At 26.6% G+C, this 72,089-nt stretch overlaps 2 protein-coding genes across 5 annotated transcripts; both read left to right on the forward strand.

The window, feature by feature from the left end:
- The first annotated feature begins 3,961 nt into the window (after window positions 1–3,961).
- Window positions 3,962–40,005, forward strand: LOC135930218 (sodium/potassium-transporting ATPase subunit alpha-B-like). Of its 4 annotated transcripts, none has more exons than XM_065467001.1 (22): window positions 3,962–4,014; window positions 24,118–24,582; window positions 26,372–26,431; window positions 28,125–28,328; window positions 28,531–28,644; window positions 28,869–29,003; window positions 29,183–29,300; window positions 29,498–29,766; window positions 29,942–30,140; window positions 30,696–30,807; window positions 31,364–31,496; window positions 31,561–31,670; window positions 32,514–32,766; window positions 33,002–33,138; window positions 33,279–33,496; window positions 33,630–33,731; window positions 34,098–34,252; window positions 36,549–36,643; window positions 36,988–37,162; window positions 37,487–37,617; window positions 37,755–37,856; window positions 38,869–40,005. In XM_065467001.1, exons 2-22 carry the CDS (start codon window positions 24,184–24,186, stop codon window positions 38,987–38,989), a joined length of 3,342 nt encoding a protein of 1,113 aa, XP_065323073.1. In that variant the 5' UTR covers window positions 3,962–4,014; window positions 24,118–24,183; the 3' UTR covers window positions 38,990–40,005. The 4 variants fall into 4 exon arrangements, with proteins under 4 accessions (XP_065323073.1, XP_065323074.1, XP_065323071.1 ...); XM_065467002.1 differs by lacking the exon at window positions 3,962–4,014 and adding an exon at window positions 8,173–8,262; XM_065466999.1 differs by lacking the exon at window positions 3,962–4,014 and adding an exon at window positions 12,739–12,913.
- An 18,222-nt stretch (window positions 40,006–58,227) lies between these two features.
- Window positions 58,228–59,127, forward strand: LOC135929402 (large ribosomal subunit protein uL14). Its single transcript, XM_065465962.1, has 5 exons — window positions 58,228–58,302; window positions 58,347–58,430; window positions 58,473–58,601; window positions 58,649–58,762; window positions 58,914–59,127. The coding sequence occupies exons 1-5, from the start codon at window positions 58,290–58,292 to the stop codon at window positions 58,994–58,996; spliced, it is 423 nt and encodes a 140-aa protein (XP_065322034.1). The 5' UTR covers window positions 58,228–58,289; the 3' UTR covers window positions 58,997–59,127.
- Window positions 59,128–72,089: the final 12,962 nt, after the last annotated feature.

Here is a 72,089-nt window from a genome sequence, read left to right on the forward strand (position 1 = left end):
GAATTGTGATGATTAAATTACTGTTTTCTTTTGCTGTTTATAATATTATACTGTTTAATTACCAATTAAAATAAATTCGAGTTTCATTAATTTCTCGTTACACGGACATATATCTACCCCAGCCCGACGGTGGAACTCGTCGGTCCAAACTCAACAGAGTTAAATATCTTATAATTTATATAAGTTCTACCATAAAGATTATTTGTTTAAAATGAATAAATAAGAATATATTTATATAAATCAGGATAAGGTTAGAATTGTAAAAAAATAATAGTATTCGATCATGATCTTGATATATTTAAGAGACTCTATATTATATAAATGATAATATATGATACAGTTTATAATTACTTGATACGTGATATTAAGTGCACTAGCCCTAAGATGTCATATATATATCAAAGATATATATAACAGAGCAACGCTTGGTTCTCTTATAAGAGCCCATCTAACTGGGATAAAAAGAGGAAATATTTAACTAAATAAGAGAAAACCATTCACGTTTTTTGGGCAGGCCGCAGTTACCTGTGCGCGCAAGAGGCAAAGTCCCTTACTTAAACGCCGATGGGAAAGTAAAAGGAGAGGTCAAAAGGCCCATGCCCGATTAAATATAAGTTTATTTATGGAGGGGCTATATTGGCTATGTTAATTTTACTTTCAATTTGCATTGTGAGAAACCTAGAAATAATAACCTAGAAATAAGAACCTAGAAATAAGAAATGATTATAATATTCATCTATCGTAAATAAAAAGCCCATGCCCGATTAAAATAAAACTAGATTATGGAAGGATAATATTAGCTATATTGATTTTATTTGAAATAATATTGAGAAATAAATAATAACTCAGCTTAAATAAATATAATAACATAATGTTAGAGTAGTATGCTAAAACTAAGGTTAAAGAAAACTTACGTTGAGCAATAATAAATCGAATAACCATCCAATGAGTGTACAGTATTAGGTTTAGGAATATAAAGGTTATATAGAAAAATTTTGGAATGGGCTTGAAAATGGTAAAGAGGAAAATGAAATTTCTAAAACCTCCCAAAGGGATTGAATGAATACATAGGAAAAACTATCGATCTATAAGGTAGTTGGTTTTCATTTTAAGAAGTTTATTGATTGAACTTTAATTGTTATTCAGATGTGTAAATTGAGTTAGGCTTATATTCAAATTCAGAATGTCAAATATAGTTTTATTTAACCAGTATGTTTTATAATTACAGTATCTTTTGTTTTTATAGATCGGTAGCCAGTCCAGAACTTCATAGGCCAAATTATTTCCCGCATTTCTCAGAATATGCGCAAATAATTGAATTCTTCTTTTCTTTAGCTGTACTGCGACTGGAATGTGTTTGGATAGTTCCCATAGACTAATATTTGTAATGACTCTAAGATATATATATCCATTTATAAGTCTTAGGCATCTATTGATAAAGACTTGAAGTTTTTTAGTTTGAGTTTTATTTACATCCCAGTTCCGTATAGAAGAATGGGGATGATCAACGAATTGAACAGCTGTAGTCTACTTTTGACTGATATTTCCCTTGTTATCCATAGTTTAAAATATTTGTAGAATATCGACTTTACATGTTTGAGTCTTAATTCTATTTCGTTCTTTATATGTCCTTTTTTGTCTAGATTTACTCCAAGATATTTGAATTCCTCAACTAAATTAATCCCTAATCTTTCAGCAGTGTAGTTTGGATTTATCTCTACCCATGGAGAGGGCATTATAATTGTTTTTTTAAAGTTAATCATAAGTCCGATTTCGCTGCTATATGATTTAAGGATACATATAACTTTCCCCATAGATTTCGTAATGATTACAATATCATCAGCATAGGATATGATACGGTGTTTTAAGTACAGGTTATCTTGGTGAGATAGATTTAGTAAGTTAAACGCTCCTAATGTATCTGCGATAATTTTATTCATAACAATATTAAATAGGATAGGAGACAGAACACATCCTTGTTTAGCTCCTTTACGTACCATAAAGGAAGGAGATTAAAGGTAGACATCAGTGAGCCATAATGATTTCTGAGGATTCTTATTATGTTTAAGTCCACACCACTATCTGTTAAGATATTCCATAGAACTTCATGCTTGATGCAATCAAATGCTTTTTTAAAATATTCAAAGATGAAGAAAAAAGGTAGTTTATATCTGAAACATTTTTGTAAGGTAATTTTTAGCGCTAAAATGGGTTGAAGGATGTTTCTACCTGGTCTGTAAGCGCAAATGTTATTTGATAATAAATGGCTAGTAGAGTTTACTATTCTATCTTTTAGAAGTACCATGAAGACCTTAGATGCTATAGACGTCAGCGCAATCGCCCTATAGTCATCAAAAGTGGATGGATTGGAAACTTTTGGGAAGTTGCAAATAAAAGATATGTTCCATTCTTTTGGAGTAACACCGAAAACCCAAATTTTATTAAACATCATCAGTAAAAACACTGAGATATAATCTGGAGCGACTTTTAAGTGTTCCGCTCTAATGCAATCAAGTCCGGCCGCCTTGTTATTTTTCAGTTTTAGTATAGCCTTCTTAATCTCCGACGTAGTAAAATTTGAGTTGGTGGGGAGTAGGTCATTCTCCGTAGGAAGTATTACATGATTGGAGTTGAACATTTCAGAATAATGTTCTAACCATAATATCATTTGTACTTCAGGGTCTCGAATGATATTATCACCAATTTTTAATCTGGGAAGACATTAAAAATTTGAAAGTTTTCCGAACATTTTCAATTTCTTATAAGCATCAAATAATCTGTTGCATCTCATATCTGCCTCAATTTCATTTGCTCTATTGACCACATATTTCCTTCTATCTGACCTTAGAAGTCTCTGTATAGTTTTCCATAGATCCACATCTCTATAGCTTTTAGTTTTTAGTTCCGTTTTTTGGATTCTGTGGTCGGGGATATCCATTCTTGGGAGGGCCTTTGATTTTGGTAAAATTCTTACAGTTGAGTAATAGGATGTTTTTGAAATCACTCCAGCAGCTTTCCAGGGTTGAATTTCGATTAGTTATGAAACGATTTATTTCTAGAGAGAGCTTAATCGAAATTTCATCTTTGACTAATGGACATTTTAAATTATTATAGTTTTCCCGAAAGCTTAGTTGGCAGGGAGCTACTCTCTTAGATGCACATAAAGTATTTTTGTTTCTCCACAATTCACTATTGATCATTAAATGTCCTTTCACCATTTTGTGGTCAGAGATGTTAACTGTAGTAATCGCTCTCACATCCAAAAACCAGTTGTGAATGTTTGACAAAATAAAATCAATTGGTGAGGAATATTTATTTCTATAGAAAGTAAAAGTGTGTTGAATCTTATGTTGAAAAAAAGTATTTTCTATTTTAAGGCCCTTACTTTTACATAGTTCTAATAAAGACAAGCTGTCAGAATTATTTTGGCAAGATAGCGTAGCATTACCAATAGTGTTGTTTGTTAAGTAAAACTCCATTTTACCGATTTTAGTATTGAAATCGCCAAGAATAATCAGGTTGTATCTCTTGGGTAGTGAATCAATAATGTTGTTTAACTCATCAAAAAAAAGCATTCTTTCCCTCGGGGTTGGGGGCGAGTAAATATTTATGATGATAGTAGGTTTGAAGGCTGTATTAATGTAAAGGGCTGCCATTCTTTCCGAAATAGGGATAAACTTCCTGATATATTGGCAGATATTATTTTTAATTAAAAATGCCACTCCGGACTATTTATTCATATTAGTTCCAGAACTTAACGATGTAAAATCTTTAAATACAGCTTTTATTTCCATATTCTCATTAGAGAGTAATTTAGTAAGGATAGAGATTTTATTATAAAGACCGTTTATATTATAAGTGGAATATATAATTGTCCCTTAATTTCGAACATGATAAAAATATTATAACTTCTTTAAAAATCTATAGTTTATAATTAATAATAATTAAAAATATGAATCTGCCCTCGTTGATATATAAGATACTTTTTATTTCTCGTAGTGCATTTCAAAATTTGTAAGTTATATCTTTAATAAATATTTGTTTTTGAGTTTAAATTTATACTTACCTTTTTTCAGAAATATATTCCATTTAAAAAATATTTATATTTGTTTATATCTATTAATCTAACACTACCTACAAATAAAAAATAGTCCATATTATATAAATATACTCATTTATTATAATATTAATATATAGAAATATAATTTTAAAAGTTAATTCAGTCAATGATTAATATTTGAATGTTATATGATGCATTTTAAAAAATTCTGGTTTAATATAATATTTTAAAATCATATAAAAAATAAATTTTCTAATATTTATCTTTTATTTCTTATTAGTTTCAAAGATTTTAAGTAAGAATAAATTCTGTTATTAATTTCCCTTTAATATGAACTTAATTATACTTAAGTTTACATATGAAAAATCATAAATATCATAGGCTAAACTCGATGGTTTAGCTTATACAATCTGAGTGTGTTTAAATAATATTTTTAAAATTACCTAGATTTTTTTGTAGCTATCTTTTCAAAACGTCTTTTTTGAGGCATTTTTAAAACTTTCAGGAGGCTTAAACTCCCCCCCCCCCCATAAAGATGCTACTGGCTAAATTTATTAAGAATTCAATCAAGTTTAACAAATTCTTTTTTTTTAAATAAATCATCCTAAATACTTGTGCAGATATTTTAAGGATTTTGCCAATGTTCTAGGATTCAACTCTATAGAGATGGAACAAATAAAAAATAAATGGTTTATTTGATTAAACAATATTTTTATTTAAATCTTTATAATTAAAAAAATCAAGTAAATCATGATTTTAATTCCAAAAAAAACCATTGATTTAAATATGCCAAGCCTAATATAATAATTTTATTCAAGGATTTAATTTTAGAGTAGTAACTTATTTTACTGAATCATTAATTATTGTTATCCATCATTAAAATTAAAATCAAAAAAGTTACTATTTTATATTACATTAATTATATTTATAAGCATTTTTATTGGCAGTGCATTTTGATCCCCAGGAATCTTTTTAAAAAATTATGTTAAACATTGCTATATACATTAGAGCCTTAAAGGTTTTTTTAAAAAAGGTAATCCAATTATTCCTTTACAAATTTTAAAATCCATGTACTTATTTAAAACTGATGTTGGGAGTATATTATTTTTCTATATTTTCATTCTTTTTACTTTAATGCTCAAAGTGTTTTTTTTTAATTGTAAATCATTAATATATTAAGATGCAACAGTCCAAAGTTATTTATTTTTTACAAAGGCAGTTGCAATGTACCCAGAACAAGATCAATTTTGTTCTGGTTAAATAAATAATTCCCTGACCAGGATTTATAAAAAAAAATACACAATTATTTATAATATAAACAAATTTTTCAATGATCTTTATAATATATAAATCAAATATACATTACATCTAAGTTTAATCATTAATACATCTTATTTGTATTGTGCTGGTAGTATCAATATAATGAGTAATAAAAATTATTTATATTTATTATATTTTTACCAGAACTGAATGGTTAAACCAGTACTAACTGTTATTATTTATGTAACATGAGGCGTTTATACTGGACCTTTAGGAAGGTATTTGAAACTGGTTTAAACCTCTCTATATCTTAACTCTTTCAAATATTATTTATTAATCAGTTTTGGTGATTGATAAGTATCGATAAATATTTTTATATTATTTGATGATGCCAGCTACCAAAATTACCCTATAGAATTTTATCATTCTCAATTATAGAATTTATCTTTACACTTATAAATATAATTTTACAGAGGGGAATCTTGAAAATATTTTAATTGTATACGGAAAACATTTTATGCTTTCATCTTTATATAATTCTAAGAGGTATGACCTGGATTTTAAAAGTTTAAACCTTATCTATAAATATTCAAATAAAGTAAACCAAAAAAAAATTTATTGTAATATTTTTTACGAACCTTGAACCGTTATTATATCTTAATCAAAACCAATATTCGTTATGGTTCGAATTTATGGTTTAGTCGTTTCCCTATCTATTAAAAATCGTTTCTTGATATCGCAATATCGATCGGTCTCTAAATACCGGTTATTATCCTCTAAATTACAATTTTAATGTTAACGATTATTTATAATTTATGTTCGTTTTTAAACCTATCTGATAACTTATAACACGACCGCTTAGAATTTTTTTTTTAAAAAAATGAACAAATTTTTTGTTTTGTTTGAACGACAGAGCGTTTACAAAACAATATAATATTTTTGGAGTCTCCTTGAAAATAATAATTTTTCCGCGAAAAGAAAAATATATAAAATACAACAAAATCGATAAGCATTGTTATATATTTTTTTTTAAAAAATGTTACCATTTTGATTTTAATTGATGGTATCCCCCCCCCTTCTTCCATAAGTTTTCTTTCTTCTGCCTCCCAATTGATAAAGGGGAAATTTTAGCCCACAATAAAACAAATTTTATTTTAAAATTATACACAAGCCCCTTCTCACTTTAAGGATTTGACGTTAGATAAGCCGAGCTTCTACTCGAAATTCCATTATTAAATAACCAATAGTGTAAAGAGACCTTCTATGATTTTAACCAAATGCCTATCTCCAGATTGGCCAAAAAGTGTCAACCCTTTTTGTCATCTATACCCAGAATCTCGAGTCTTGGGTAATATTTTTTAACTAAAATCGTGATTTGGTCCCTTTTTTCAAAAAAACCAGGCTGAATCAAGTTTTTCGATAAAGACTAAACTACCACCTTCTAATTCTAAGCAAACAAAAAAAACGATTCTCCTTCTCTCAAATTCCTTTATTAATCGATACATTTATCGATTTTTCTCTCGCGTGTATCATTATGATTTTTATTTCGTTTTAATTAAATTATTAAAAAAAATATTCATACTTTTTTCTATAATAATTGTTATATTTAGTAGCAATTAAAAACTAAAATTTATAAAGCCTTTTGAAGTGTTACCAGAAGAAAAATATTTTTATAATTTATTCTATAGGTGGTGAGTGTTGTTAAAAACCCCGATTAAGATTTTAGCCAAAACATGTAAGCCTGGAGATTTTGCTCATAAATGGTATAAAGGTTTTAACCTCCATTTGCCAAATCTCGAGGCTTGCATAATATATTTTAGCTAAAAATCTTAATCGGACTTTCTAAAAAATTGACCCAAATTGCGCTATTTAACAACACTAGTAGCTATGCTGCCGGGAATTATTTGAATGCTGCTCTAATCGATTTTTAAGTATTAATTATGGAAATATTCAAGGGGAAATTCCCCTTTGCTACGGAAATTTGCCAGTTCTCTTTAAATATTAAATTAAGCTAATAAATCACCCCCCCCCCAACCTTCTTCACACTTCCCCTCTGCCAAAAAATTTATACATTATATGTGCTATAAACGATCATTTATAAGAAAAATATGTAAGGGTTAATAATTTTTTTATATAATGGCTTATAATTCAAAATTTTTAGGTAAAAAGTCTTTATAATATTAAAAAAGAGAAAACCCACATAGTCTATAAAAAACATGGCATAGTCAAAGGCGGGTCTGTAATATCTGGACTTAAAGCCCTCTCCAAGTTTTTGGTATTGCTGTTAAATTTTTTTAATGATCAAGCGAAAGTTTGAGAGGGGGCGGGGTTAAAAATGTATTATTTCCAATTGATTGATATGTTTTCTAAATATAGTATATATTATTATGGTGTTGATAAAATTTTAACAAAAAAAAACAAATTGTAATTTATCCTTGACCCATACATAAATATTTAAAAAATAATTATAAATATTTTCTGTCTTTTAATGTACGGAGAAGATATCTTTATTCTACTACTGCATCAATTTTTTTTAAAATTTATCTAGTTTATTTATTATTAACATTATTATAACAGTAAATTGATATTATGTAACTAAAATTAAAAATATTTAATTTTTTTTAAAAAATATTATTTTATCTATATCTAATAAATTTTATAAAAAAATAATATAAATAAAAGTACGAAGATGATCATCAATCAATATTAAATTATTAATTACTTTATAATAAAATAATTATATGACTATTTTTTATGTGCCATTACATTTTCATCGGATCTTTAAAAAAATCGATATTTCGCATTGTGATCGAATAAATATATTTCTTTAATAAATAATAAAAAAAAAATTAGTTCTTCGGTTAATATTCTCCCTAATCCACATTAGATAGATACACCAAGGCAAGAACATTCTTGAATTCAGAAATTCGCAATTTATTTGGGTAACGCTAAATTTTTTTTTTTTATAAATTCGAAATAATTTATTTAAAAAGTTTATCAAAAATGTTCTATAGGTTGACTACCTTTTTATCTTACTCAATACTTAGGCCTTTTAATGGTAATCATATGGAAGTTTCACTGTATAATATTGTCTACAACTTTGAAGCATTTTCTTTTTGCGGTAGAAAATAAATAGTGCATCCCACATTTTATCATTCATGAATAAATTCAACAGTTTAGTCCTCATTATTTAGTGTTAGGAGCAATTTTTTTTTAAACTAATTTTCAAATATTTTAATATTATTATAACATGAGCTTTAGATAATCTTTTTAAGTTAGTGGTGAGAGATGTTTTTCGATACTCAAATTTATATCAATATCACCAATTTGTATGTCGTATTAGAATATTGAATCCTTTGAGTTCGGTATATCTTAAATTTATATCATTTACCAAGGGCAAATTTTTAAATTTAAAAAATTTCGATTTCTTCGGAAATGTATTCCAGTATGTCTAAACTACCTACTTAAAAAATTTCGAAATTTTTGCCATAAACTTTTATATTTTATATAAAATGTTAGATTTACATAGTGGACTCTTTGGAATGCATTTCCAATTAAATAAGATTTTTCAGGTTAAAAATCGAATTCCAATGAATTCCATACTCTATTCATATATAATCCTTAGAGAGCATCGTTTAATGAACGTTTAGATTTAATAGGGTCCCATGAATCTATTCAAAAAAACATGATTTTGGCGGTACATCTTGGGATTTGGGTGAAATTTTGTATACTTTTCTTTAATTTATAATAAATTTAAATAATTTACACAATATTCTATAAAATATTTATAACAGTTAAAATATAAAAAAAAATTGGATAAAAATATTAATAACAGTTAAATAATGAAATTTTGCTATAAATAATATTAATGTAAAAAATTTAATATTTTTGGTATTTATAAACTTTATAATTATTATGTAAATTTTATAGTAATATGAAAAAAATGTCTAGATTATAGTTTGCATAATAATAAATTCCAAAAAATGAATTAATTTACAATGCAAATTAAACTTTCACCAAAAAAATACATTCGATTTTTCTATTTAAATTAATACCTGTAACATATACAAACTAAAATACCATAACTAAAGCAGTGATAATTTTGGCATCCTCGCTCTTATATTTTTGGATATCGAAGTATGAGACATGACTTATTAAGCTTATGAATTGTCATTCAATTATTTTTTTTTATAAAACTACAAAATTTTAAATAATTATTTTAATATCAAAATAAAGTGTATTCATACAATTTTTTAAAACTGGCGATCGATTTAATCCCATTCTAAGTTTGAAATCCTGTAAAAAAAATAAGGAGTATCTTCGATTTTTATAAAATTTAAGCAAATATCACTAAGACTAATCTACATCTGTTTAAATTGGAATGCCAAGTTTTCGCTTTCAAGGTAAACTAAAAATCGATAAAAACACTAAAATATTAAGAATATTTTTTTGGCATAATATTAATTGTTCTAATTAGAAATCTGCAAAAGTAGGCCCGGCCCAATCGGGTTCTGGCTGGGCCAAATATTTTTTAAAAAATTTGGGCCAGGTTGGATCGGGCTTTGAAAATTTTTTTTAATATATCTAAATTTATCAATTTTATGTTGAATTCTTAATGTAAAATAAAAATATTTTATTTTATTTATAGAAACTAGACGCCATATAACATATATCATTTATTTTGAGTAATTATAAATATTAATTTCTATATTTAAATAAATTCGGGCCGGGCCGGGGCGGTAAATTTAAACAATTTCAGATTCGGGCTGGGCCGGTATTTCGGGCCGGACCGGGCTTAATAAATAGGCCCGATGCAGATCACTAGCTCTAATATTATTTAAATGTTTTATATGATATCCTTATTATATTATAGAATCTACAACACATTTATGCAATATTTGAAAATACATATATTGGTAAGAAAATATTTAAAAACAGGATAGGGCCTAGCAAAAATTAAATTGTATCTTGAAAATAGTGCATTTATTTAAGGAGTTCGATTGATTTTTAGAAGTTCATTTTATCGATCTCTTGTTATGATTCAGTTTTAGAAATTGTTTCATATTTAAATTTCATTACGTCTTTTATCCCTCTACAAAACGATAATGTCTTGTATTTGTTATACGTTTTTCCGTTAAACGAGTTTAACCAAGTGATGACATCATTGACTAAGTTTTTGTAGTTTTTTATAATGTGGGCAAATAATTTGTTTTTTTATTATGGTCATATGAACCTGAGTGTATTTAGACTTACAAAGCTTGACATTTGATATGATTTTTGGAACCATTTATTATTTTTAAACATTTATTAATGAAAGTCTGTCGTTTTTTATTTCAGTATTGTTTATTTCCCATATATCACATCCGTAAAGAAGAATACGAATAATGGTAGAATTGAAGATACGAAGTCTCGTAAACATAGATAGCTCATTTGCCTTTCAAAGTTTAAAATATTTATAAAAGGCCGCTTTGGCGTTCTTTGTACAAATTTTGAGTTCCTCTTTACAACCTCCCTTGTTTTTTTCATCTCACAGCGGTATTCCAATTTCAATTGATAATTTTCAATAAAATTTGACACAGTGAAAATGCCATTAGATTGGAACGTGTCAATTTACAATTTCCCCAAAAAATTACAGGTCCTCTTCTTGGTTTTGCTAAAACAAAATCGTATCCTCATCTACAATAAATCTCTTTCTAAAAACATGCATATCGCCCATGGGGAAAATATAAATGGAACCATTATTATCTTTGATAATAATTATGCAAAAATGATTAATCGCTATTAGAATGTGACATCGATAATAATATAATTAAAATTCTAAGAAATCAGTATAGTTGTCTTTTCGCCTATTTTAAAATTAATAACAAAGTATCTGCCTCGTTTAGGAATAAAAAGGATTGATAAGCCAGGTTGCATTATTTCTTCTTTTATCATTTAATTTGGTTATGAAGGAATAATAAAAAACACATTAGTAAGTCGCAAACTTGTTAGAACTAAGATCAAATGATCCATGTCACAACAGAAAATAGGTTGATATATATTACGCTGACGATATTGTAATAATAACGAAGAGCTTAGTAGAAACCAGAAATCTAATATAAATACTTAAATCCTACAGCCTTATAAAGTAGGTCTAGATATAAATTTCAGTAAAACAGTCATACTCCCCTTCGCCCCTTACGCCTTTAATAAAAATTTTTTTAATGGAACATGAGACGGTCAAAGTAGTGAAAATAGTTTAATACCTTTGTTGACCTTAGAAAATAAAGATAGTTGTAAGGAGGAACTCAAAATCCGAATACTGAACGCCAGAGCGGCTTTTTACAAACTTGAGAAAACAAGGGAGATATCCGTGTTTATATTTTCCTTCAATTCTACTATCATACTATACCGACATATGGACAAAACTGAAACCAAGAATTTACAGAAATTTATCAATAAATGTCTATTAATAATTTATTCATGGTATTATCCAAAAATAACATTAATGCAAATGGAAGATGTCGAAATAACTCAGGTCCACTTGATTAAAGAAAAAACGAATACAGTTTTTTTTGCCCTTATCATTAGAAATTCTAACAACTTAGTCCATGACGCTATTACTTGGTTATACTCTTCATTAGAAAAACGTATAGCAAATACAAGTCACTATGGTTTTATAGAACGCTGAAAGGCGTGAGGGATCCAAGCTGATATGAAAAACTTTAAATCTGTTCAAAATTTATATTTTATGTTCGTTTTGTTTAAATCCTATTTTAATGGATGATTTTTTGAATGATACAAATTATAAAATAAATTTCTAGTATCATTTTTAGATACGTAACCTCCTTTATCTTTCTATTCCAACAAAAATAATCAGCCTACTTTATCTAAGATGAGACCATTGGTTAATCTTTATTTACCATATCCTAAGCAAACCTCTACCATACACCTTAAGACGCGTTTTCGCTAAATCCCCCCTTTCTAACCGTGTTCAGAATGTTATTTTGAACTTGAAGCTGAGCCCAACCCCGGAAATTCTTATACGGGTTCGAGGTCACCTAATTCCGAAAAGTTTTTTTTTACGGAGACCATACGAAAATTCATAATATCCCTTCTCTCCAAAATTATAAGACTAATTTAATTTCCTTTTTTTTAAAAAAAAATAAACACGTTTTTTAGATTTTTTTTTTCTTTTGCAAATATTTAATCTCACAGGTAAATAATAAATAGAATGATAATAATGACTGCGCTCTTAGCTAATATAATTATTACCTTTTTGTTAAATACTAATAAAAATAATTGATAAACAATATCATAGTAATCTTTTAACATTAAACTTTAAAGGGATTTTTTTTTAAAAAAATTTATAATAAAATAATAATATATTTAATTTTTTTATGCGTCTTATTGCTTATAAAATAAATGATCTTTTCATTATTTTTAATTAGCCTGCAACCTATATATAATTTGGCTATATAAAAAAAATATTCTCAGGATTTTAATCATGATAAATAATATGAAGATCGTTCAAATATTATAAGTTGAATTCGCGGATTATATTATTTTTTATATTTATATATATTCCGATTTCCGACCATGACTCGGTTGTTGGTAAGTAAAACAACAAAATGCTTTTTGATAATTTTTTCCCCATATAGTTAGGCAGTGAATTTTTTTTCCGCTTTCTTCAAGCTGGGACTATTTTTCTCAAAAAAGCCTCTTAACCCTGCATTCACATAGTGAAAATCACGGTGAAGTATACAAAATATGATGCAAATATAATAATTTTACATTCATTTTTGTATATCGCGAATTCGCTCTAACTGTGAATGCAGGGTAAGGCTGAGGACATAATTTTAGGACTAAAATTTTGAAATCGGCGAAAACTGTTAGATATGTGAGCTATAACCCTCCCATGATCTTGTGTATATTCTTATCTAGATTTTATATCTTACTTATGTTCGAAATCCTGTTTATATATTAAAAAATAAAAATATCAAATGTTATGCCGACGTATTAAATAATAATATTTTATAAAGCTTATTAAACCCGATTGGTATTTTAATAATAAATTATCAAATTTATCTTTCGACTATAATATTGGGGTTAAACTTGAGATTTCCCATTTCAAGAAAAAATGGTTGCATCATTTTTTTTAATTAAGTGTCTTTTATTATCAGTAATTATTAATATTGCTTAATTTATTTTTTATTCATTCTAATTTTAAAATGTCGTTTATTTATATTTTTTACAGCAATATAATACGATTATAAAATTGAGTATATATCTAAGTTTTTATCTATATAAGAGAGCTTCGGACCTTTCCTGCATTTTTTTTTCAGCCCGGTCCATATTTTCTCAGCCCCGCCGAGTTATTTAAATTTGCTTATTTTAACGGCCTAGCACCCGTTTTTAAAATTTAATTATTCTAAATCATTTTAGCTGTATTTTGTAAATAGCTTCAAAAAAGAAATCGAATATTGGAAGATTTTTTTAAAACCTGTTAATTTTCAATTAAAATTTTTCCGGCAAGGGTTTATAATTTTTTTGATCTAAACGATCCCGGTTTCTCAAATTTTCCGGGTCGGGTTTTACTTACATAATTAGTATATTTTATTTATTTTTATAGACGATAAACGATTCTGGCTTTATACCTATTATAATAATACTAGTTGATAACCCGTCAAGAATGACGGGAATAATAAAATCTTGGACTATAATATGAAATTTTTTTAAAATACATTTTTTTATATAAAATAAATGACAAATTTTAGTGATTATTTATTCATATTATTAAATTTATCGTAAAATATATGAAATTTTAATCAAAAATATAGGGAGATATTGATAAATTGGTGTTATATGTCATTTCCAGAGTTCAAATATTGTGGTTGAGATAAAATTTTTATACTGGCATATTTTGGGGTGGTAATATGAGATAAATGTTTATTTTTCAATTGGCTAGATATAATTTAAATTTATTTTTAAATCTAAATTGTAATAAGTACGATCAATGAGGGAGGTTAATTTTTTGGCATGGGAAGATATTGATAAATAGGTATTTTATACTATTTGCAGAGCTCCCATAATGTGGTCGAGATAAAAAAAATTTACTGCCATATTTTGTGGTGGTAAATTTAAATTTATTTGTTTAATCTAAATTGTAATATAAAAATAATTTTATAAAAATTATTAAATTTTACTTTGATTGAATATAAACACTTATGCTAAAATTAATGTGAGATAAATGTTTATTTTTCAATTGGCTAAATATATTTAATTTGCTATTTTAAATTAATAATATTCATTCTTACCATAATTTGAGGTGAGGTTAGTATTCCTTTTAATATAACATAATAAGATTTAAATTATATAAATTAATTGAAAAATATGTTAATAGCAAAATAATAACATATATATAACAAAGATTATATTACAAAATTTAATATAGAAGGTGGCTGAGTGGAAGATCGTTTTCCTTTAAAACGTCAAGTCATAGGTTCGAATCCCGTGATGTATAAAAATTTTCTTAAAATTTAACATTAGAGATATAGTCTATCTATTTATTTAACATTAATCATTGTAATAAATATTCATTAAAAATTGGGTTTTTTTCTGCCAGTATACGATTGGTTATTTTTTATCTAAAAAATATTTTTTGATAAATTTATTTTAGCGGATATTTTTATTAACAAGAAAAACTCATATGATTCAATTAAACTAAAATCACATAAAACGACTTATCCTTCAGCTTAAATTTTTAAAAACGGCCCGATTAAGATTTTAGCCAAAATAATATTTTAAGTAGGCTTAGAGATTTAGCATATAAGCGTCCAAACCCTACTGCCATCTATATGCAAAATCTACACGCTTTAATGTTATTTTGGCTAAAATCTTTATCGGGCCAAGAACACTACTTTAGCTGATTTACATATTCCATATTTAAGCCTATGCTTATTTGGTAAGATTTGATTTTAGATGAAAACAAAATTGTCTGTGATATTATTTGTTGCTTGGCTTATTTCTTGTGTCCTTTCAATACTCTATAATTGTGTGGCGTTGGGGGGAATTTCCTATTTTATTTTATTAGAAACCGGCAAAGGTCCAAATTTTAGGCCCACACCGTCTCTAATATTTTCAAACCCGATTTGGCCCGGATTTTATTTAAAATAATATTTTAGCCAATCAATACCTTTTTTGCTCGGATTTTTAATTTAAAAAAAATTGTTTTATAAGGAATATGAAAAGATGAGTGAAGTAAATGAATTTTATTTTTAACAAATTTTCTGGGCCGGTTTATAAAAAAAATATTTTTGCTATCTATATTTAATTTTTATATTATGCTCTATCCTAAACCTGGTTTAAAAATTCGCAAAAAAATCTTCCATATAAATTTTCTAGAATTATGTTTTATTTTTATATTAAAAATAGCCTTTTTCTTTATTTTCGTTAAAGTTTCGAAAATTTACGAATTATATTTTTGGCATTTAGGACACAGCAATAGTATATTTTTATTTTCGAAAAATAAATTTAAAAAAACGAATATTCGTTATCGATTATTTTTGTTTAGTTAACATTTCAATATAGAGGTAATATTAACATTCTTAATGACACCCAAAAATATTCCCTTCTCAAAAAGTTTTTTTTAGTTTTATCGGAAGTCCTCAATTTTTAAAAAAAATAATATGTATAATTTTAAGGATTAAGAAAATTATATATATATATATTGCGATTTTTAACTTTAAAGGCTAGTTAAATTTCGATAACAAACTGTCAATCTCTTAGGATGGCCAATTATATCCCATGTCACAAATCTAAATTAATGTGATGACATGTCCTGCATACTAAAATAAATTCGAATCGCTCTATCCAGAAAAAATTGATTTTTAGTGACCTACTGCTATGGCCTTAATCTTATATAAAACATGGAATATATATAATGGAAAAAGATATTTCGATCAACCCCCCTTTAATGGCTAAAATAAAGATCATTTGGAATTTTATTTATCATGATGTTAAGATCTTTTTGGGTTAGTTCCATACACCAATAATTTAATTGACCTGATTTTGGTAATTCGGGGATGGTATTATCTTTCTTATTGATCACTATAGTAATAATATTTGTGTGGCCGTTCTTGCTCACATCTTTTTTTAACGTTGCTGAAAAAGTTTTATATCAGCTGATTAAAAATTTAATGAAAAGTTATTAAAATTTCGAAACTTCCTCGTATATCTAAGGAACCTAAAGAATTAGTCAAAAAACGGCCTCCAATTTTGTAGTAATATCTTTCTACGGTAGCGCATTTTGAAAACGATTTACGAATATACCGAAATATTTTATATAGCACGTATTAATTAATTAATCATTTTTTAGTAATATTTTTTGTTCTCTCTCTTTCACTCATTTTTACAATGTTTATAATTTATCGTTTTTTTTGTACCTATTTAATAATATATCATTTTTTTTTGTACCTGTTAAAAAATATTTATATAAAAAAGATCGAATTATTTTATATAAAAAATTTTAATTTGAAATATTCCATCCAACGATTACTCAATTATCATCTACATATATTTTTTATCTAGCTTTTTAGAAAGAGGCATTTTTGTATACCCTTTAAAACCTTGAGATAAGGTATTATCTTTTTAATTAACTCATCAATTTGCACAAAGGACAAAAATAAATAACCATATATTTATTTAGTAAAATCTCTTCTATCTAACTCCACCAACTTATTAATGAAATCTATATTTTTTTTTCCTATTTATTATTTATATTTTGAAATTAAATTGGTTTAGTTTCGATTTAGAACTTTATATTTTCTTATAGTTCATTCCAGATTTTTAAAAAAAAAATTAATCGTAATGCTTATAAATAAATTACAACTTCTTTATGATTAATATCTTACCTCACCTTGAAGTTTTATAAATTTGATATATTTATTTTTAGTACCGAGCCTACCCTGACCTGAATTTTTTTTATTAAATTTTAAACCCCAAATCAACCGAAATTTTTATTAAATTTTTTGCCCGGCCTGGCCGAATTGTATATCAGATCCGAACCAGGTCCGACCTAAAATTTTAATTGGAAAAAATATGTATATAAATTAAACATATTTTTTGTAAAGTTAATTTTAAAAAATCTCTTATTTTCTAAAATAACTTTTTTCCTTTTTTTTATAATTTGTAAGCCCGCTCTGCCCGAACCGGACTTTGGACCGTCTTGCAGGGCTATAGCCTCACCTAGAGGACTTTAAAATATATTTATTCTCTTTTTATGATACATAAAATGATGCTATACGAATTTCAATACAAAATACGATTGTAAATAACAAGTTAAATATTTAGGATACTTTTGATGGAAGAGATATTGGTTGAATAAAGATCCTTTAAAAAATATCTATAGAGATATAAAAAGCTCCATCAACTAGACTGAAAATTCTAATAATTTTTTCCCGGGTTTGAGAAGCTGGAGGGAGGGGGGGGGGGGTTAGACTCTAAATAAGCATCTCACTTTATATATATTCAATAAATAATATTTTAGAACCAATAATTTTTTTAAGTAAAATTATATTATTTGAAATCTATTAATCAAACATTGAAATCTTATATAAAATTTCGTTATAAAAAAAATATAATAAGACATTATACTTATACAAAAAAAAATTGTTTTTTTTAAAGTTGGAGACTAACATGTTTGAATGCTTAATTTAAAAAAAAATGTCAATAAACTTTTCCTCTTATTGTAAATTTAGTAGCGTAGGGTTTATAAATTTACGTACCCATAATAAAGTGAACATTCTAATCCATCAAAAAATGTTTCGGAGATCTGCAAGTGACGTATAAAATTCAAATTAATATGATTTTAAAAATTCCCCCAACTTCTAAAATAAAAAATTTGCAAGTCAGGGCTGGGCCGTAATATTTTAAGAAATAATTTTAAATTTATATCCAGTTGGAGAATTACTGATCTGCATAGGGCCTAATTTTTCACGCCCGGCTCCGCCCAAAATTGTTTTAATAAATTTTTGTTCTGCCCGGCCCGATCCCGAACAAAATTTTTTTATTTGTCCCGTAAAGCTCTACCCGAAATAAAAAATAGTTTATAGGCAAGGCCCGAATTTATCTAAATTTAGGAAAATTATTTTATTTTAAAAAAATATTTTACAAGTAAAAAATATTAGCGCCTTATATCAATTTATTTGACAAAATGTAATGTTATATTTAAAAGCCCGGCCCGAAATTTTTTAAAAATATTAGGCCCGAGCCGAAATAATTTTAAAAATGGACCCTCGGGCCGGGTACCGGCCGGCTTGATTTAGATTTCCATGAAGAATCAGATGACCGATCATTTAAACATTCATTAACTTTTACTTTAAAACTGAAAAAATTTATTTAGAAATGACCAAATTAAAAATGAATTTTAAAAAATATTAGTATATTTTGTTATTCTTTCAACAATTTAAAGGGTTTTTGTGTTTGTTTAACTCATGCAATTATATATATTTTTTATTCATAATTAAATTACTAATTCTGAATATTCTATTTCCGTTCGAGCTACAATTCCCTCAGTTATTTATTTATTATTTAATTTTTTTAAAATAAAATATGTTATATATATTTTGTCTGCCAATGAAAATAATAATAAATCGATAAAGTTTTTTATATTCATTTTATGTTTTGGGGTTAGGAGGTAATTTAGTATTAGTGGGATAATCCAGTTTTGCAGACCCCTGTTTTTTTAGTATCTAATTTCAGCATATAATGATGCGTTTGCTCCCCAATTCCAATATCTCAAAATGCAAATTTAAACTATTTAAAAAGGGTTATTATAAAACTATACCTCAAATTAGTAATTTAATTATACTATAATGTGATTATTTTAATACCTTTTCCTCTGTATTTATCTTGGTAATTGGAATTGGGAACAAAAATATTTTCGATAGGAAACTAATCTTTTTTTTGTTAATATTCGGAAAAAGTTTTAATAAAGAAATTGGACATTTTTTACGGGTAAATTCTCTTTCTTTCATTGGTCTTCTGCAAAGAAATAAATCTCCTTAACTCTGCATTCACAGTTAACGCGAATTCAAGGTTAAGTATACAGAAATACAGCATATTTTATATACTTCGCCACTAATTCATTTTTCTTGCTAACTATGAATGAGGTAAGACATTTACTGGACAGGGCTGCTAGGTCAAAATTTACAAATTGCGGGCGAAATTTTTCTACGAGCTTACATCCTACAAATTTCCGACTTCGGCCGGGTTAGGAAATGGGGCTTATTTGGCTCCCTTTTTTTATTCACATAGCTGTTAACTTTACAAATCCCCGTTCCTTATGCTTTCAAATTAAGGTGTTTTTTTGCGTTATATTTCAAGTAATGTATTTCAAATCATAGGCATGGTACTACCAAATTTTATGATATAATATATTTATTCCTAAATTTGAAATGGCATTTAAAAGTCAACAATATTGGGTAAATGTTATATTTTCTTTTTAAAATGTGATACCTTTTATAAATGGCGATTGAACTTTAAAAATCCCTATTTGGAATATATTAGTTGATAAAATTTACTTAAATATAATATTATATAAAGCTTTTTTTGCTTTATCCCCAGGTATGATGTTACTGATTTTTATTATAGTTTTTAAAAAAAAACTATTTCCCAATAGAAAAGAGGGAGGGATTGAAAGTTTATTCATTTGACTTTGAGGAGATATCGATTTCCTTTTTTTTTATTAACAAACGACATATTTAAAAAAAAATGATTATAAATTTAAAATATTAAACAAATACTGTTTCTAAAAATTATTAATATTTATCATTTGATAATGTAAAATGCTTTATAAAAAAAGAAATTGCGGGATATTTGCTGTATATAGTTTTATGTTTAGGATAATATTGCGGGAGTCTCCCGTTATTAGGGCGTGGGAGATATGATAACCCCGGTGATGGATGACGATTTGTTATTATTACCTTATCTAGGCTAAGCATGTCTATTCAACAACTCTTTTCACAGATTGAGTGAAGTTTTTGAAGAACACGCTTTTATAAAACTCTTTTAATCTTTATAAATGAACAGCATAGCGTAATCTTGTTGGTTTGAATATAAAATTGGAATTTTTTTTTGTCTCATCGAGAAATAAGAAAAAATAACAATAATACTTTTCGACTCATTTTAATATTCTATTTTTATATCTCATTTATGCTTTAGGTAAAAAATTTCATAAATTCCAATACCTAAAATTAAAATAATAATATTATGAATTCTTAGTATGAGTTACGTCCTTATACATATTATAAAACTTTCAAACTTCAATTTCATAATTACTAGATCCAAATACTGTGAAAAACTATAGATTCCTGCAGAGGAATTTTTTCCCCCATTCTTTTTAATTAAATATCGCAATTAAAAAAGAATTTTTTTAAAAAAACGGGTTGCAAACATTGAGTAAAATTTTTCAATTAGCTGATGGAATAGAAGGTCAAAACAAACCCTCATTTATTTGATAATTTATTATTTTTTACATAATAATATTTGTAAATTAAGTTTAAATTAGTTTTTTTTAAATTAATTAATGTAATATTTTAATTTTGTTATAGAAATAAAAAAATAGATAAACATCATAAAATTATCAGAGTTCTTTGCTGGATATTTAAATTTAATCAGCGATGCACCGATACAAAGGCCGATAACTTAACGTTTTACCTATATACCACTATACTAAGATAATTTATTAACAAATCTAAAATTTCATTAAATTCATTTTCTTTAATGTTATTTAAGTATTTATTTAAAAGAATTTATATAAGAATTATATACTCCGAGTTTATTATTTAAAACCAACAATAAAAATAAGAAATCTAACAAAATGAGTCAAAAATACATCTTAAAATTTAAATATATATTTAAAAAACAAATATGAATATATGAGCACATAATTATCATGTTGTAAACGAACGCGTTCAAAATGAACGCGTTTGTGAACGAAGTTCGTTTTTTGAAAAAAATGATAAACGGCGTTCCTTTTATTTTTGACGAACTTTGAACGTAAACGCGTTCCTTTTTTATGACGAACGCGTTCGAATTTAACGTTCGTTCAATTTTAAAAATATTTTTTATTTTTATTTATTTGAAAAATTTAATATTTCCGAATTTTTTTAAAAAAAAAGTATTATTAATATTTTTAATCGGCTGTGTATTTCCTTTTTACATTTCGATTTTTTTAACACATAGTTTATTAATTTGAATATTATTGTTTATATTTTAATTTAGATTAGCATAAGCATGGATATTATTATTTAATCCTCATCATCTGATTCTGAAAATCCAAAATCAGATGAATTATCATTACTATGGCCAAATATGATAAATGTTTTACATTAACATCCTATATTGAAGGAACTAATCCAATGCTTACCAAATGTAAAATGTGGCCAAGAAGTATTATATTGTCAAAATCTTCAGGTTTCAATTTAAAACGACATTTGATTTTAATATTAATTAGTTGATTTTATATGATATAACTAAGTTAAATCATTAAATTTGAAGAAATAATGCATTTGGGATATTTGACCCCAACAATAACGATAGTTATTTTAAAATTAAAAAAATTAGTGGCCTCAAATATGGTCAACCATTGATAGACGCCGTATTAAATGGATTAATAAAAGGTATTAAACCTCTCACTCTCAATTAATTACATGTATTTTATTTTTTTAAAGATTTGAACATATATATAAGGATCAATATGTTCTTTCTGCAATTATAGCAACTCCCTCATCTGCCCCAGTAGAGCGTTTTTGGTATAGCCAATGCCGTATTAACTGCCAAGTGTTCCTAAACAATTGTTATTAAAATTTAATAAGAAAAATTTTTTATAAATAAAAATATCTTTTTATTGCTATATTATTATATTTTATTTATAATTATATTATCAAAATAAAACTATATTATTTTTTAACATGGCTAAAATATATAGTATTAAAAAATATATGTTTATATTAAATTAAATTTAAAAAAAATTTATCATAAAATTTTGAACTGTTTTATGAACGTGAACGCGTTCCTTTTTTTGAACATTCAATAAACGTTGAACGCGAACGCGTTCGATTTTTTTAGAAATGTTTACAGCACTACATAATTATAATCGATATTAAAATGGAATATAAGAAATATGTGCAAAAATTTTTAAAAAAATAATAAAGAACGGAGATGATATAAAGCGAGAAAAAAATAAGAAGTAGAAAGAGTCTAGGATAGCTCCTTGGCTAGTAGGTTCGCTTTAAGGACAGCTATGGCCAACCTTTGCCGAAAAAAAAACCCCTCTCGAGGTTATTCTGAGAGTTTGCTAATTTGTAGCACTAAATTTTTAAAGAATGCTAGGGCAAAGTTGCCGGAGGTGACAGGTGTGGTTGAAATGATAAGAATGAAACAATGGTCATTTGAAATTTCTATGTATTTCGAGATTTTAAGTTGTTCCTTCTAGTCAATTGTATTAGGGGCTTGGTTGGAAGGGGCCAGAGGGTCAATACATGAAAAAAAAAATTAATTTATTTTTTTGGGTTTTTTATTTCATATAAAAATAATATTTTTTAAAAAAAAGTGAATTGTATTTCAGCTAGTGGTACTTGGCTGGATTTGAGCCAATTTTTAAAAACGGCTAATACAAAGATTTGGATATCTATTAGTAAAATTTCGCGCTTGTGCAATATTTTTCTGGTTAAAATATTGAGTTAGCCGTTTTTAAAAATCGAGTCGTTTAACAACACTAGTGGTACCATTTAATGACGTATATAATAAATCTTCTGAATTATATGCAACACATTATATAGTTTAGAGTTTTTGATTCCTAATTTCATTTATATTAAGGCTGGGGTCTAGTTTTTTTTGCCATTGGACGAGATTGAGTTTAAAGAAAAATGATTTTATAGGACTATTCAAATCACTATGGGTTGAAAAGGCCAGTACTTTGGTTGGCACATTTTGATTAGCATTTTTTTTAAAATAGGTTTATTGGTCGGGAGTCTAAATGGGATAAGTTAATCTCATTTTAATTATATTCAATTTAACAAGTGTGCAGATATGCTTATGTTTAATTTAAAAAGGTCTTATTTTGAATTCTTTAAAAGGACAGCGTTTTACTAATTTTGTTACCTTTTGGCGATATTTCAAATAAAGAGGCAAAGAAAAATAAATCGATTAAATCCAAATATTATCCTTCTGTGTAGTGTATAAAAATCTTAAAGATTATAATAATTAGTTCTTGAAAGTATTTTCCCTTATTTTGCTATTATCAGCAATTTTTTAGCATATCCATGGTAAAATTATAAAATTTTTACTATTTGGTTAGTTTTTGTTTTTGATTGAAAATATTATACCAAGGTCAAAATTAATCTCTTTTCCTTTGTATGTCTATGTAATCAATAATGTGGTTGAATAAATTTATTTTTTCAACAAAAATAAAATAGCTATTATTTTGATCTTTTTTTTAAAAAAAAGTAGTCATAATACTTTAATTCCCATTTCATAATTTTGTATTAAAAAAATAATGTTATTTTTTAAAGAATGATGAAATTTAAGAAAATTATTATGTGATATGGTTGTTGAAATTATGCAATATAAAATGTATTGTTTTTTTAAAAAATAGTAATAATATATATATCGATTTATATCATCATTAATATTTAATGAATTATTGATTGTATTGGATGGATTTTTAAAAATTGTTACGTTTTTTGGATTGAAATTTATTTATAAAGATAATTTTTTTTTCATTCGACTATAATATTTTTTTTATATAAAAATAGTATGGCAAAACGGACAGTTATCAAGTCAATAAGTTACCGCACACCCATACCCCATCCTACAATACTATGACGGATAATTTCCGCGACGCCTCCGACACTTTTCAGAATCCCGCCCTGAATAACGCAATCAATAGCACCCTCAACAATGTCGTCACAAACACTAATTATAACCCGAGTTCCAACAACGTCAACGCATCACCTCTGCCCATCACTACCTTCAACAAAAACGGACCTGGCATCAATAATAATTCTACATTCAACAATACGAACAAAGCCCTGATAAGTAAATCACCCAGCTATAACCCTCCACCCCAAAGTCTTAACATGCAAAATACGGGTCCTGGTATGCAGACCAGTTCGAGTAATGTTAAGCGCGTCAAACAGGTCCAAAAAAGTGGCGGGTGTTGGCCATGGTCTAAAAAGGAGAACCCCGAACTTGCTCATCTTAAACAGGAGTTAGATATGGTTTGGTAGATTTTATCACATGTTTTTTTTAAAAAAATTTTAATTGCCCTTATTAATAATTAATAATTCTACGAATGATATATTCTTTACACGAATAACACTTCGAATCGAATACGATTAATCAATTTTTTATAAAAAAAATGACATGATATAATTGAATATAATAATTGTGTTTCCAATAAGGAACCATAATTATATTTTATAAATTTCGATTTGTATTTTTTGTCTAATATACAAAAATTCTTTCGCTTCAATGGCGAAATTCCTTTTATCGCTTTTAAAAAACTTATGTGTTATAGGTTAAAATGATTTGTTAGCGATGTGACTGGAATGAAAATAAAATTGCTGACATATTTTTTTGATTTCAGCCTGGGTAATAGTGATATAAATGCAAAATCTCCATTTGAGCCGATTTTTAAAAACGGCTAATTTAATATTTTAGCCAGAAAAATAATATTACCTAAGCCTCGAGATTTCGTCAATAGATGTCGAAACCTTTGTGCCATCTATGAGCAAAATCTTAAGGCTGGCGTAATATTCTTTTGATAAAATACTGAGTTAGCGTAATCGGTTCAAATGGAACGATTTTGCATCACTACTGGGTAAGTGAATTGAATTCATCCAATTCATATTTTCTAGGCATAAAATAATATTGTTTTTTTTAGTTTAGTTTTTTTTTCTTCGTTTTATTACATCCCCAGTTATTTCATATTTTTTAATTGTTTAGAATTTTTCAGGATACGAATTTTTAAAAATTAAATAATAAATATTTCAAATCTCATTAGACTATGATGTTTAAAGGATTTCGATTATAATTTACATTTTTTTCGATCCGTGTCTATATATATATATATATCCTTATTCCCATTTTTGACTGAATTTAGATGGTTTTTTTTTGTTGAACCAAATCTCATTAATAAAATACCGGATTTTTTATTAATGAGGTAATTAGGAAATTATATTTAAAAAATATGTGCCTAGTTTCATCTAAATCTCATCTCGATTGCCAACTTTATCGATTTCTTTTGTTCCTCATTTTTTTTAAATAGAATTTTTTTTGATTATATTTATATAGTTTAGACTGATAGATTTTATACGCTTACAACGTTTATTTATTATTAACATATTTCCTAAGTGGTCAACTTTATTTCTTATGGTGCTCAAATGATTAAGCTAATATTTCAAAAAGTTATTATATAGGAGGGGCAGCAAGATCCCAACAATTTACTTAAAATTAGAGGAGTTTTTTGAATGCTTATGAAAGTTATTATTGCTTCAGTCATAGTTATAAGAAATATCCGGAAAATTGCTTTAATTTTTTTTTATCGTAAAATAGGATTTGTGGTAGAATGAATTCTAGGACAATGTCTAACAACGTTGACCCTTTTTTTAATGAATGAATGATAAGAGAGAATGCACCGATCTTTTATTTTTTACCCGATGCCAGTGGGTAATATCCAAAATATTAATTATCATTCATTTTAAAATGTATATCAATAAAAATCAGCTGGCGCGCCATTTTGGTTTCCTATATAAACAATAAAATTTTATTCAAATTTCTTCTTTTTTAAAAAAAATAAATTTAAAAAAATAATTATGTAAGAAACCAAAAATTAGGTAGGCACCTACGAAAATACAAATCGAATAATTGTTATTCGTAAATGGTTATCGAATACGAATAATAAATCAAATCTTAGTTCCAAAGTAACCAATTTAATAATTTTACTCATATATTTTTAAAAATATTATTTAATTTTTTTTTATAAAATTATTATATTCACGAATACAGGACGAACATATCATTCCACTGCCAGAATTATATCACAGATTCGGTGTTGATCCCATAAAAGTTTGTTTTACAAAATATTTGTGTACTTTAAAAAAAACAACTATTAAATTATATTACATCGCTGGAGTTACTTTTGAAAAATAATTATCACAAGTTACATTTTCTCATAAATAACTGTTTTCAGTAACTATCTTTAATCATACTTAGTTGCATTTACAGTTAATATATTAATTGTCATCATCATTTTTAATGTAATTTTTTATCATACAAAAAATTACAAAATGAAAATAATATGTTATATATTATAACTTAACTAACATAATATTTATTTCATAAAAATTTGGGCTTAATAAATTTTATTTTATTTTAACAAAATATTGTTTTCAAAATTAGTTCCAAAAAGCTTGCTCTTTTTTTTATAAGATTAGATTAGACAATCGTTGTACAGGAACACATGCTGGAAGTAGGATATGATTGTTTAATTTAGAATATGTTATATAAAGCTAACGATATATTGGATTTTATTATATCGTCTTCACCTTCATCAACAATAGAAAAAATTCAATAGGGTCAGAAAAGTTTAATAATGTCAACAAACGTTTACTCCACCCAATGGAATCAAGAAAAATTTATGGCTTGGCTAAGAGAATTTTACATCTGATTTTAGATGTTATTGATCTTATTAATATTCTTAGGATTAGAAGAAGATATCATTTTTATATTTTCTTCTTTATGAAACACATCAATGCCATCCTCATCATCTGGTGAGTCAGTGTACATTTATTTATATATAATTATGTAATTATATGAACCACTTGTATGAAATTATAAAACCTATATAAAAAAATCGATTCAAAAAATGTAACTAGTTTTAGCATGAAGTTACTTTTTTTTAAAAAAAATGAAGTTTTCATAAAAATAGAATTGCCTAAATATGGCTAATTATATCTAAAGTTGTATTTCCCTCATAAATGTAAGGAGTAATTCAAATCTCTTTAAATACCGTGAAAATATACTTTTTTATATAAGAGGCTTAATAAATTTTTAAAAAAATATTAAAATCGATATTCTAAATTCGGTTGAAAACATATGTAATTATATTAAGATTTATGAGGGGAAATATACTTTAGTCCGAGTGAAATTTGTTTAAATTTTTATAGTGCAAGTTTTTTTCATTTAAATTTATATTAATATATAATATCATTTTGCTTATGCTACATTAGCATGATTGAAACCTCTAAAAAAATATGTCTAATAAATATTTAACTTTCATTTTATATATTATTTTACTATTCTTTTCAACTTTTTTTTAACTAAAATATTTAAAAAATAGCTAGAAAGCCACTTAAATAAAATACCAGTTAAATATAATTTCGATCCAAACTGAAAAAAAATATATCATATATAAAGTTTTTTATTTAATATTTATTCGGGGAAAAAATCGATTCATTATCAAAATATTATACTAAAAATAGCTTTTTTATTATTCTAAAAGTAACTTTTGAAAAGTTCATATCGATAAGGTAGACTCAGTTTTAAAAAGTGTATCATATTTTATCAGTTTAAAACTGCACCTGCTGCTCTCTAGATTTGTAAAGAGTTTTTAAAAGTATTACAATATCACTTATCTTTTATAAGTTTTCTTCTACTTATTGTTTTTATTAGATTTTACTGTTCCTTTCAAACTCCCCCCCCCATCCTATTTTATCTTTGCCTCTGTCGGGTTTATAACTATATATATTTAATTCTTAAGGGTTACTCGATAGCCCAAGCGAAAGAGATATTCGCTCGAGACGGTCCTAATACTCTTACCCCTCCGCGCAAGACTCCGGAGTGGGTCAAATTTTGCAATCAATTATTCGGAGGGTTTTCCATGCTTCTTTGGGCCGGTGCTATCCTGTGTTTCGTGGCTTACGGTATTCAAGCTGCCACTTACAGGAATTTTTCCAAAGACAACGTAACTTTATTTTACTACACTTATATATTTTTATAATTTCATTTTTCATTCTTCTGTCTATTCTTTTTTCTCACACATTTACTTAGTTAAAAATTAGTTTTAAAAAAATGTAAATTTATTATAAAATATTATCTATATAACTTATTCAATGATAATTAACCTTCATAAATTGAAACATTGTTTAATAATTTATTATATCAAGCTCTATCTGGGTATCGTTTTAACGACCGTTGTTGTTATAACAGGTTGCTTTTCATATTATCAAGAAGCCAAAAGTTCGAAAATTATGGAATCTTTCGGGAAGATGATACCTCAAGTATAAATTTATAATTACTACTATGTGAAAAAAGAATAATAATACCTTTTACAATTTGCTTCTTTTTCAATTCATTTATTTTTTTTCAAAGAAAGAATTCCCATTTTAATCATTTTAAATTATAATAGGAATCAAATATACTTTTAATACATAAATTGAAAAATATTGTAGAGCGATCTGCAAAGGGATAGTACTAATTATTTTACTAATAAACGTATTTTAAGCAAGCAGTGGTGTTGAGAGAAGGCAAGAAGATGGATATCAAAGCGGAAGATGTAGTATTAGGAGACATTGTCGAAGTTAAATTTGGTGACAGAATACCTGCCGATATTCGTGTCATCAAATCGCAAGGATTTAAGGTTTTCTTTTTTTTTAATTTAATTTAAAATTTATTGCATTTTAAAATATTTTCTTCTCCTTTTCTTCCGTAACATACATAATAGGTTCCACTTCGCAAATGCCTGTTAAAACTAACATAACATTCATTTTTCTTTTTTCGCTAATCTTACAATCTTATTTTTTTATACATACTATTAAGGTCGATAACTCCTCATTAACGGGTGAGTCAGAGCCGCAATCAAGGGGCCCAGAAAATACTAGTGCCAACCCTTTGGAAACCAGAAATTTGGGTTTCTTTTCTACTAACGCTGTTGAAGGTTACTATAATTGTTACATATATATATTTAAGTTTTTTGATAATGCAACTAATATTGCTTTTATTTTAGCAATGAAAAAATAGTTAATCACATAATAATCTATATTTGCTTCATCTCGTGTTCTATCTATTAAATTTTAATCTCATATGGTTAATATTACCGAATAAAATTTCAAACATTTTAATTTTTTCTTCTAGGAACGTGCACTGGTATAGTTGTCAACACCGGTGATCGAACCGTTATGGGTCGTATCGCTAACCTAGCATCCGGAATAGAGGTAGGGGAAACTCCAATTCACAAAGAAATAAATCGTTTTATCCATCTGATAACTGCGGTTGCTATATTTTTAGGAGTTACTTTCTTCATTATAGCCCTCATTTTACATTACACCTGGCTCGACGCTGTTATTTTTCTGATCGGGATCATAGTGGCCAATGTGCCGGAAGGCCTTCTGGCTACCGTTACGGTTGTTATATTTTTTAAAATAATGTCATTATTATAATTTTTATTAGGAAATTATTACTAAGAAGTAGGATTTCGAAAATTAATTTGACTTGGTGGGCTGTAACTAGATATTATCAAAAATTTGGGGCCCAAGATATCAATCATATTTAAAAAATATATATATAACATAAAAATAGGTCTGCCTAACGCTCACCGCCAAAAGAATGGCTTCCAAAAATTGTTTGGTTAAAAACTTAGAAGCTGTTGAAACATTGGGTTCCACCTCCACAATTTGTTCCGATAAAACTGGCACGCTTACACAAAATAGAATGACCGTAGCTCACATGTGGTTTGATAACAAGATATGGGAAGCTGATACTTCAGAAGATCAATCATGTAAATATCTTCCTTTTTTATCACTCATACTTCTCCGTGCACTTGTGGAACTAGGCCTCTGCAGACGGAACAATTATAACTCCATTTCCCTTGATTGTTCATATCATAATTAATAATCATGGACTAAGTTTATGTTAATATTTAATAGTCCGATACTAAACCGACTTAACTAATTTTTTTTTAGAATTATTTGATTTCAAGTAAAAAGGGGAAGGAAAATTGATGAACGTTCTAGGATAACAATAAAATTTTATTTCTTTCTAGAAAATAGGATTTAATAAGAATTAAGATATCTTTGTCAGTCCTGCCTGTTTTAAAATTATTATTCGACGATTGAGTTCGGTGAAAAAATTTACCTAAATCGTACTTATCGATACTCGTGCAGGGCTCTAATAATGTATTATTCATACTTGTTTAAATAAATCGAATAATTTACTATTTGTATTCATCGAATAAAGAAATTTACTATTTTTATTCGATTACATGAAATTTCAATATTTTATTATTCGATTCGTAATCTAATTATAAAAAAAATTGTTCATTTATTGATTAAAGCTTCTTCAATGCAGAAAGACCAACCCTCTTGGTTGGCTCTTGCGAGAGTGGCGTCTTTATGTAATAGAGCTAGCTTCAAGCAGAATCAAGAAAATTTACCAGTTTTAAAAAGGTATTTCATAATAATTTTATACTTTATATTTTTTTTAGATAAATTCAATATATGGTTTCTATGTAATCGTAATTGTCCTTAATATATATCAGAGACGTGCAGAAATACCATTTGCATAGCCCGGATTTTTTTAAAACTTATAACTTTTTTTAAATTTTTATAACTAATAATGGCGATTTAAAAAATTCGGTTTTAAAAATATACGGCCCAGCCAGGGTATTTAAAAAAAATTTAGGCCCGGCCAAAATATATTTAAAAAAAATTAAAATAGCTGGCCAATATACTTGGGCCTGCAGATCTTTGATATATATAATATGTCAACCCCCCCCCCCTAGTACTATTGCAAAAAAATGACCCTCTATTGTTTTATTATTTATTTTAGCCCTTTGCTTATGTTTATAAATTAAAATTCCCTTTTGTTCAATCAATTTACAACGTCAGAGAACCATGACTACGCTGCTTCCAATATTGTTTGAATAAAAATACATATTAAAGTCTTACTTGCCCCCTTTAATTTTTTTTTATGAGTGGATCAAAAAAAAATTTTCATTATCAGGGAATGCTTAGGTGACGCATCCGAATCGGCTCTGTTGAAATGCGTTGAATTGTCATTTGGCGATGTTGAAATGACCAGAGCCAAGAATAGAAAAGTGGCCGAAATTCCTTTCAACTCCACCAATAAATATCAAGTAAGTAGTGTTGCTATGTCTCTTAAAATTTAGAATTCTATAACAAAATAAAATATTTTGATAGGTATCTATTCACGAAATTGAAAACGAATCCAGATATCTGCTTGTCATGAAGGGAGCTCCCGAGAGGATATTCGATCGTTGCTCCACCATTATGATTCAAGGGGAAGAAAGGTTTTTGCAACATATATATATTTAACTCTTGAATGGTAAGATCGAAAAAAATAGGGGTTTAGGATTTTAAAACTATGGTATTTTATTTTTTACTAAATACAAACTGCCCAATCTATAAAAGAACTTCGAGATCATTTCAGTTGTTTGATACTTCTCTTTATGCAGTCAGGATGAAACGCCTTCTTTACTCCTATCAGCAAGCTTGTAAATTTCCAATAAAGACTTCAAATCTTGATTCATCGCTTCTAATGGCATCCTGTCATTGTTTAATTATTAAATGTCTATTATTAATTGTCCATTGTAATCTTTTTTTTGTTGGTCTGTGTGGAAAAGGTTTCTCTTTAGCCTGGCTGATTTATTATTTTACTTTGTAATATCGACACCCAAAACTATGAATCGTTTAATGATTTAAATAGTGTTTTACTTATTTCGAAGTTCCATAGGCTTAGAATTTCGGCTGTTATGAAAATTTTTTATGCAGACAAATAGTTTTAAACATTCTATCTTTTTGCATTAGTTTTTTTTCTCTTTTGAACAATTTGTGGATTTATATTTAATATTATTTTTAAAATTAATGATTTATATATGGTACTGATAATGGATATCTGTAATTTATCACATATTTTTTTGTAAAAATTAATTTAAATATAGATAATATATTAAATAAATAAAGTTTAACGGTTAATTTATTTTTCATTTAATAATTAAATGATTAAAACATATTTTTATGACAAATATATTCGGGGTTTTGTGGTAATACTCGCGATTTCGTTGATTTTCTATGTAATAGTAACAAACAATGTATAATAAAAAAATAATTTTACAAAACACTTTAATAAATAGGCCGATAGACGACAGCGAGAAAGAAGCCTTCAACCAAGCTTATCTAGAACTCGGCGGGATGGGTGAAAGGGTTTTAGGGTTTTGCGATCACTTCCTCGGCACTGACGCATTTCCGAGAGGTTTCAAGTTCGATACGGATGAAGCTAACTTTCCTCTCGAAGGTTTAAGGTTCATAGGTCTCATTGCGATGATAGATCCACCCAGAGCGGCCGTACCAGATGCCGTGGCTAAGTGTCGGAGCGCTGGCATAAAGGTTTTGAATTTTTAAAATTTTAACATATTTATTGATAATTAATTTCGTTTGCTCTTTAATGACTTTGGAGTTATGGCTAACTATTTATTAAAGATTTTCATATGTTGGAATCTCCGATATTCATACATATTTTATTGAGATATTTCTTTGGTCTTGGTGGAGCGCAATTCACCAAAAAAAATTTATTTAGTTACCCACTTTTGCATCTTTCATTATGATTTATTTCATTTTTAAGGTTATTATGGTGACCGGTGATCATCCTATAACGGCTAAAGCAATCGCCAAAAGTGTGGGCATCATTTCAGAAGGTAGCGAGACGGTTGAAGATATCGCCTCTAGGCTGAATATTCCAATCGAAGCTGTAAATCCTAAGTAATAAAACTCATAATATCCTATCTATCTATTTACTACCCTTAAATTAATTTAGACTTTTTCTTCTTATATCCACTTCTCATACCACTTTATTATTATTTTCTCCTTAAATAAATTATTATACTTTCATATAAATATAGAGATGCAAAGGCATGCGTAATTCACGGTGGAGAACTCAAAGAGATGTCCCAGGGAAAATTAGACGCTGTTTTAAGGGATCATCCCGAAATGGTATTTGCCCGCACGTCCCCTCAACAAAAGCTTATAATAGTGGAGGGTTGTCAAAGACAAGGAGCTATAGTAGCTGTTACAGGGGACGGGGTCAACGATTCTCCGGCTCTCAAACAAGCCGATATTGGTATAAATTTTAATTTACAAGGAAGGATAAGGAAGAACATTAATGAATGGAATGCGGCTTTTATTCAATTATTTATTTTTATTTCTTTTAACGAATCCAAAATTCATGTAGAATATTTATTTATAAATATCAGGTGTAGCTATGGGTATTGCTGGAAGCGACGTAAGTAAACAAGCTGCCGATATGATTTTGTTGGACGACAATTTTGCCTCCATAGTGACAGGAGTTGAAGAAGGTTTTTTTAAAATAAATTGAACTTATATGCTTTTGATTAATAATTCAAATCGTTTTATTTTAAACAGAGTTCTTCGAAGGTACCCATTTGCTTTGTCCGAGTGTGTAAAAAAAGCATTTCCCAGTCCAATTAAAAATGTTGATTTTTTTGTAAATTAAATTAATTCTAGAGCGAAAGAATGATGAATGTTTATATACCATTTTTTTTAAAGTCATGAGTCGTCTTATTTTATGAAAAATAATTGCCTCTCGCTGCTTTCAAAAAAAATTTATTAACCAAGAGGGTTCTGGGCCGGACCTATAAGGTATCTACTATAAACATTTATTATAATTATTTCTTATCCACGATAAAAATATATTTAATAAGGTCGATTGATATTTGACAATTTGAAAAAGTCGATAGCCTATACCTTGACTAGCAATATACCCGAAATAAGTCCCTTCTTGATTTTCATCTTGGCAAATATTCCACTTCCACTAGGAACCGTTACTATTTTATGTATCGATTTGGGAACCGATATGGTTTTATTCTTTTATATAAATCTAAGATTTTTTGTTCAAGAGAATTACAAAAGATTTTGGCATTTTTAGTTAAAATTTAATCAAAAATCTCTTTTCTTCGAAAAATCTTCATTTATTTTTGTTCAAAATTTTTTGAAGTTTCAAACTCTGTTTCTAAGATTATATAAGAAATATTCAGGGTTTGCCAGATTAATTTAAACCAAAAGAGGGAGATATAGCCATAATTCAAAAAATTATTTTGTTATAAGAAATATTATACATGCAAAACATTAAGAATCAGTATTTATTTTTATTCTCATTCATATTTATAGAAGATTTTATGCTATTAATTAAGTTTTTAATTTTTGTTATATATTCCTTAAAATCTTTACAAGTATATATTTAAAGCAATGAAATGCCTGAAATAATTCGATATCATTATTATTTATCTTCCTTGAATTTGTATCTATAATCAAGAATCTTCATTATACTTAGATTTTCCCATTGAAAATTCATATTTTTTAGATGCGAAACAATTGTTTTAATGTATTTTATCATGATCCCTAGAATTTTATAGTTTTGTTGAGTTATAAAATTTATTGATGACGGGCTTTTAAAGTTGTAACTAATATTAAAAACATCACTATAATTAATTTTTGGATTGAAACCTTTTAACCATATTGTTAAAGTCGTCTCTATATTAATAACTAGGCCACCTAATAAGCCTCAGTCCTTTTTCAAAAATTATTTTAATATTGAATATAGATTTTTTGAGGGATATAGGATTTAACAGCTATATAATTTTTATATACTTTTTCGAGAGACGATTTAATGATGACCATATTGTTGTAATACTTCGTAGGAGTTTTGACCATTCAATTTCTTGAGAATACATAATTTCAATAAAACGGATATCTTATTTGTGAATCTGCTGAATTCGGTATAACATTCCATATCAACTATTTCTATGCTTGTTCCTTTCTTTCTGCCTTATAAATATCCCAGGCAATCAATGGAGATAATGTCTTTATTAATAATTTGATGATTACACTTTGCCTTTAAAATTCACACTCGCGTTATCAGTACAAGAAGTTGTTACATTTGATACTGAAGGTTAGAATTTTCTAAGCTCTGCGAATAAATGCAATATCCTTAGATTGTCTCTTTCTTTATTAAAATCGAACAGCTTATTGGGAATGGTTTAGTATTTCCATTATTTGATGCGTGTTTTAATAAAGAAAATGGATGATTTTCATTCAAATTCCCTAAGATGAGTTTAAGGACCTATGATGTTTAACACTATTTTTGAGGCTGTTCATTTTAAAATATAACTATTCATGTTTTTGGGGAACTTGTAGTCCCATTTCCGTTTTTATAAAATAATGTTTTATTTTATATTTGATATGTTAATTTTAATATAATTTTATTTGATAGTATGAAATAAAAAATTTATAGTTTTTGATAGGCAATAAGTTTGTAATTTATAAATAAATAACTATATGAATGTCTTTTCAACTTTTGCAGTGTTATCATAACCTTATTTTTAAAGTAGGGTTGATATTATTTGATGATTCCTTATTTCTTACAGTAAACATGTTTTTGCTTTGTTAATTTTTTTACATTTTGGACATCTCCTTGGGCTATTAAATTATGATTGCATATTATATATTTATATTTGAACTATTTTCTTTATCTTCTCTAAATAAGTGGAATTGCAGGTATTTAGGTATTGCAATTTAATTCTTATTTTGTTAATTAATATCTCATGCTTCTATATCTGTAATTTATATTAATGGAATGAAATTGAAAAAGAATTGAAATATTTAACTTGAAGATTTTACTTTTCTAATCAAAAATATATAAAATTGTATAAATAAAAATCGGGAGAAAACGTTAAAAAAATCGAAATAAAGCATAAATTAATAGACGGCATATCTTTTCTTGATCAAAAGTAAAAATCGGGAAAATCTGGCAACCTTGGAAATATCCCCAGTTTTGTTATTTTTAGAATGGGAATCTTGATAATTAAACATTATTGGTCAGGATTATATTATAACAATATTTATAGATTTATTATCATATCACTTACTTAATAAGGTCTAAATTGAGGCTTATTATGATTTTTTATTATTAGAAAAAACTAGACTTATTTACTTTTCCATATCTTTTAACATTGACGCCGACTATTTTCTATATAATTTTAGAATGATAATGATAAAATATTATTTTTACTAATAAAAAAAAATCATCACATACCTCCTAACTATCAACTATTAAATATAGCGCCATTTCATTAATTTTATTATAAATATGATAGGTGCCAGCTATTTCTTTGGCCTACGAAAAAGCTGAAAGCGATATTATGAAGAGAAGGCCTAGAAATCCCAAATACGATAAATTAGTCAATGATAGGTCAATTTCAACCATTTTTTCGAATATACATTTTGATTAGATTCATTTCAATTTTTATACACATACCTTTAAATGATTTCTATCATTTTCCCATTCTTTTTTTTATAAAACTTTATCACGTAAAGATTGATGGTTTTTTAGTCTTAATGAGCAGATTTTTAAACGGCATTTATATTTGATATAAATTAACTTATGTCTGAAAAAAACGTCGTTCTATTTTAAACACATTGTTATATTGAATGAAATTATCTTTCAAAAAAAATAGGTTTTTGACTTGTAAATTGCAGAATGATATTCAACTAGATTAAAAAAAATTATACATAATTATAATTTTTTGTGTATAGACTTATAAGCCTAGCCTACGGACAGATAGGCATGATACAGGCGGCGGCTGGCTTTTTCATCTATTTCATCATAATGGCTGAGAACGGATTTTTACCTAACATGTTAGTAGGACTTAGGGTACCTTGGGATTCCGAATCCGTTAACGATTTGAAGGATTCATACGGACAAGAATGGGTAAAAAAAAATTATTTTTGGATTCCCATTTGGGGGAGGGGTATATTGATTATTTGTAATAAATCAAATATAAAAGTGATACCATACTCTAGGCCCAAAAAACTTAAACAATTTTCTTTTTTTATCAAACTAAAAAAGATGGATTTTTTACTGATCTTATCATGATCGTCATAAATACGTGAATTGTTAAGTCTTGATCAAAGTGTTAATCTTTTAAATGGCCATTTTGTTTTATTTCTTTTTTAAAAAAAGGGATCTAATTATGACTATGTAAATAACCTTTGTTTACCCCATATATCTCATATTAAAAATATGCAATATCAGACATACCACAACCGTAAGATATTAGAATACACTTGCCACACTGCCTTTTTTGTAACCATAGTTGTAGTCCAATGGGCTGATTTGATTATTTGCAAAACCCGAAGAAATTCAATCGTTCATCAAGGGATGAGGTTAATTTTTTTTATAAACTTAAAAGATTTTACAACACATTAAAGAAATAATCGAGGTATTATCCATATCAACAATACTAATCATAAACCCTACTTTTTAAAATATATAATTAAATATTTTATAATATATATATAAGAAATATGGTTTTGAATTTCGCTCTTGTTTTCGAAACGGTCCTCGCTGCTGCATTATGTTATACACCTGGATTGGATAAAGGGTTGAGGATGTATCCTATTAAGTATGATAATGTTTATTATTGCAATTTATATTTCTGGATTATACTGTAAATATTTTTTCCCAAAAATGTTTTCGCAATTTCAAATCTAAAATAGTTTTTATTGGCGTTTAAAGCTACGTTAAGTATGGCATAGGCATACCATACGGCCAGGTTTTCTGCCATAAATTTTATTTTTAGATCCACATATCGTAGACCTTTGGCTATATTATATTTTTATATAATATTCGGTTTTTACTTTTTTTTATTTATTAACTTTTAATTGTTTTTCGTTCAAATTATAGGGGAAAGAGGGGGGCTGTAGGAAGAAATTTTTATTGTCTTAAAATGATATTTATGAGAACAGACAAATTTCCCACTTTTCCATCTTAAGCCTGTTTAAAAATTATCTTTTAATATTTTAATAAATTATTCTTTATTTAACATCTATTCATAAAAGATTAAATTATATAGTTTTTTGCATTAAATTTTTTGTACATTAATGCTAAATGTAAAATTTTAATGTATATTAATATTAAATCAATTATATTGTATAAAAGCTAGAATTGATACAATGAAGCTAAATATATTATAAACTAAATATACTAAGGGCTAAAACAGTTTTAATAAATTATATAAGTGAAATACTCTATAAAATCTTTAAAAGAAAAGATAATTGTTTTTAAAATAATTCATCTCTTTTATTAACTTTTTTATCTTGTGTTTATATCTTTTTACAAAACTAAAAATTAGAATATAAATAATAAATTTATAAGAAAAGGTTAATAATAAAATGTAAAATGAAAAGTAAAGATAGTCAAATTTGAATAGCTTTAAACTAAGTTATAAAACATAATTTAATAAATGCGTGATATAAAATTTAAACATATTATTATTTAATAACCAAATATATAATATTTTAATTTATCAATATTCCTAATATATAGCAAATCTCATTAATCTTAATTTAATGATCTCTTTTTTTTATACCTTTTTAAAAAAATAATTATTTATTAATATCATCTCATTTTAACAGATTTTTATGGTGGCTGCCAGGTATACCTTTTAGCATACTGATATTTGTTTACGACGAAATTAGAAAGTACATTATCAGGCACAATCCAGGGGGATGGGTCGAAAGAGAAACCTATTACTAATCAAATTTACACACCAAAAATTAAATAGTCAATTTTATATATATTTATATGTGTCTCGAAGATCGAAATATGATTGAGTGGTAAATGAATTCTATATTTTATCAAAACAACACTTTTTTTAAATTATGTTTATAATTACTTTTCTGCATACGGTCTTGTTTGTCCTTTAAAACAAGATATCATAAACGTGTAAATATTATATTATTTTTTTCGTATTTTAAATTCACATCTATCGAATCTAGTTCAGTTTTCGTCATAATTCTTCTTCCTTTTTTAAAAAAAACTCTAAATAGCTTTTGCTTCAAAAAAGTATAATAACCAAAAAAATATTATTTTAAAAATAATTGGTCGATCTTTGTATTAATGCTTTTCATTTCCCCTTTTTAAAAAAAATATTTTGTTAGCATTATTCCTTTTTTAAAAAAATTATTAAATAATTTAGGGAAAAAAAATGATTATCAAAATACCATTGGCGCTATTATTCCAAAAATTACAAATTTATATTTAAAATGAAATAATCATCTCATATAAATTATTCGCCTTTTTTAAAATTTTTTACACCTTGTTTTGGTTAATTTATATATTCTTTTTTTAAACCAAATTATAATTACTTTTAAATGCATTTTTTTTTAAAATTCAATATTATTATAATGCCGGATGTTGGAATACATTCTTTCGGGGTAAGTCATTTTTATATAAAATATGACTATTTTTTTCTGCACTTTGTTTTTTATATTGATGAGTTTGATGTGAAATGTGAATTAGGTTAGTCTACTACTGTATATATGGTTAGGGATATCGTGGCTAAATCTGATTGAGCGTAGATAATTTTTTTTTAAATTGTTCGAATTAAGATCATGATCATTATATAATATTTTTTTGATATATTCTGGTATTTTAGTGTTTATTATGTATATATACCACAAATTACTTTAATTCATTATAACTATTTTTGAAGTCACGAGAGGAAAAAATAATGTATGAATGATATCATTCATTTAATTTAGTCAATTATGCGATTTATTCTTCTTTTTTTATGGTTTATAATTTTGAAAATTATCATGAAACTGTATGTTCTATAAATATATAATAACATTTATATTATAAATTTTAAAATAAATATGTGAAAAATTGTTGATTTTTATATAAGAGTATTCTTCAATTTAATTTGGAAGAGATATATTTTAAATGGTAAAATGCCTAGCACAAAGATCAAGTCAGTAATTGTTGAAGCTTGCTTTATTGCCATTGGATAAGGAGTTGAGGATGACAATTATATGCAGTTAAAAAATATAATGGTTAGGGAGAACGAGTCCCAACCTAAATGGAGATAGGGCTTCAGATTATAGATCTACAAAGCCCGCATGGGACCGGACTATCCATACATAAAAAATAGGGCCAGGCCTCACAAATGATTTTTCGGAAAATTTTAATGGCCCAACTCTATTTTTTTAAAATTTACAATATGCGTTATTTCTTTATATTTTAAAGCTGTCTATTTAAAATACTAAATCTATAAATACATTAAATTTATAATTGGAAGGTTTTAAATGTAAGGTAGGTGCCTTTAGCAGGGATCCAAAACGAATAACGGTTCATGGTTGGATATATAAATAGCAGTTTAAGGTTCAGGTTCGGTTAGTAAAAAGTAGAAATATCGGTTCGAACCTCAAAAAACCGGTTTGAACACTTTTGAATACAAACCTACATTCGAATTATTTATAAGGTACGTTTTTTTATTTCATCATTAAATAAAGCATTCATTTTTATAAATTACACATTATAAAATAATAGAATTTATAAATATAACAAATAAATAAACAATTATTATTTACTTAAATTTTTTTTATTAAACCACACAATTAATATATTTTGAAGATTCATCTCACTTAAATTACATCTATAAGGAGATAGTATTAATAGTTGAGTAACATCTGTTCACACTGACTTGGGTAACCGGCACTGCCATTATTATATCGGGCAATTTACATTTCAAGATATCGATTATTCCAATATAAAATATTTATTTATTTAACCTAGGTTCTTTATTTAAAATATTTCTGATATTCTCCGATTTTTGTAATAGATTTTGTTTGTTACCATCCTTTTTTTATGAAGACTATATCCACAGTAAAATCTGAATCCTGCGATCAAAAGATAGCCATACATATTTTTCCCATTTAAGCGTTTTTTTTTAATGGTGTCTTGCCCACTAATGGTAATGACTAATTTTCAAGGGCAGAATCATTATATTTGTTATTATGTGAAAACTGAAGGAAAGAGGAAAATGAAGTTGATTTTAGGATTGGTGGAAGTAATGTTGAAGATGAATAGGAGTCAATGATCTACAGACAATGTTAGGGTGATAAATAAAAAGAAATAAAAGAGTTGTAGGGAAGTTTACTCTGAAAATAATTGAATATAAATGGTTGGTTTAAATCAAGACTTTAGATAAAAAAAATAGAAATCAAGTGTGTATTATGTAAGATATTAAAATATATTAATGATAAATTAAATATTATATTGTCAATAATGTGTAATAATCAATAATAAATGAATTTGGTTAAAAAGGATCTGATAAAAACAGTAAATATAATGTTCAACTTTAAATTATTTAATCATATTTTAAAATGTTCATCATTAATAAAGAATTACTGTTAATCTGGCCACTCGATTGAAAATTTATCATTAATTGCAGGACTTTCATTGTTTTCTAACAGAAACTCATATTATGAGAACCCAAAATATGTAAACATTTTTTAAATGTTATGTTTCAATTCGAACATCATAGATAAAAATATTTTAAAAAATAACAATACTCTTATACCGTTCACTCGAACCTTCTTCCTTTTAAGACAGCATTTCTTAATACGAAAACAATATTATACAACCAGAGTTACTAAAGTAGCGCGCTATGCGCTATCTTTTTTGGTAGCGATAGCCACTAGCTTGCAACTTTTTTTCCAATTATTTATTTATATAGTGCGATATTTTTTAAAAAGAATGAATGCAACTATAAACATGAAAATTTAAATATAATATCAAAATTAATTATAATTTTAAGTTTTGAAATTTATATTTTCAATTTGTATTATTATCCTCTGGTGTAAATTATTTAAAATGTCATAGCAAATTGATAACCAAATCGATGTAAGTGAGTCAAATAAATGAAGGTACCCTGGAAGAAAATGTTCTTGATAACAATAATAAAAAAATTTTAATATAAATTGAGTAATAATATATGCCAATATTTCTCAGAAACTGGTTGAAAAGTCATTGTCGATTTTATAATTGATACATTTTAGCCAATGTCATTAGTTGATAATCCATCATTTATCATAATGATTAAAACTATCCTATGGAACAACAATTTTTTGTCGCCAGGCACTAATGATTGAGATAGTAGACATAGATGCCCTAGTTGGAAACATAGAAACGACTTCCACTGATAATTTTTGAAATAAAAGATACTAATATAATAGGAAATCCCCTAGACACGTTTTTTAAATCTAAAAATACCCATATGAGTATTTTTGATAATTTTTCTTATATTAAAAACATGTATATAAAATTAAATACTGTCTTGCTCTCAAGTGCTAATGTTGAAAGGTTATTTAGTTAGCAAGGAAAAACTATGTATATTACCATAAATAATTATTTTTATTACATAAATTATAGTCTTTTTACATAATTTTTTTTATAATCAAAACGAACTATATTTAAATATTTATAAATATTGATTTTTATGTATTATATACTATGCAATTCGATTACAACCAAAAAATAAAACAAATTTATTTTATAAAAAGTAGCCCAAAAGGTAGCCAAAGCTACTCTTAAAAAATAGTTAATAGCGCACTACTTTTTTGATGGGTAGCGATAGCTGTAGCGCGCTACATTTTTGAGAGATAACGTTAGCGGTAGCGTACTACTTTTAAAAGTAAGTTTAACAACTCTTATACAACATTTTACATCTTCACGAATTAAAGTTAAAATTAAAAACAATATTTATTTTATTATACTTATAAAAAAACGAAATCATAATCATCATATAAATTGAAAATATAATAATATATTTTTTAAAACTGCTTAGATTAATAGAAAAAAAATATATATTTACATAATTAAATTTTTGCAAATTAATTACAGAGATAGTGAAAATTCTAAATTATAGGCTTTAAGAAAATCATTTTTTATTTTTCTAAATCGCTATAAAAAACATCCTTAAACTAAAAAAAATATAACATAATGTGTTCATTTTCATTAACATAATATGTTGATTAATTAGAATTTTACAAGTTAAATTATTTTATGTAATGTTTTAGTAATAACGTAAAAAATTTTTAAATATAGTCGGAATATGCTGTTAATTATTTTAATACTTTTAAAAAAATATTCAAAGAAATTCATATAGGTATAAATAAAAAGAAAGTTGAAATATTTTTTTCTATAAAAATTACAAAGTTTATCAGTTAATAAACACCAATTTAAATAAATTATGGAAGTACAAAGCTCTAAAAACAATTTGATAAGAATGCTCGTTTTATTTGTTCGAATTTACATTAAAAATATGGGTAATGTTAATTTTTTTATTCTATGATGTTCGAACTGGAAGGAGAATAAAAGATTGTTTACATATCTTGTGCTTTCTAAAATTTCTTTTGGAAAATAATTGTTATAAATCAAAAATACATACTGAAACTTATAATTTTGGTCAGTTATAAACAGGGGGGGGGGGGGGGGGGGGTAATCAATAGATTATTTATATTTAAATAAGCAAATTAAAATGATAAGGCATATCAAAATATTTTACCTATTAGTTTATATTAAAATAGAAATTTTCTTCTTCATATCCAAACTCTTTAAAGAGTTATAATAATAATAATAATAAAATTAATTTCCTACCTCCTTAACCAATTTTGAAATCTTATTGGGTGTTTCTCTTAATTGGCACCTCTAGCTTGAGTATTTCAGGCAATGTAACGATGATAATTCTATGTCGTTGAAAATATCTTGGTTTAGTTCATTAATTTGATGCTAATACTTATCATAAAAAATATATAATTTATCAAACCTGGAAAATCTTAATTTAAAGAGATCAAATAAATCATCAACTTTCACTTTCTCCTCGCATATATCTAAAGGCTCTAATTCCACAAAAAATTCATCATGTTTTTCTTTCATGACATATGAAATTTTAATATTTGTTTAAACCTGGGCCAATAAATACTGCATGTTCAATGTATTCCTATATATTAAATTTTCTAAAATATTAAACCTGATAAGACTTGACTTTTAACAGTAAATTCAAATTATACCTGTCAGGTATATCCAATTTTGCAGGATCTTATCTATTCCGGTATCTTCTACCGTTGTCCTAATGCAATTCATATCTTTTAAAAGCTTCATAATATATATGGCAAATAATTTTATGATTCAAATAAATATTATTTTCGAAGCATCTTTAATAAAATTTTTAATCATTAATTTTGATTGTTATTTCTCCATAAAAAAATATATATAATATTACTTATTTATATTTCAAATTTACATTTTAACAATGCAACTCTATAAATGTTTACTATAAAAAAACTAAATACAAAATTATATAAAAAACGGAAGGCGGGTATTGGGGTACAATTATGAAAAATATAATTGAGCAACTAAAATGAGCTGTAATGGCAGAGAATAAATTTTAAAGATTTACTAATTAATTCAGTAATAATCATGTTTAATTTTTTCTAATTGTAATACGAATTAGATTTTAACATAAAATCTCATTTACTTTCACCCTCTCACTTGGAGCTCAAACTCAACCAAACATCTTATTTTCTTTCCCACCATTTCTATAATATGACTAAGAAATTTTAATATTTTTATTCATTTTTTAAACCTGGGTTAATTTCTGTATGTAGGAATTCTTTCAATTCCTATTATAAATTAAGCTATTAAATAGTACCCTTTGATATTATGAATATGTATTTTAGGTATTTATCAACTATATAAAATTACATTGGGAATTATACATCATCATATTCGATTTGAGTAATTAATCACTTTCATTAATCGTAGGAAGAATTATTAATATTTTATGTTTAAGGGGTAGTAGGGGGGGGGGGGGGTTAAATTCAACTCGGTTTAACAGTCAAAATAGGTGATGATGGAAAAGAATTGTGAAACTCATAAAATCGAGTCTTCGCAAGTTAAATAATTTTGATAACTTGATCTATATTAGAGATATATTGTAAGCCTTTGCAACAAGCAAATATAAAAATTTCCATTGTCATATTTAAGAAATGTTGTGAGGTGAAACATAATTTTTCCGTCAAGTAAGAGCCCTATCATTACCTAATGTGTAAGTGAACCTATTTGATTCGTTTAAATCTAATTCGCATTACAATTCGAATAATTTTAACATAATCAAATATTATTTTTTTAATTAATAATTCTTTTAAATGTATTTTATGACATTTTAGTAGTGAAAATAACAAAATTTGATAGTTATGTAAATATTTGAGAAATTTTAAGATGATTAAGAATATACTTATAAAGTAAGCCTATTATTGTAATATTAATATAGAATAAGAATATTTTAAAAATTTTATAGCTCCTAGTTACGACAAAAAGAAGAGGTTCAAAAAAAGAAAAAAAAGTCTTCAATACATTCTATACTTCCATGGTTTTATCTTATATCGACATTAGGTACTGTTGTTAATTAGCTTGGTTGTAAAATTTAAGACCCAATTTGATGCTCAGGCCGGCTCTGAGAACGAACCTGGTGCACAGACCCGAGACCCATGGTTCAGACTCGGTGTCCAAGCCCGGGGTTCAGACCCGTGTTCAGACCTTTTTTATAAAATGGTCTTATCTTGAGAATATTGTATAATTATTGCTTTACACTAGCAAAGCGAGTCGCAAGTTGTGATTGATAACCCAATTTTAAAAATAGAGAGCGAATAATTCAATATTAATTAAATAATTAACATCGAATTCGAAATAATTATCTTATAAGAATTTATCGATTTTTAGATTTTTATAATTCATATATCATCAAAAAAATGCGGGCAATATATGTTTATTTAATTAATAATTTTCGAGATCTTGCCTAAAGTCGTAAAGATGAGTTGGCTCGATTTAATTTTGAGCCGAAGTACATATATTTGTTATTTAACATTAATTCGCTTATGGATAACACAATTCATTAATTGCTTAATAAATAGGCAAAAATTGCCTTCCGATCAAAATATTTGGCAATATTGGTTATCCAAAAGTTTCAATTACCTTAATTATACACCCTTTAGATTAGTTCTAGCTGCTCCTTGCTCGCAAGTAATGGTGGAGTTCCTACAGGGCACTAGCCGATAGTAACCACAATACGAACTAGATTGGACAAATATACTTTAGATGATATCTTAATCATGCATAAAATAATTATCCCTACCCACCCCCTTCCCTCGTATATAAAAACAAAAATTGTTTTTCTTAATCTATAATTTTAAAGATGATATAATCGAATGGTTCGGGTGCGCTCTATCTTAAAAATATCAAAAAGGCAAATAAGCTAAAATGGCTATCAAAATGGCCCCTATAAGTTTGAAGCGAGAGAAAAAAATATTAAAAATTTAACTTTTACAGATTAGATAGATTTTACTATTTAAGTATTTAATATTAGATTAATATCATATAAAGAAAAATTATATATTTATAATATTATTTATATATTTATAATATTATTTACCTTTTTATATAATTTATTTATAATTCAATATTATATATATATCTTAAAATATTATATTATAATTAAATCATATTAAATATTACAATCATATATTACTAAAAAATATATTAATATAATTTATATATTTTTTTTATATCAAATTAATTTAAATTAAATATATTAATTACTTTAAATATTATATTAAAATTATATTATGTTAAATGTTACAATTATATATTTATTAAAATTTATATTAATACCATTTATATTAATCAAAGACCTGCAAGCCCGGCCCTAAGCCCGGCCCGGCCGTATTTTAAATTTTTTAAATATACCCGGGCCGGGCCGGGCCGGGCCTAAAAAAATTTTTTAAAATATATCCGGGCCGGGCCTAAGATTTTTAAACCCGGGCCGGGCCGGACCTTAATATTTTTTATAAAAAATTTTACATTATGAGTTATTGGTTATAAGATTATATTATATTATAGTTATGATTAATATAATATTGGGTGATGGTTAACACTACCTAACACCCACAGATCGATCTAAATTAATTTCCTGAAAGATACCGGAAAACTCCATTTTAAATTACTTACTTAGAAGTTAGACTTAGAACAGTTGTGTTAGAAGAATAGTTTAGAAGTGGATATATCCCATAAACAGATTTAAGTAATAAAAAATTCTATTTTGCTAATAATTTTATCTTACTGTAAAATTAAATTTAAACATTGATAAAATTTTCAGAATAAATGATTTCAAAATTTGAATTATTCTCTTAAAATAAAAATGTACATTGATATTTTTTAGCTTCATATATTAGTTTATAAAATCTATTTCAAATTAGATTGAATCTTTTTGTAAATAATATAAAATTTTAATAACATACTTTTTCTTATAACTATAATATTCAGTTTAAATTTATTATAATAAATAAATATAATAATTTCAATCTACATTATTTAATAAATATTGATATTAGATATTTATAATCAATGTAAGATATAAATAATTAATTAATATTTATTATCATTAGAATTAGTGATACTCAATCAATTTTAAGCATTCAAGAAGCTAAAGTAAAAATTAATATTAAATATAAATCTTATAATTCTTATCTAAATTTGAATATTTCCAAAACAATCAATAAAAGGAATATCATGGCACAAAACACTAATGATATAATTGACAAAATTAAAAATAATATTTATTCTTTTAAAAATACTAATAATACTTTAAAATCTGATATTTGGACTAAATTTCAAATAATCATAGATAATAATAATAAAAAAAATATTGGCTATGTGCAATGCATAAATTGTTCAAATTTATTATCTTATAATTACAACCATGGTACATCACATTTAAAAAGACATAAATGTGATGGTAAATCCATGAAAATTAATAATTTTTTTTTACACCTGAAAAACCCACTTATAAATGTAATATGAAATATTTAAAACAAAAATTTATAGATCATTCCTTCACTTTGCGCAAAAGATATTAGACCTTTCGAAATGATAGCTGGGAATGGGTTTCTTGAATTCAGCCAGGCTCTAGTCGATGTTGGGGCAACATATGGTAAAATAGATATCAACTCATTAATTTCACATCCCACCACTCTATCACGCCACCTTAAAGAAAAATGTAATAAAATAAGAACCATTTTGGTTGATACTATTGCCCCAATAATCAAGAATCGATTTATGGCTGCTTCCACTGATATATGGTGCGATGACCATAAAAAGAACTCGTTTATAACAGTTAACATGCACTATATATCAGATGACTGGAAGTTAGTGAAGAGAAACCTATTTACCGATAAATTTAAAGAAGTGTCTAAGACTAGCCAAGTAGTTAAGGATGAACTATTAAAAAATTTTCATAATTTTAGTTTTAACAATAACGATTTTATTAATATAATTTTTGTTACAGACCAAGGTAAAAATATTATAAAAGCATTGGAGTTAAATGAACGATTAAATTGTTCTTGTCATTTATTAAATACAATTTTAAGAAATTCATTTAACTCCAAATATTTGGAAAGTAATGCCCCATTAATAAAATCAAAAATAGATAATACTAAAATATTAGTGGGGCATTTAAAACAAAGTAATAAATGCCAGCATTTAAAAGCCCTTTATCAAAATATAGAAGTCCGCTAGAACTCTAAATACAATATGCTCAATTCTGTTTATTCTCAAAATGAAGAAATTAAAAAAGTTCTTCTAGAACATGGGGGATCGGAAAAGTATTATATTATAGACTTTCCGATCCTTCGGGATCTAGTCAACATTCTTGAGAATTTTAACAGAGCTATTGTTGAGTTACAGTCGGACTCTTGTACTCTTTTTAAAGTGGTAATATGGTATTATGAACTTCTTGAAGTTTGTAATACCTTTCAAAGCGAAAAAAGAGAAATAAAATTGATATTACTTAATATAAAGCATTTTTTAATTGAAAAATTTGTTTTACACAAGTATCATTTTATTTCTCTTTTTCTCTGTCCCAAATTCAAACAATTACGTATGTTGTCAGGGACAGATCGCAAGATGACGGAAAACTATATAAAAGATTATATTAAATCACAAGAGGCTCAGGAAGTAAATGAAATACCATCGACCAGTCAAATTACGACTGTTGTTAAACAAACTGAATCGTTTTATGACAAATGGGGCGATGGTAATTCTGGTAATATGTCAATACCCGATGATGAATATTATAATTACATAAATAAAAAAATAGATGAAACATTTAAGGTGGATAATTTGTTAGAGTGGTGGGCTTCTCATCAAAGCGAATTCCCAATTTTAGCAAAATTGGCAAAACGGGTATTGGCTATTCCTGCTTCAAGTGCAAGCTGTGAGCGGAATTTTTCCACTACTGGAAGAATTCTTGAAGAAAGAAGAAGTAATCTTCAACCTGAAAAGGTAGATATGCTTCTCTTTCTTCATGATAATTTGTGAATTTTTAATATCTTTCTTGAGTATAGGGTTTCGTCAATCATGCTGGTTTTTTACTTTGCAAACTGTCAAATATTTATTGCATTTATTATATTTTACCTTGAGTCATTAAAGTTTTTTATTATTTTTTTTTACAATATATTATATTATACAATTATCTTCTTTTGTTAAAAATTTATATTATAAAATAAATTATATTAATATTGTGCAATTTGATTATATTTTCAAAATACTATTTATTATACATGCATTTTTTTAAATAGCGATTTATTTTTACTTTATAAATTAAATAGTAAATTAAATACAATATATTATATTCTCAAAATATTTTCCATTTTTATAAATTATATATTAATTTTATTATTTTTAAATGCAATATAAAATATAGTATATGCTCAAAATATTATTACCATTTTTATGAATATTAGTTTTATTTTTATAAATGCAATATAAAATATAGTATATGCTCAAAATATCCATTTTTATAAATAACAGTTTTATAATTTTTATAAATTTAATATAATATTCTCAAAATATTAGCTTTTTACATGTATTTTTTAAATAAAAATTAAAAATCACAAATAGAATCTTTTATATTCAAAAATATTATTTGCACAAATTTTTTATAGTATCAATTTGTAATTAAATATCTGAATAAAATATGAAATATACTTATATCCGGGCCGGGCCTTAAATTTTAAATTCCGGGCCGGGCCGGGACGGGCCGGGCCGTAAAAAATTTTTTAAAAAAATATCAGGGCCGGGCCGGGCCGGGCCGGGCCTTAAATTTTTTAATCCGGGCCGGGCCGTAAAAAATTTTTTTTTAAAATATCCGGGCCGGGCCTAAAAATTTTAAAACCTGGCCGGGCCGTGCAAATGGTACCTCTGCAGGTCTCTGATATTAATACCATTATTAAATTTGATTTTAATATTCAATCATATTGTTAAATTGAGCATACAAATTTTAAGTTTAAGCAATATTTAGCAAAAAGTCACGCGACAAAACACAAAAAGAAAGTATATCATGCAGCACGATACCGAATATATTCATTTTATTTAATTATTATTTTATATATGTGGCGCCGAGCCATACATATAAAACAAAAAACATAAATAAATTAAATTCAGTATTTTTGTTTATTTTAAAAAAAAATTTAAAAAAATAGTTAAAATTTGGAATCTTGTTCTAAGAGTTGTACGTACAAAATATCTTCAAAGAAGAATTTTAAGCAAGATCTGTCTAGGCACTAATATGATACTTAACGCCCTGAGTTCGCATAAATTTAAATTTAAAAATAAAAAAAAGCATTAATTTTGAAAGTTACATTTAATAATTATCTTTGCTATTCCAAATCCGAGAAAAATGCTAATTTATCCTTTATTTATAATAAAAAGTCGGAAATGAAATTGCGTTTTGCTGCTGTTCGGGCCTGGCCTATTTTTTAAAAAAAAATCGGAGTCGTGCCTAATATTTTTTAAAAAAATTGTGGCCGGGTCAGGTCGGACCTTAGAAATTTTTTAAAATATATCTAAATTTATCAATTTTTTTAATGAATTTTTTATTAATATAAAAATATTTGATTTTTAGTTATAGAAACTAGACGCCATTTGACCAGGGTTGCCATGTCTCCCCCCATCAGCGGGGGACTCCCGCAATTTTTTAGTTTACAGCAGACATCTCTCTCTCGCAAAACTGCTGCAATTGGAAATCTCCCGCAAAAATCTACTGCAATTTTTTGATTTCTCCCACAATTTTTTTTAATAGTATTTTAACGTTTTTAATATATATAAATAATAATTTTGAGAGACAGTAATTGATTATTTTATATTTTTAAAATAAATTTTAAATATTTATTCGAATAACATATCTAGTTTGTAAATTTCTTTCTATCCTGTTTTATTTTTATCCAATAATAAATCAACATCATTTCAGGGGAGTATATCAACATCGATTGCAATACAAAAATATTCTCCAAAAAATGCAACTACAGTTGCGGAAATCGTATACACCTATCATGTAGTTCAACATTCACAAAGCTATATCATCACAATGTGGGTTGAATCTTTTTCCCATGATGTTTAACAACTCCAATATGAGTGCAAACCTTACTTGTGGTAGAACAAAAATGAGCAAGGCTATCACAAGTGTTTTAGTACCTGAATCCTAGAGGTCAATTCTAGACAATTTGAAAGATGGGCATCCATATGCAATTCTGACAGATGCATCTAATAAGATCTTTCGCTATTTCAACAAGAATAAGAACATTTCTATAATACTGTTAAAAAATTTTCCTCGGATAGTGGAAAATTCAACGATGTAGCTAGCCACATAATGGTAAATATAGCTGATTCAGGGTTATCAATGATTTGCATGTCAGCTTTCTACGCTGATAATGCCTCTGTAAATTTTGGCAGAAACCAAAGTTACCTAATTGAGGCAGCACAATAATGAATTAATACCAATTAGTTGTATATGCCATATACTACATGATTCTTGCAAAAGGCAATGAATGTACTTATCTATGGATGTGGAAATAATTATGATGAGATGTTTTAACGAATTTAATTCATCAACTATTGGTTTACGGGATAGGACATCAACGATTCGGGTTTTCTATAGCTATAAAGGGTCTTCTAAGAAAAGTTTTTTTTGAGATGAGCATTGATAATGGATTTGTAAAATAGATTGTTCGAAATAAAGGTATGGAAAGCTAGATCGATGTTAGATCTGACCTCAAGCCACTATTTTTGCTTAATAATAAAGCTTGAGCCTATAGAGGTTAATTGAATTTTATATTCTTCCCTTTTCATAAATACTTAGAGGAATGGGAAATTAAAATATAGGAATTGATGAGGGCAAAGCACAGGGACGAAAGAAGTTTTTTAAGAAGAATAATGATGAGAATATTAGGTGAGGAAGGTAATCAATCTTAAGAAAGATATCATTAGTAAAATGGAAGAAGGCACTGATAATAGTGAATTAACTTGCAGGCGTATCTACTAAATATGTTAGTTTCTCCTTGAAAGGGATTTTAAAATTGTGAAGATTCGAATTAGGAATTTAGTTACAGAAATTTGGGCAGGGGTTGAGAATGAAACCAAAAGCTCTAAATATATGTAAAGTCTTCTTGATAACGTCACAAGGAACACAGACATGGCGTGATGAAGAACGTGCAAAGTTGGTGATATGAATTTCTCATCGAGTTCTAGGCAAAATAAAAGCGATCCAAATTTATTATCTTGTTGAATGCTTTTAGTTGAAATTATTTAGTGAGAGTTGAATTATTAAATTAGGAAATTGGTAACAAGTGTATAGGAATTTGGCAAAATAAGAGGAATCATGAGTTAGTTGAGTGTAAGAATACACAATCAATTTTGATTAGTATTTCATTTGTGGATTTACTTTCCTGATAAACATGTGTGTGAGTTGTACAACAGTCTCACATTAGCTAATAAGTCGTATTACTAAATGAAACAAAGTGAGAAGGTGAGTAGCCAACTTTCATGGAATAAATCCTCTTCGTGGCAAGGCGTCAGAATGTTGAATGCTATTGGCAGGATGTCTTTGTTTGGTTTTTGTAAAGCAATAATTCTGGTTCCAATTTTTAAAATTAACGTGATTGTTTTCAGTTCTAATTATTAATAGAAGTCTGTTATGAGGAGCACTCACTTGGTAGTAAATACTTTGGGATTAAATATTGCATTCCCATTAGAAACATGAGCTTATTGAAATCTTCCATCGTATCGCTGCGTGTTGATGTGTTGATTATCGATTCGATGGCAAGGTTTGTCTGTACAATATGTTAGTAAGATATTGATAAGAATGAGGGGTCTGTTCCATATCCATTTATATTATGTGTCGTAATAAAAGAGAGTTTAGAAGAAAAAAAATATTTAGAGTAGTCGATGTAGTTATTTTGTCTAAAATATAATGACGGGACATTAAAATATTTTAAATGTATAAAATATTGTTTTTCTCTAGCCACTTAGTTGACTCCTTAAAGTTCATGTAGAAGCGTCGACATCAAGATCCATATTATTAGCGGGATTCCTTCTAAAAAGAAGGCTGATTTGAATAAAAAAAGTTGCTATGTAATTAAACAAGTGGTCTGACTTGGAATGGTGTGAGTTGTTGCGATATGTACCTATCACGTGGTTATCATTAATACCTGCCATCGATAGAAATTTAAAATTTTACAAACCCTTAAAAAAATACTTTTTAAATAAAGATTTTAAAAGCTGTCCTAAAAATTTGAAAATTTTTTCAAGTATGAAATGGCAGAAGCATATTTGAGATTAGTTTCACATTTAGGAAATCCAGCGTCTACATGAGCGGGAGGGGTAGGAACAGTTTGCATCCTATTTTTTTGAGGGGGTAGGGGGTAAGCTGCTTTAATGGGGGTAGGATGAAATTTTTGGGGGGTTATCTATTAAATTTTGAGATGAAATAGGACAAAATTTATTGCTGTAAAAATTAATACTTTTATTATAGAATTATTATAATACAATTATCGACCAAATCTATATATTGCAAACAATCATACACATTGTTTTCCAAATAAAACTTTCTGGTATCCTTTTAAATGGCAAGCTCATAATGGCATAATAATTAATTCATTGTAAATAATGCAGGTTTTGATTGAATTTATTATCTAAAAAATAAATTCTTTATAATATCAAAATTAGTTGGTAGAGATAAATTAATTTAAGTTATCTTTATAAATTCTCTGAAAAGAGTATCAATATAATTATAAAGGTCAAAATAAAAATAAAGATACACCGCCGCCGAAGGCGGCGAGGATTTTTTAGGGGGGTAGGCAAAAGTTTTTGAAGGGGGTTTGCATCCAATGAAAATCCTGGAAATCTATGCAGTTAATATTCAGCAGAATATTCTTTATTAATAAAGATTCACATAATCATGCTACAGCTCTATTCATCTCTAAAAATTTATTATAAATTTTATGGCGCTATTGCTAAAAATATTAAATGTTCAAATAATACTCTAATTAATATAAATGAAGCAGATATTTTTATAAAACAATTTTATAATATTTACAATCAAACTTTGATTTTAATAACTCTATTTACAAATGTATAAATATGACCTTGGAACAGAAACCGTCAATTGATGGTCTTTGTAATTTAATAATTAAATTAAAAATACCGAAAGTCATTGATTTCTTGTTTGAGGAGATTGTAATTCTCTCTATTTTTTATGATTCGCCAGAAAACTTAAAGTTAGATTGTCTAAAAGCAGAGGAGAAACGGGTAGAATTTTTTCGTAATAACAATAAATCCCCATGCTAGGGAAAAAATTCCGAGTATGTCTTCTCCTTACCTCATTCTAATGCCTCATCCGAGCGCATTTTTAGCCTGATGAGGACTACCTGGAAAACCGATTGCTTTAACAACATTAGAGGCCGAGCTAATAGTTAAACAAATTTATAATATGTCATGCCAGGAATTTTATAAATATCTCAATAAGAACGGTAAACGTTTAGTTCCATTATTTAAATCTCAAATAAAATATAATTAACATTATATTTAATTTTCCATATTTTTTATTTATACATTGGCATAAAATAAATATATTTTTTACATTGTAAATCAAATATAGAGAGCATTACAATATTCTCAAACAAGACATCAATGTCTATCGGTATTTTTAAAATATTTGAACATTTTAAGTTTTAGTAATGGCGTCATAAAATTTATTGTCAATTTTTAACTGTAAAGATTAACACATCTGCAGCATAATTTTGTGAATCTTTGTTAAGATTTTTCTGATTGCAACTGCACATTAACAGTATGTAGTAGATTTCCTACATGTGAAATCATTCCTAAATATACCTCTGCCATTCATTACTGAAAAAAATTTTCAAAATGTTAGGACAGCTTTTATAATCTTTATTTAAGAAATATTTAAAACTTTGGTTTTTTTCCAAATTCACTGAGGCATTATCAGATCAGAAAGTTGACATGCAATTTATTGATAATCCCGAATCTGCTATATTTACCATTATATGGTTAGCTATGTTTTTGGATTTTTCACTATTTGAGGGGAAATAATTTAATAGTTTTCTTGAAACGTCCTTAATTTTGTTGAAATAGCGAATGATCAAAAGAAACATTGTAATATTTTCCTTATTAGATGCATCTATTAGAATTGCATATGTATGCCCATCTTCCAAAACATCAAGAATTGATTTCCTGAATTCAGGTTCTAAAACATTGATGATATCCTTTCTCATTTTTGTTCTACAAGTAAAGTTTTCATTTATCTTGGAGTCGTTAAATATTATGGGGAAAGATTCTACCCACATTGTAATGATAAGTAGCTCTGTGAATGTTGTACTACAAGATAAGTGATTACAATTGCTGCAAATGTAGTTGCATCTATATTATTTCTTATTTTTGGAGAATATTTTTGTTTTGCAATGGATGTAGATACACTCTCTTCCACTGATTATAATAATGTGAATGAACAATAATAAATAAAATAATTATCATTGAAATGAGTACAGTATTACTTTATTATGTATTTAAACGTGATGCGTGATAATTAAGCGCCTATCCGTATAATGTTATACACACACAAGGTAGATTTCCAATTGCGGTTAATATTTTAATAAATCAAGATGTTATTTTATTAAACTAATAACAGAATTTATTATGTTGGATATATTGATAAAATAAAAACACTAAAAATCTTTGGAATAAATAATTATGTAAATATATTGAAACCTGGAGTTATTTACACGGCAATGCCATATTAGAAATGAAACATTTTCTAACTATAAAATAAGGACCAGAATGATATGATGAAACAATTAAGATTTTATATATTGTCGCACCACCTTATATTATATCTTAAAATAATAGTAGTTTGTAATAATATCAAAAATATACTTGTATTAAAAATTTAACTCAAGACTATTTTTCGAAAAAGAAAAAAATAGCTTTCCTTAAAACACGTAAAAAAAGAGAAGAAAAGATATCAAATTTATTACTTCTATTGCAGGATGAATAATAAAAGTTTGATTTTTAAAATTATTTATAACTATAAATACTTGAATGCAATTTGTTATTATATTTATCATCAAAACCATTTATTAGTAAAATTCATTATAATATTAACTTTAATATATTATATAACTGTCAAATACGTCTATAAAAGGGGCATTATATTTAATAATTTATAAACAACTGTATATAGTAGAGGATTATAAACTATATGTCTACTTACTTTTTATAAAGAAATCTTATGCTTATTTGGACCTTGAAAATATTTTTAAGGTATGATAATAAAATTTCAAAATAAATATACAGTTGATTAGTCATTTTGAATTCGGCTAATTACACTATTAAATTTGTTAATTTTTAAATTATATGATTATATTTATTTAATTAGGGTTAAATAATAATTTAAATAATAAAAGTCAATTAAATTTCAACTGTTAAAGCTAAATTAATATTAAGTGAGTTATTGATATTATATTTTTAATACAGAATTTGATTGTAAGCTGACATAGTGAAAATATAATTTATATGTATTAATCTAATCTAATAATTAAAATAATATTTATTTAATAAAAATTTAAATAGTCTTATTAATTTCTAAATAATATAATTATATCTATATATTACTTAATAGAATTATAAAAGAAATCATTCAGTGGGCAATCAAAAAAATTTATTTTTAGTTCAATTGGATATTAAGGAGCCATTAAAAAAAAATTTTTGCTTCAGGGGGATATTCAAATTTTTCAGGGGGCTCGAGCCCCTGCACGTTCCCCCCTAGCGACGCCACTGCAATTATCGATAAATTAGGATATTTTTTATCAAGGCCTTCGTTAACCTTTTTTTTATTGTTTGACTAATATATAAAAAATAAATAATTAAGAACATTTGAAAATATTAAAATATTATGTCCTTCGATATTGGAATGGATTCCAGATTCAAGATCCAAATATCGAAAAGGAATTATCGCGGGCGAATAAAATCTATTGAAATACAGGTCATAAAACGAAGAAATAAAGATATTTGAAAATTCAATTCAGTTTTATATATTTTTTAATTTGCATTGATATTGGTGGTATTAAATTTGTTACATTATTTTTAAAACATTATATAAATAAAGAATTTATTTATATTAATAATTAAAAAAATTTTTGTATTATTGTTTGATGATATATATAAAAAATTCCTTCTTCACACCACAAGTTTTAAGCAATACGTCACTGGTAATATGGTTTAATGATACTAATCCTAATAGACACTCCTATAAAATTCTACTATTTTAAGCTAACGCTTCAATTTTTAGGAGCGTTTTATTTGTTTTCCATCTTCTATATTATAAAAAAAATGAAAATAATACAATAAGAAAATGTAAAAGTAATTGTTAATTTTTTTAATTTTAGATAAACATTATTTTAGTCATAAAATTTACGTGAATTATAAATATTTTTATATATAATTTCTGTATATATTCATATTTATTTTGATTATGATGTCTATATGTATTTCATACTTTATAATTTTTAATCATATTTCAAAATTTAATATTTTTAAATAACCCGAGAAGCCAGGCATATTATCTGACTTTTATCATCCATAAACTATTATGTCAAAACGAGGTAATTTAAAAAATTATTAAACTTTTCATATTGATATAATATAGGACACGCTGGTTCTTCTGGGGCAAAATTTAGGATTTCTTTAGGATTGCCAGTTGGCGCCGTTATTAATTGTGCAGATAATACTGGTAAAAATTTAAACATCAACAATGTAACCTAAATTTTAATAGGGGCAAAAAATCTCTACATTATATCAGTTCATGGAATTAGAGGTAGGTTAAATCGTTTACCCTCTGCCTCAGTAGGAGATATGGTTATGGCAACAGTCAAAAAGGGAAAACCAGAGTTAAGAAAAAAAGGTTAATTTCTTATTTTATAATTAATTTCTCTAACTATTACATTTTAGTTATGCCCGCCGTTGTTATTAGACAAAGAAAACCCTATAGAAGGAAAGATGGTACATTTATATACTTTGAAGATAGTGCAGGTGTTATAGTTAACAACAAAGGAGAAATGAAAGGTAAATTATATAAATGAATGCACATACGTTAAAATATTATGTTTTTACATAATTATATATATCATGTGCTATATTGTACATTACTAGCAACCCATATTTTAAAATATATTTAACATTGGTACAATAGTAATTACAAAATCTATTTATACAGGTTCTGCAATTACTGGTCCAGTAGCTAAAGAATGTGCCGATTTATGGCCAAGGATTGCATCTAATGCTAGTAGTGTAGCCTAACTGATTATTTATAAAACCAATTATATGATATGTCAAATAAACTTATTTAAATGTCTATCTTTAATAACAAAGTTGCACATAATCATTTTGTTGAGTCTACTATGTTAATAGATAATATCATGCATAAAGTTTTAATATTTCTAAATTATGAGAATTATTATATATTAAATAATTAAACTATATATATTGCATAAAAAAGGTTCTATTAATTTTCAACATTTTTTTTATCTCCTTAAATTAATCCCTAGCAATTATTATGGCACCGATTTCATACTTTTGGACTAAGAATTATTTAAATTACTGAAAATTCAGTTTTGATAACCTAAGTTAAAGTATAGTGTTTTATATCCCAAAATATTGACACAAAACATAATGATAAAACTGGAACATGAATATATAGTATATGATCTATTATATTCTGATATGGATATATAACATTATGTTCTTACTATTTTATTAAGAACTCATCTTCCTCTAATGTAATTTTGTATTATACTATACATTTCAGGCTTTTAATTTTTTTTTATTTATATCTAGATTAGATTTAAAAACAAATTTTGAATAAGTAAATCAGACAACTGACTATGGAAGATGCTGATAATTTAAAAATCTGTGTTGAGCTATAATAGGGAATTTTAATGTTCATTTACTGCTAATATTTTCAAATTTCCCTTTTGAAACAATTTGCAAAATAATACATTTTACAATTTTGTGCAAGGAAATTGAGCAAAAACATTTGGGGTAAATTTTGATGGAATTTGAAAATATAAAAGTTTTAAATCTGGGTTGACCTAAAAATTTTGACCTCAGCATGTCTGATATGTATTCATAAAATTTTAAATGCTCATCAGATGTTTCTAATGAAAAAAATTTGTAATCTTTCATAATGGTATTGGAATATTCAGTTTATGAATTTTGGATGAATCATAAGGAAGGTACAAATTTTGGCATTATAAATTTTACAGATTAGAAAGATTTTTTAACGATTTTGAGCTAATAATGTGGCCTAAGGATTTTTTAAATAATTAAATTTTAGTATTCATAAAGTAATTTATAAACTTGAACCAAAAATGATTTAAAATTATATTTCAAAATATATATAATCTTCAAAATTAAATAAGTAAAATTATGAAATTAAATTTTTATTATGTTTAATGAAAAGAAGTAACACGCATAGTTATCAATAATAAAAAGCTAACTAGTTTGGCCATTAGAATTTTACTACGAAAGAAACTCATGATGATTTTTGCGTAGTATTTGTCTGGATTCAATATTTTAAAAATTCGTGGTGTAAGCTTCACCATATTGACATAGAACCCAAAGTTCAAGCACAAATTAGAATTATATTCCACACAATACCATAAGTAGTGTTGTTAAATGGTTCGTTTTGAGCCGATTTTTAAAAACGACTAACACAACTTAGAAAAATATTAAGCGAGTCTGAAGATTTTGTTCATAGAAAGATCGAAATCTCGATATTGGCAATATTCTTCTGGCTAAAATATTGAGTTAAAAAATTGGCTCAAAACAAGCCGTAACAACTAGTGTTGTTAAAAAGTCGAGTTCTTACGACTTGCGACTCGAGTCGTAGTCGTAAAAAACGGCTCCGACTCAAGCCGATCAAGGAGCCGCATGAGTCGGCTCACTTAGTGGGCTCAGAGGGTAGCTTGAGTTTATTTTAAATTTAGAGCCAAAAATTATTTTAAAGTTATTGAGAAATTTTAAATAATAATGTAGAATTTTATTTATTTATTTTTAGTAAAATAATTTATTTTATTTAATGCAAATAATATGTTTTGATTTGATTATAATAAAAATGGATTTATTTATTTGATTTTTTTTTAAATAAAAAAAAATTAATATTTTTGAGCTAAAAATTTTAAGAAAAAAATATTTTTGAAACATATTTTGCTGATTTTTTGAAGAAATTTTATTCTTTTGTTTTATCATAAAATTTTATTCTTTTTTTAATTATATCATAAATAAATAATCTTTTAGGTCAAATCTTCTATAGTTTTTTTTAAATTATTTTTATAAATATATCTATATTTTAAGTTTATTATTAGAGGTGGCTTTTTCTAAATATTTTTTTAATAAATATATTTATATTTTAAGAATATTAAAAGAGGTGGTTTTTCTAAATTATTTTTTTATTAATATTTATGTCAAACTTTTTTTTAATGCCGCAATTGTCATATGCGTTATTTTTTAAGATTTTTGGACACAAAAGGGTTATAATATAATTTATATTGTAAAGATATTATATTATAAATTCAATGAAGATGTTCCCTGGAAAAATGATAATTATCATAATGGGTAGGTATATTTTTGAACATATAAGATTTTTTTGTGACGCTAATGGGCAAAAATATGTTTCTTTAACAGGTAAAATTTAATGTAGATGTACCCTAGATAAATGACAATTGTCATAATAGTTATTTTTAAAGTTTTTTAAATTTTTTTGACGTAAATAGGCTAAAATAAGTACTGCTAACATGTCTAAATAAAACTTCAGTGAAGATGTACCCTAGAAAAGTAACAATTGTCATAATCGTTGTTTTTAAAGTTTTTCGAATTTTTTTGACGTAAATGGGTAAAAGCATTGCTAACATGTTAAAATAAAATTTTAGTGAAGATGTACGATAGATAAGTGACAATTGTCATAATCGTTGTTTTTAAAGTTTTTCGAATTTTTTTGACCTAAATGGGCTAAAATAAGCATTGCTAACATGTTTAGATAAAATTTAAGTGAAGATGTACCCTAGATAAGTGACAATTGTCATAATCGTTGTTTTTAAAGTTTTTCGAATTTTTTTGACGTAAATGAGCTAAAATAAGCATTGCTAACATATTTAAATAAAATTTTAGTGAAGATGTACGATAGATAAGTGACATTTGTCATAATCGTTGTTTTTAAAGTTTTTCGAATTTTTTTGACGTAAATGGGCTAAAATAAGCATTGCTAACATGTTTAAATAAAATTTTAGTGGAGATGTACCATAGATAAGTGACAATTGTCATAATCTTTGTCTTTAAAGTTTTTTGAATTTTTTTGTCGTAAATGGGCTAAAATAAGCATTGCTAACATGTTTAAATAAAATTTTAGTGGAGATGTACCATAGATAAGTGACAATTGTCATAATCGTTGATTTTAAAGTTTTTCGAATTTTTTTGACGTAATTGGGCTAAAATAAGCATTGCTAACATTATTAAATAAAATTTTAGTGGAGATGTACCATAGATAAGTGACAATTGTCATAATCGTTGTTTTTAAAGTTTTTCGAATTTTTTTGACGTAAATGGGCTAAAATAAGCATTGCTAACATGTTTAAATAAAATTTTAGTGAAGATGTACCCTAGATAAGTGACAATTGTCATAATCGTTGTTTTTAAAGTTTTTCGAATTTTTTTGACGTAAATGGGCTAAAATAAGCATTGCTAACATGTTTAAATAAAATTTAAGTGAAGATGTACCATAGATAAGTGACAATTGTCATAATCTTTGTCTTTAAAGTTTTTCGAATTTTTTTGACGTAAATGGGCTAAAATAAGCATTGCTAACATGTTTAAATAAAATTTAGTGGAGATGTACCATAGATAAGTGACAATTGTCATAATCTTTATCTTTAAAGTTTTTCGAATTTTTTTGACGTAAATGGGCTAAAATAAGCATTGCTAACATGTTTAAATAAAATTTTAGTGGAGATGTACCATAGATAAGTGACAATTGTCATAATCGTTGTTTTTAAAGTTTTTCGAATTTTTTTGACGTAAATGAGCTAAAATAAGCATTGCTAACATATTTAAATAAAATTTTAGTGAAGATGTACGATAGATAAGTGACAATTGTCATAATCTTTGTCTTTAAAGTTTTTTGAATTTTTTTGTCGTAAATGGGCTAAAATAAGCATTGCTAACATGTTTAAATAAAATTTTAGTGGAGATGTACCATAGATAAGTGACAATTGTCATAATCGTTGATTTTAAAGTTTTTCGAATTTTTTTGTCGTAAATGGGCTAAAATAAGCATTGCTAACATGTTTAAATAAAATTTTAGTGGAGATGTACCATAGATAAGTGACAATTGTCATAATCGTTGATTTTAAAGTTTTTCGAATTTTTTTGACGTAATTGGGCTAAAATAAGCATTGCTAGCATTATTAAATAAAATTTTAGTGGAGATGTACCATAGATAAGTGACAATTGTCATAATTGTTGTTTTTAAAGTTTTTCGAATTTTTTTGACGTAAATGGGCTAAAATAAGCATTGCTAACATGTTTAAATAAAATTTAAGTGAAGATGTACCATAGATAAGTGACAATTGTCATAATCTTTGTCTTTAAAGTTTTTCGAATTTTTTTGACGTAAATGGGCTAAAATAAGCATTGCTAACATGTTTAAATAAAATTTAGTGGAGATGTACCATAGATAAGTGACAATTGTCATAATCTTTATCTTTAAAGTTTTTCGAATTTTTTTGACGTAAATGGGCTAAAATAAGCATTGCTAACATGTTTAAATAAAATTTTAGTGGAGATGTACCATAGATAAGTGACAATTGTCATAATCGTTGTTTTTAAAGTTTTTCGAATTTTTTTGACGTAAATGAGCTAAAATAAGCATTGCTAACATATTTAAATAAAATTTTAGTGAAGATGTACGATAGATAAGTGACAATTGTCATAATCGTTGTTTTTAAAGTTTTTCGAATTTTTTTGACATAAATGGGCTAAAATAAGCATTGCTAACATGTTTAAATAAAATTTTAGTGGAGATGTACTATAGATAAGTGACAATTGTCATAATCTTTGTCTTTAAAGTTTTTTGAATTTTTTTGTCGTAAATGGGCTAAAATAAGCATTGCTAACATGTTTAAATAAAATTTTAGTGAAGATGTACCCTAGATAAGTGACAATTGTCATAATCGTTGTTTTTAAAATTTTTCGAATTTTTTTGACGTAAATGGGCTAAAATAAGCATTGCTAACATGTTTAAATAAAATTTTAGTGGAGATGTACCATAGATAAGTGACAATTGTCATAATCGTTGTTTTTAAAGTTTTTCGAATTTTTTTGACCTAAATGGGCTAAAATAAGCATTGCTAACATGTTTAAATAAAATTTAAGTGAAGATGTACCCTAGATAAGTGACCATCTCCACTAAAATTTTATTTTAACATGTTAGCAATGCTTTTACCCATTTACGTCAAAAAAATTCGAAAAACTTTAAAAACAACGATTATGACAATTGTTACTTTTCTAGGGTACATCTTCACTGAAGTTTTATTTAGACATGTTAGCAGTACTTATTTTAGCCTATTTACGTCAAAAAAATTTTAAAAACTTTAAAAATAACTATTATGACAATTGTCATTTATCTAGGGTACATCTACATTAAATTTTACCTGTTAAAGAAACATATTTTTGCCCATTAGCGTCACAAAAAAATCTTATATGTTTAAAAATATACCTACCCATTATGATAATTATCATTTTTCCAGGGAACATCTTCATTGAATTTATAATATAATATCTTTACAATATAAATTATATTATAACCCTTTTGTGTCCAAAAATCTTAAAAAATAACGCATATGACAATTGCGGCATTAAAAAAAAGTTTGACATAAATATTAATAAAAAAATAATTTAGAAAAACCACCTCTTTTAATATTCTTAAAATATAAATATATTTATTAAAAAAATATTTAGAAAAAGCCACCTCTAATAATAAACTTAAAATATAGATATATTTATGAAAATAATATAAAAAAACTAAAGAAGATTTGACCTAAAAGATTATTTATTTATGATAAAATTAACAAAAGTATTTCTTAAAAAAGTTAAAAATTAATAAAAAATCAACAATCAACAAAATATGTTTCAATATTTTTGTTCAAAAATTATTTTTTGCTTAAAATTAGCTCGACGAAAATATGAATTTTTTTTTATTTAAAAAAAATCAAATAAATAAATCCATTTTTATTATAAGATCAAAACATATTTGAAATAAAAGTTAAAAAAATTTTTTGTTTGATAATAATAAAATATTAACATTAAATATAAATAAAATAAATTATTCACTATAAATAAATAAATAAAATTCTACATTATTATTTAAAATATCTCAATAACATAAAAATAAATTTTGACTCTAAATTTAAATTAAACTCAAGCTAACCTCTGAGTCCACTAAGTGAGCCGACTAAGCGAGCCGACTAAGTGAGCCGACTAAGCGAGCCGACTAAGCGAGCCGACTAAGTGAGCCGACTAAGTGAGCCGACTAAATGAGCCGACTAATGTGGCTCATTTAGTCGACTCGAGTCTGAGCTGTTTTATCGACTAGAAACTAGGCTCGAGTCATAGCTAAGTCGACTCGGCTTAGCCGTTTAACAACACTAGTAACAACACTAAGCAAAGATAATATTTTTTAATGCAAAATATTTATCCATTTATTACAATATTAAATAGTTTCGTTTGGGATAAAAAAATTTGCATCTAGAATTCAGAGTTGTTAGAAGTTACTTTTTAAATGTACAGAGACATCGTTTAAAATTTATCAAGATGCAGATATAATTTTAAAAATCTATCTAGATTCCGATGCAATTTTTATTATGCTCTTATATAAGGTTTGCATAAATCTAAATTAGGATTCTTTTATGAAAATACATGAAATGAGCTAAAAATTTATTCACTCGATATAACATTTATCAAAATATAACTAAAATAATAATTTTTATATTTTAACATAATATATGATTAAATGTAAATAATTATAAGATTTCAGTAATAAACATTTTTTTAAATTATTGACATTAAGACATAAAGGCATTTTTTAGCTACACTAAACAATCTTTCTTCCGGGGCGCTTGAAGGGATTGTTGGAGGTCCGTGAAGTTGTAAGAACGATGTAAGGATCAATTACCAAAACCTATGCCATTATTTAGAGTCTTAATTAATCTTCAAACCAGACATCAGCGGAATGAGTGGTTATTGAGTTATAAGCAAAATAATGAAAGTGTGAAGATTTGCAGCTGTAGGAACGATTTGAGGATCAATTACCGAAACTTATACCATTGTATATCCCGTTAATTGATCTTCTATCCGGAAAGCAGCGGAATGAACCGTTACTGAGTTATGAGCAAATTAAGAAAGTGCTGGCACTTAGCCAAAACCGAAAATATAAAAGATCACGATCTGAAATTTGGCAATTATTTAGGCTTTAATCTGTGCGTTAATAATTTCCAAACCGGATATCACTAACCGCAACCGAGTTATGACCTGTTTTTAAAGCGTGAAGTTGTAAGAATTTTTTTAAAAAGTGAGGATCAATTACCAAAAACTATACCAAATTGTGGTGCGTTAATTGATCCTCCAGAATCTTTAAACCATCAACGAAATGAACCGTTCGTGAGTTATAAGCAAAACAAAAAAGTATTGGCACTTTGCCAAAACAGAAAATAAAAAAGATCATGTTTTGAAACTTGGTAATTATGTAGTATTCAATACGCACATTAACAATCACCAAACCGGATATCGATATCACTAACCAATACCGAGTTATAACCGTTTTAAAAACGTTAAGTTGGCGGAAATATTTAAGCTGTAGGAACGATTGGGGATCAATTACCGAAACTTATATCATTGTATAGCCCGTTAATTGATCCTAATTGATCTTCTATCCGGAAAGCAGCGGAATGAATCGTTACTGAGTTATGAGCAAAATAAGAAAGTGTTGGCACTTTGCCAAAACCGAAAATATAAAAGATCACGATCTGAAACTTGGCAATTATTTAGGCTTTAATTTGTGCGTTAATAATTTCTAAACCGGATACCGATATCACTAACTGCAACTGAGTTATGACCTGTTTTTATAGCGTGAAGTTGTAGGAATTTTTTTAAAAAGTGGGGATCAATTACTGAAATTCATGCCAAAGTGTAGAGCGTTAATTGATCCTCCAGAATTTTTAAACCGCATACCAACGGAATAAACCGCTCGTGAGTTATGAGCAAAATAAAAAAGTGTTGGCACTTTGCCAAAACCTAAAATAAATAATATCATAATCTGAAACTTGGCAATTATGTAGTATTCAATATGTACATTAATAATCTGCAAACCGCGTATCCGTATCACTAACCGTAACCAGGTTACAACGATTTTAAAAACGTAAAGTTGGCGGAATTTTTTTTAAAAGTGAGGATCAATTACCAAAATTTATTACAAAGTGTAGAGCGTTAATTGATCCTACAGAATCTTTAAACTGCATACCAAGGGAATAAACCGTTCGTGAGTTATGGGCAAAATTGAAAGGTTTTCGCATTTTGCCAAGATTTAAAATTCGAGCAATCATTTTTTAGTTAAAGCCAATATTTAGTGTTTTAATTGATCCTCCAAATCCTTCAAACGGAATGTCAAAAAAATTAAAGGAAAGTGAGTTATCAACAATAAATATTTCAAGGTCAAATTTTGACCCGACAAATTATGGATATTATTAAATTTTATCGATTTAAAAGGCCAATGATAAAGCTCGAAAGCCTATTTTATTTATAAAAGTATATTCCTTTTTTATTGATAGATCTTAACTATTTTAAAAAATATTAGAAGAATGTAAGTAAACTTGAATTACAAGTAGCTATCTAGAAAAATTATCTATTATTTAATTTAACCAAGTATATCAGCCTTTATGGCTTTTGTACTTGTCGTTACATTTTATTCTGTCGAAGATTTTTTATGTAATATAATAGTGAAGGAATGGTGAATAATATTATGTACGAATAGTAATATCCTAAGGAACAATTAGACTTATGGATAGACCACTACATGAACCTCTACAAAACGAGATGGCCTAGATCTAGATGTGACTACCCCTTCCAATCACCCAGTCAGAATTTGGACAAGTCCGATATAGTCGGTGCCATCAAACGTCTAAAAATGCATAAAGCTGCTGGAGCTGATGGAATTTTTGCAGAACTCTGGAAGATAGAGGTAGACCTAAGTGCCAGCTTACTACTTCCCCTCTTTAGGGAGATTTGGAATACGGGCAAGTTTCCTGACGAATGGATGACATCAATTATACTAAACTTCCCTAAAAATAAGTCCCCAAACTGCCTTAAAGATTACAGAGGTATTGCACTAATTCCAGTCACACTAAAAATGTTCACATACATCATATCAGTCAGGATTAAACCAATCATTAACAGGTTCCTTTCTAATGCTATAACATCATACAGGAAGGGCAGAAATACTACGGAGTTGACTATGGTACTTAAGGTCATTCTGGAAAAGGCCAGAATGCATAAATCCCCCATCTTTGCCCTTATGATTGATTTAAGTCAAGCCTTTGACTCCATAATTCAGAATAAGATATGGCCCTTGCTGGAAAACATTGGAATAGATAAACATCTGATAGCGCTAATTAAGATAATTTACGACAATCATAGCGTAGTTCCTCAGCATCTAAATATGAAGTCGCAACCTTTTAAAGCAAATAGTGGCCTCAAACAAGGATGCATCCTTTCACCGATTATTTTTAATGTAATAATGAATGATATCCTAAATAAATCCTTTAAACAGGAATATGCACTCAACACATATTACAGTGATCAACAACACCTCAATGATATGCACAACTCTTTAAACTTTCTATGTTATGCTGACGACGTATGTATTCTAACCAACTCAGAATACAAATTAAGAAATATTTTATCATTATTTATCAACAACTGTGATGGATATGGTTTAAGAGACTACACAAAAACCAAACTAATCACCTCAAATACTGATGCGAGTCACTTAAACCCCTTTAACTTTGAGGGTAATACGATAGAATTAGTGTCAGATTTTAACCTAGGAACCAGGATAACGTCATTAGGCCTCACCTTTTTAGATACGAAATCGAGAACGAATAATGCTAGACTCCGCTATCATCAACTGTCGAAATTATGGTCATCCAACCAAATATCAACTAATTTAAAAATAAGACTCTTCAAGTCCCTAATTGTACCCATTTTTACCTACGCCCTGGAGACTTGGCAAGACTCAAAAAGTAACATCAGCACAATTCAGACTTTTATAAACAAATGCCTTAGAAGAATCACCAAAACGTATTACCCATACAACACATCAAATACAACGCTCTGGAATAGATGCGACATCCTACCAATCAATCGTCTCATACCCTTGAGGAGACTAGAATTACTAGGCCATAGCTTAAGACACTCGCAGGAAAATATGATATTATTTAAATTAAAAAGTCATAAAAAATAAAATTGGTAGACATAATAAAATTTATATTTACGAATCTACATTTTATATTAAGAACCAATCAACAAAATGGAAAATAATAATCAATCAAAAATAATTATCCTCGAACAAAAAGTATTATTTAAATTAAAAAGTCATAAAAAATAAAATTGGTAAACATAATAAAATTTATATTTACGAATCTACATTTTATATTAAGAACCAATCAACAAAATGGAAAATAACAATCAATCAAAAATAATTATCCTCGAACAAAAAGTATTATTTAAATTTAAAAGTCATAAATTTTAATTGATATTGAGTTGATCAGAATTCACTAAAATAAAAATGAATTACAAGTTGTTTTCTCCCAGAATAGTAAATTTTAATTTTAGGATGACCGAAATAATCATGACTTAAAAAAAATAATGCATACGGAATTTAAAAATTTTAACACTTAATTTTTTAAACGGGCGCTCATGCTTTCGGATGCTCACAGCAGGGATTTTATTTTTTAGTCTGTTATTCAGGTGTAAACAAGTTAGATGTTATGGTTTCGGGGCATGAATAATAAAGGTTACGGTTTCATTTTTATAAAGGTGTAATTGTATGTTTTATAACGTCTATTTTAGTTTTGTACAAATTTTGAATCACATCTAACATCTAGGATACATTATCAACAAACTCATGGGCCTTGAGTATATCTTTTTTTTACCAATATTTTTTAAATTTAGGAGAAACAAAAAATACATTTGGAAAATTGTATTCCTCTTCCAATAACTTTATTATTGAAGCAGAAAATCTATATATATTTTTTAAAATACAACTCTTACCAATTATGTTTTTATTAACAAACCTTGTTACCCAGAGAAAAAAAATAAGAAGGGCACTAAAAATCCCTTTTTAGTTGTTTAGTTTTATATTTAATATAATTTTATATAAATGCAAAATATAAAAACATCTTTTAATTAAAATGGAATATTTTGAACTGCCATATAGATTGCCTTTTTCGTGCAATTAGTCCTTACTTATCAGATCAATTCAGAGAATTATCTTGAAACCCTTTTTAGACTTTTATCATGAAGGTAGAGCAATAGCAATTCGCGAAACACTTATGTTATGTGGGTCATTTTTTTTGTGTTAAATTGTACATTCATTCATTTATTTTTGGTGATTGATGGAATATTTTTTCCATTACCCATGAAATTATTGAAAGATTTATGTGCCAAAAAATAATATAAAATTGTATTTAGTTGTTTTATTATTTATCAACTTACCAAGCACCCAATTAGATTGTCAATTTCACCATATCAATTAAAATCTTAAGGAAAAAAATATATTAAAATTTACCCAGACGCCATTACTTGAATTAAAAACATAAATCATGAACATTTATATAGCGCCCTATATTACATTTGATAAAAATCATTATACAAACTAATTGTAAACGTCCCATAATACTTTTTCGCGAATTTCTTTTTTATCGCATATGTCATTTATCGTGAATGATTTAGATCGAAGATAATATGGTGAGATTAATTACTTTTTTCGGTCAATTTTATTTGATAGAAGGAGGGTAAAACTTTCGAGAGGTTGATATCATTATTCGCTTAGATGGGTGAACACAACAATACATTATATTATTCACAAGATTCTTGACTAAGTTAAAATAGAAATGGTATAGCAAAATATTATGTTTTTAGTAGAATTATTTAATATTTTTTTGAAATTAAATCTACATAGAGAATAAATAATAAATTTCATAATAAAAATAAAAAAAATTTTTATTATTGAAATTTGAAAGAAATACAAGAGTGTAGTTATATCGAATAGTTCTTAACATTTTAAACACGGAATGGGCATAATTTATTTTTACACTTTTGATATTGCGATGGGCGGATAATGTGGTTTCATATCAATTGAAACTTTTATCGCAAAGCCCTTTTTCGTGAGACCTTTTCTGAATGCGTTTATCGTGAATGGATTTTATAGCGAAACTCGAATGCTATTCAGCGAAGGCAATATGGTAAATTTTCTATAGCAAAATCATTATCGTGAAAACTTTAAAGCGAATATATTACAGCAAAACTTTTATCGCGAATTAATAATCGGGAAAATTTTGTAGCGACGTTATTATCGCGAAACCCAAATCGCAAAGGCAATATAGCAAAAACTATTTCGCGAAACATATATCGCGATTATTGCTAATAGTTACTATTTTATTTTGAAACATTTATTTTTATGATTATATAATTGAATAATATTTTTAAAAAAAAATGGGTACAATATTGATTCTGATAGTTTTCAATTTTCTTATAAACTTTATAAATTTCTATAATGATTAATGAACTTTATTAATATATTAATCAATGAGTTGATTAGTTAAACCTTAATCCTTACTAGCGAAATTGATATCTTTGTTGCGCCATTATTTATTGTCTGATCTCAATATTTAAAAATTTATCAATCAGTTTTGCCAATCATTAACCAGAAGCAGAGTTATAAGATAATTTAATACTATTATATCTCATTAGACTGTCTTCATCGATTTTTTAATGGCGATTCAAAATAAATTGCATCTAAGTAAAATAAGGGATTTCCACAATTCAAAATATTTTTAAATATTATGATCTTACGATCTTTATAGATATTTTTTTTATCTTTTATGTTTAATTAGATATAAAATATTAGTTACATTTTCGAAAATTTTATAGGAATCTGAATCCAATATTAAGAAGCAGCTTAAGCTCTAGAATTAATGCCTGTGAATGTTTGGCAAACTTCATGATAAAGGATGCATATTAATATTCGATTCCAATTCCTATCAAATTTTTTGAAAATTTAACCTAT

The sequence above is a fragment of the Gordionus sp. m RMFG-2023 genome, chromosome 5 (genome assembly GCF_954871325.1).
Source record: "Gordionus sp. m RMFG-2023 chromosome 5, tfGorSpeb1-WG-v2, whole genome shotgun sequence".
Classification (NCBI taxonomy): domain Eukaryota; kingdom Metazoa; phylum Nematomorpha; class Gordioida; order Chordodea; family Parachordodidae; genus Gordionus; species Gordionus sp. m RMFG-2023.

Bases quoted from the DNA above. Each gene is read 5' to 3' on its own strand.
- LOC135930218 (XM_065466999.1), top strand. The intron at 33,139-33,278 runs GTAATAAAACTC...ATATAAATATAG, and splicing joins ATCGAAGCTGTAAATCCTAA to AGATGCAAAGGCATGCGTAA. The intron at 37,163-37,486 runs GTAAAAAAAAAT...ATGCAATATCAG, and splicing joins ATTCATACGGACAAGAATGG to ACATACCACAACCGTAAGAT.
- LOC135929402 (XM_065465962.1), top strand. The intron at 58,431-58,472 runs GTAAAAATTTAA...AAATTTTAATAG, and splicing joins TAATTGTGCAGATAATACTG to GGGCAAAAAATCTCTACATT. The intron at 58,602-58,648 runs GTTAATTTCTTA...ATTACATTTTAG, and splicing joins ACCAGAGTTAAGAAAAAAAG to TTATGCCCGCCGTTGTTATT.